Source organism: Pezoporus occidentalis, unplaced genomic scaffold (genome assembly GCF_034315485.1).
Source record: "Pezoporus occidentalis ecotype Australia unplaced genomic scaffold, CSIRO_AGI_Poc_V1 ctg118, whole genome shotgun sequence".
NCBI classification, from domain to species: Eukaryota; Metazoa; Chordata; class Aves; order Psittaciformes; family Psittacidae; genus Pezoporus; species Pezoporus occidentalis.
This window is the reverse complement of record NW_026912972.1, coordinates 1995108-2061574: the sequence shown is the minus strand read 5'-3', so window position 1 is coordinate 2061574 and position 66467 is coordinate 1995108. Positions and strand designations below refer to the sequence as shown.

Below are 66467 nucleotides of genomic sequence, written 5' to 3'. Positions count from 1 at the left end.
TTGGGTGCGGAGTGATTCCCACGTGGTGGGGACTGTTCGGGTTCCACTTTCCCATCTCCGTGCCCAGTGATTTACTGCCTCCTTCCCCCCCCCGGAGCTGGATTCCGCTCCTCCAGGTAGATGTTACCTGAACTGCACAGAAGGCAACACGTGGCAGCTCTGAGTCATGAGGCTGTAATCGCACACAAGGGGGTTGGGAGGGTGGAATGGGCTGCAGGAGGGCTTATGGTGGTGCTGGGCTTGGAGAGCACTGAGAGATGGGAGGAGAGTTCTTGGGGCAAGGATGGTGCTTAAAATCTCCTTCAGGACAGGAAACAACCCTCCCACCTATGGGGATGCTGCAGAGGGGCTCTTCATCAGGGGCCAGATCTATAGGACAAAGGGTGATGGGTTCAAACTGAAACAGGGGAGACCGAAATGAGCTCTTAGGCAGAAGCTCTTCCCTGCGAGGGTGCTGAGGCGCTGGCACAGGGTGCCCAGCAAAGCTGTGGCTGCCCCATCCCTGGCAGTGTTCAAGGCCAGGTTGGACACAGGGGCTTGGAGCAACCTGCTCTACTGGCAGGTGTCCCTGCCCATGGAACTGAATGAGCTTTAAGGTCTCTTCCAACCAAACCCATTCCATGGTTCTATGTGAGCACTGAGATGTGGGCAATGCGGAGCTGCTTTACATCCCCACCGCACCTCCACGGTCTGGCTGAGCTCCCCCAGCTCCCACTGCCCCTGTTCACATGGGGCAGGTTCAAGTGCATCACCTCTTGCCCACCCTCCTGTGGTCCCTGCCCCATTGCTGGCCCCACAGCCCCAGCGGGGCTGTCTCCCTCGGTGCAAAGCTCTTGGCTGACACCAGGGCAGTTTCCCATCATAAAACTTCCTCCTGCTGCGCTTTTAAAGTTGGAGAGCCACAAAGGACACATAATGAGGCTCATCGTTTTCCCAAGCAAACAAACACTGCCCGCTGTGTGTGTGTGGATGTGTGTGCGTGGGGGGGGGTACTCGCTGCCAGTGAGGCAGCTCTTTCAAAAGCCCAACAAATGGAAACCAGCAGTATTCCAATGGAAGCAGCCGCGACTTCCCAAGCTCCAGCCAAAAAGTCCCTCCTTGCCCTGTAGGCCTTGAGCTCCAGCAAAGCTTTGGCATTCGGGTCCTGCTGTCCCCAAAGCCCTGTGCCTGCCTCCCAGCTCCATCCCAGCTCCATCTCACAGCCGGTGGTCCCTTGCTGCTGGCAGGAGTATCACAATGAGGGGGTAGCTGGTCTCTTCCCTCAGCTCAATGGCTGGGACAGTGAATTCTTCCATCCCTTGGGCAGAAGGGATGGATTGGAAACACTGGGCAGAGCCCTAGGATTGGAGCCAAGGGGCCAATAAGGGAAAGGACAATATTTGGCCCATGTCTGTGCAGCAAAACAAAGGCTGCAGCAAGCAGAGGGAGCAGAATAGCACAGACAGGCAGGGCTGTCCTATGTGCACCAGTTCCCAAGCAGTGGCTGTGGCTGATCCTGTGATGTCCGTGGGTGTGAGCGCTCAGCACCAGCCAGTTCTCCATCTCTCTGCCACATCTATTGCCCTGTGGCCCAGACCCCCCCAGGACAGCAGTGGAAAAGCTGGACCAAGAGGGATGTCACAGCAGCATCGTGGCCCTTCCTTCAGCAAGGATCTGGCAAGAGATGATGTGACAGCATCTTGGTCTGCAAAAACCATCCCTCCTTTCCGGAGATGAAGCACACACAGTGCAAAGGTGGGTGTTTGGGAAGGACCCAAGGAGCTCAGGAAGGGAGTGGGAATAATTGGAAATCCAGATGTTTTCCCCAACATGGAAAGCTGGCAAGAGCAGGAGCTTTTCTGAGTGGGGAGCATGTCACCCACCCATGTGCACAGGGATGAGCTCAGCCAGGTTGGGGTGCTGGCAGCTGCATGCGTTAGTGGGGTGCTGCAGAGGGCAGGAGGAGGGGCTACAGGGGAAGGCAGCAGCAGGATCTGGAGCCCACCTGCATCCTTCCCATGGATGCAAGGACAGAACAGAGCAGATTGATGCAGCTCAAGGTGAGAGGGGACCACTGCTCCATCACTTCTCACCTCGCCATGGACACTGCAGAGCCCTGTCTGTCATCTCACACGTGGCAGAGCCCCGCTACCAACACAGAGCCCAGGGAACCCCAGCCCCATGTCCTTCTCTCCCTTGGGCATGTGCATGGTGGAGGCATGATGCGATGAAGATGTCCTGGCCCATTTTCAAGCTGGATATTGGATGTAAGAGCCAAGGAGAGGAAGGCAAGCAAGCACATTTGCTCCAGAGCAAGCAGATCCACAGCCACTACCTCAACTGAGACTTAGCCCCCCCTGCAATATGTAATCCAGAGGGGGGATCAGAGGAAGGGTCCCTCTTTCTATCCCAGGAATGGGAAGCCAGCCGGGAGAGAGCCAGACCCATGGATCATGTGCATTCTTCCCCTGGGCAGTGCCTGCTCACTCCCCAGTGGAAACGGGCACCTGGGGTGTCCTGGCAGCCCCTGTTCCTTCCTGCCTTCTCCATGACTCATCCACTCCAGGGGAAAAGCCAGTCATTCAGCACACATGAGAAGGACCAAGGGAAGCATTCCATGGGAAAGGGGACGAGGCGGATGCTTCTCGCATGCCTCATCCCAGCGGCTCGCCCTTGGGTCTCTGCCTCTTGGCTGGCTGTGGGAAATGGCACTTGTTTCCCTTCCTGCCGCAGTCATGCTCCTACAGCACCATGAGGTGGGGGGGATCAGAGGTAGAGCTCTGGAGCCCCATGAAACCTCAGTGCATCCATAGCCCAGGTATGAGGTGCCAGAGTGGATGTGGATGGGAAAACTGGAGGAGAGACCAATGGGGATGGCGGTGAAGTTCCCTCTGTGGAGGTAACCCCAAGAGCAAACAGCCTCCAAACTGAATGTCCTGGCACAGGGCAGTGCTGCTTGCTTGGGGGACCATCCCAGCATCCCTGAGGCTGTCACCTCCCCTCTCCCAGCCTGTGCTCAGCATCTTCCCAGGAGAGGAATGGTCAGCTTTGACTCAGCTGGGAACAACAAAAAGAGGAATCAAAGTCCTTTGGTCCAGCAAAAAAGACTCAAAATAGGAGCTATTTCCACCCTGGGAAGAGGAAATTCCCAGCTCCCGGTGGAGGAGCTTGTGCTAGCTGGCTCTGCTGAACAGACTGCCTCAGGCTGCTCAGTGCCTGGATGCCCTCAGGTTCTGCCTCCCCAAGACAGGATGCACAGGAGCTGGGAAGGATTGCTTCCATAAAGATAGCCACGATTGAGGACCCTCATACCCATCGTGCATAGGGTAGCACCAGGAGCTGACCATGGGCCTGTTGACATGTGCCCTATCACTTTCTGGGCCACCCCTGAGCTGTCAAGGATTCACTGACATTGCATGGAATCACAGAATCCCAGCCTGGTTTGGGTTGGAAGGGACCTTAAAGCTCATCCTCACAGGGAAGAGCCTCTGCCTAAGAGGTCATCTCCGTCTCCCCTCTGGCAGGTCAAAGCCATTCCCCTTGTCCTGTCCCTACAGGCCCTTGCCCAAAGCCTCTCTCCAGGTTTCCTGTAGAATCCTGAAGAATCTGGCTCTAAGTAGCTGATGTTTTGGGTTTTCCCGCAACAACATCTCTGTTACCCAGACATGTGCTGTGGCATTGGAGGGGATTTGATTTCCCTTCCTCATTTACTGCAGTGCTGTCCTTTTATTGCCCTGTTGAAGTGCACTGAACATGAGCTGCTTTTCCCACATCAGACCAGATCCTCTCGCTCAATCTTGGTGAGGAGCCAGGATGAGAAAATCAGGGCTGCTTGGAGACCTCAGAGCAGTTCCAGTGTCTGCAGGGGGCTACAAGGATGCTGGGAAGGGACTCTTCATCAGGGACTGCAGCGACAGGACAAGGGGTGATGGGTTCAAACTGAAACAGGAGAAGTTCAGGTTGGAGCTAAGGCAGAAGTTCTTCCCTGTGAGGGTGCTGAGGCGCTGGCACAGGGTGCCCAGAGAAGCTGTGGCTGCCCCATCCCTGGCAGTGTTGAAGGCCAGGTTGGACACAGGGGTTTGGAGCACCCTGCTCTAGTGGAAGGTGTCCCTGCCCGTGGCAGGGGTTGGAACTGGATGATCTTAAGGTCCTTTCCAACCAAAACCATGCTATGGTTCTATGAACGGCCCTCTTTAACCCTTTTCTCAACCCAACTCACAGACTGCAGCTCCCTGCCTGTTTCCTGGGGCTAACCACTGGCAGTGGTTCAGGAAGCACTGCAGGCAGGTCCTGGGCACCAGTGTGCGGCCAAGCAGTCTATATATGCATATACATATATATATATGTGTGTGAGCCTGACCTCCTGCCCAACCCTGGTGATGGGAAACCCATTTTCCCCCAGCACTTCAGAGCTGCCTTTGGCTCGTCTTCACTTGCTCAGCAAACGCCCCTGTAACAGGTCAGCACTTTCTTCACAGCAAAGCTATGTGAAGAATGTCTCCTAAGGCAGCTGGAGCCTTTCCAAAGAGGGTGAGCTACCAAAGACACATTTCCCCCACTCAATCCCCCAGGCAGTGAAGGAAGGTGCAAACCTGGCCCTTGAAGGCTTGCTGTGCACTTCCACTTGGGCTCCTGTGCCCTCCTGAGCTGGGGAAGGAGAGGCTCTCTTCACTCCCCTCCCATGCCTGCCTTGAATGCCCTTAGGGAGAGGGCTGGTTCTGCCATATCCCTCCCAGGAAGAACTTGAGGTGCAGCAGGTAGAAGACACAGGCCAGGGTCTGCAGGTCTCCAGGCATCCCTCTCCTCTGGTACAGGACTGCAGGCAAGAGGAAGATCCTGATGTGCAGGATGTGTGGGGCTCCTCGGGCACTTGCTGGTATCCTTGCCTGCTGTGGTTTATTCCTGCCTTTAATCCCATACGCCAGCTGTTGTGTTCATGTGCTCAGCTGAGACACTAGGATTTCCCATTAAATCCCAGCCCTCCCGCCATGGAAAGACATTTGCAGATGTGCCCCCTTGGGCCTGCTTTCCACCTGCTCCAACCCAGCTCACTGGGGTCCTGCAGAGCTGTTGCCAGCAAAGCCCACAGCCCATCTCCAGCCCTGCTGGCACTAGGAGCAATGCCCTCCAGCCACGAATACCAAACCACTCCCTGCATGTGCAAACCCAGCTGCAGCTGAAATTGCTTATCCAGGCATCAGGGACTTCCTGCTCTTCAGGAGCACAGAATCACAGACAGGGTTTGGAAGGGACTCTCTGGTCCATCACCATGACAGTGGGCTGGGGATGTCCTTGGACTTGTGGAACAGGCAGTTTCTCTACCTCAGGTGTTGTGTGGACCTCACACGTGTGTGGTAGGGAGCTTGCCTTCCAAGGGCTGGAAGGCCCTTGGGCTGATGATGGAGAGCTTTGTGTCTGGTCCATTGCCTGGACAGAGCACTCAGGTCCACACTGCAGCCTTGCTCCTGCTGTTGCCTCCAGCCTTTGCTCCTGCTGCCCCTGGCTGGAGCTCAGCCGTGCTCCATCCTCCTGCTGTGGCCGCTCACAGAGCCTGGTACTCACACACAGCATGGTAGGGAGTGAGCTCCTGCAAAGCAGGTCAGGGTGCAATCAAATCCCAGCCTGGTTTGTGTTGGAAGGGACCTTAAAGCTCATCCAGTTCCAACCCACTGCCAACAAGCAGGACACCCTCCACAAGCCCCTGCATGTCCAGTGCAGCTCCAGATGTGTTCTTTCTGCAGAGATATGTTTATTAGCCACGTCAGACTTGTATCAGGGAACCCAAACAGGGGTCAGCTTAATGCAGACTGGTGACTGAACCTACTGACAATGCAAACAGAACCCTCAAACACCACAGCCTGTGCCTGTCCAGAGCACCCCTTGGGAACAACACAAACCCTGACAGGTAACAAACACCTTCCTCTTCATGAGCACAAGGGCTGCTGGGTGCCAGGAGCATTAAACCTATTGAGGCACCATGAGCACAGGGAAAACATGGAGCTGTTGAAGTGAGTCTGGAGGAGGCCCCAGAGATGCTGCGAGGGCTGGAGCAGCTCTGCTCTGGAGCCAGGCTGAGAGAGCTGGGCTGCTTCAGCCTGGACAAGAGAACGCCCCTCAAGGGGAGACCTCAGAGCAGCTCCAGTGCCTAAAGGGGCTGCAGGAAACCTGGAGAGGGGCTTTGGACAAGGACCTGTAGGGACAGGACAAGGGGAATGGCTTTAACCTGCCAGAACAGGGGAGATTGAGATGAGCTCTTAGGCAGAAGCTCTTCCCTGTGAGGGTGCTGAGGTGCTGGCACAGGGTGCCCAGAGAAGCTGTGGCTGCCCCATCCTTGGCAGTGTTCAAGGCCAGGTTGGACACAGTTGCTTGGAGCAACCTGCTCTAGTGGAAGGTGTCCCTGCCCACAGCACGGGGTTAGAACTGGGTGAGCTTTAAGGTCCCTTCCAACACAAACCAGGCTGTGCTGCTATGATCTTACAGGTGCCAGGACAATAAAGGTTGGCCAGTGGAGTCTAGCTGGTGGCATTTTGGGTCTTCTGGTTTGTAAGGCTTCCCTGCCCTAGGTGGTCCTCCATGCCACGTCAGAGGCATTGGGCCTGTCACCAGCATCACTTTGCTCCCAGCATGAAGCCAGCGCATTAATCCTTCCCATGTCCCATCTTGCCTATCAAGCAGGGCCAGCAGAGTGAGGCAAAGCAGGGCATGAAGGAAGGGATGCAGGGAGATGAACCACTCTACTCCAGCACACTTTATTTACCCCTTGGCAAACCATACAGGCTTACCACTAGGTGTGAAAGGCAGAAGGGATGATTCTCCCAACCACTCTGAGCTAAGGAGGAGCTTGGTTGGAACTTCCTCACCCTCCTGCCCAGAAACGTCTCAACAGGTTGGTACCCACCTCTCCCAAAGTCCCTGTTGAATAGCCCAAACCCAGCTGCCTCTGCTCACCAACTCCAGATCCCATACAGACCCTGCAGATGCTGCTGAGCTTCTCCAAGTGCTTGATAACATCCCTTTTCCAGAGGAACAGGGAGAGGAAATGAAGACTGCAGGGGATGGGGAGCAAGCACACTCAGGCAGGCTGAGATACTGCAGGGAACCCAACATGGCAAGGGTGGTCCTCATCACAGAGGTGAGGAGGAGCCCATGTTGCATTGAGAAACAGCAATCCAGTGCTACATTGCATGTAAAGCAGCAGGTCCATCTGCAAGAGGTTGCCATGAGCACACAGGCCAGCAAACAATGTGTCCTTCCTTGGATCCTCAAAGTCTGCCATCCTCTTTGCTGGCATGGCTGCATCTCCCTTAAAGACCTGTTAAAAACCCAACTAAATGAACAAAACACTTCACCTTAGGCTGCCTGAAAGCTCTGCTAGGGAACTCCATTTCAAGCACTGGAAGACACAATTCCTGAGACCAGGAAGCACTCAGAGGCGATGCATGGCCAGAATGCTCCCAATTGCTGGTGGCTCTTCAAAATGTGGCTCCTAGTTCACAGTGATGCTTCAAACCCAGGCTGCCCACAAAGGATGCTGTGCCTGCATCCCCTGGGTACCACTTCTCGCTCTATCCATGAGAGCTGGGGCACCCCTCAGGTCCTGCAGCCCTCACACCTCACCTTAAGCTGGACCTCACAGGCACACAGAGGTTGCCCACCCATGAAGGAGGATGCTGATGGGAAGCCAGGACCCTGCTCGAGTGCTCCTGCACCCACCTTTGTAGGAAGAGATGCTGAGAACCTCAAATACTAGCCTGGTGATGTTTCAGGGTGGCTTTCACTGGGGAAAGGCAAAGCAACAGGATGCTGGGGAAGGGATGTCTTAGGGGTATCCCTGAAGAAGTTGCTTTCATGGCTGAAAAGGCTATTTCCATACTGGCACTCGGGCAGCACATCGTGGTCTGGCAGTGTGGGTCCAACACTGGACCCCAGCAGGAGGCTGCTGTGCTGCACTGGACGTGCCCCACTGCAACAAGGAGCTGCCCCAGCCTGCAGCAGCCACTGCATGGACCATTTGTCCTCTTGGAACACTGCCTGCTCCCTTTCCCAGGACAAGCTGGGCTCTAGGTGAGATATATGGGGCCCTTTGGGGAAGTCCCCATCCTCTGGTGATGCTCTTGCAGGGAGAACAGCCTCCTCCTCATGGAGGTCCCCCTGGGAGAACAAAGACTCATGCAAGCTCTGTGCAGGGCAAGGAGCAGGTTGGGAGGGCAGCAACAACAACTCAGCCCCTGGGAGGCTCTTGGGCCTGCCAGCCAGCACAGACTGGGACTCCAGATGTATTTCTGCTTCTTCCAGATGTTTCAGAGCTATCCAAGCGTCCGGCTGGCAGCCTCCAGAAGTGCTCTGCCCCAAAGCATTGCCTGGGTTTGCCTGAACAGGGACATTGTGCCACTGGGTCACTGGTGTGTTTGAGTGCAATGGTGGTGGGCAGCTTGAGCCCACCAGCTTGCCCCCAGGCTGGATGTCATCATTAGGAACAGTGTTATCCATAGGAGCAGAGGTGGGAACTCCTGCTTGAAGCCCTTGTCCTGGCTTTGCCAGCTCAAATGGGGCATTCAGAACAGTGCCCTCCACCAGCCCAGCTGAGTTAGACAGAACCTGTTGCTCTAGTTGAGCAGAGCTGATGGAGACCAGAGGGACCACAGCATCTTGGCCTTGGGCACCAGGTGCTTGGGTCTGTGCTGGGCCTTGAAACACTGATTGAGCTGCCCAGCAGTGCTGGAGATGAGCTGCAGCACCATCCTCCTCATTGCAGAGTAGGAATGCCATGCTCTTCCCAACATCCTGCCCAAGGAACATCTGCTCCATGTAGGATGCCACTTCAGTGCCAATCTCCTGAGCTGGTGACTTCTCTGCACCCAAACTGAGCAGAGCATCCTCCCACCACTGCAGCTCTGCAGTGTCCATGTTGAGGCTCTGCAGTGCCTGGGAGATGTTTCCATCCACCTCACTCTTCTCAAAGAGGGTCTCAATAATGACCAGGAGGGAGTCACTGTCCTTGGCATCACTGACTCCTTCATCCTGACTCAGGCCATCAAGCTCAGCAATGAGCTGAAGCACATTATCAGCATGGGAGCTGTATATGGATGCATCCTGCATTATCACGGGCCCAAGAAGAGGGTTGGGATCTACCAAGCACTGCTTTGGGTGGGAGTGTGCTTGTATCTGTGGCTCCTCCTTTGCCTGGAAGGAGTCCAGGGTCTCAGGAAGGTCATTCCTGTATAAGATCGCTTCCCCCGTCACAAAAGTAAAAGGCAGCTGCAGGTTTCTCTTCCACAGATTCTCCTCTCCTTCTTCATCCCTTCAGGACAGAGGAAAAAATGATGGAAAACAGCATGAGCACCTCCTCTACAAGGGACCAGACAAAACCACCCTCTCAACAGTGAGACAGGAGCTCACAGCCCTGGCTTTTCTAAAGCACATGGGCTGGCTACAATGCTACTGGTGGAGGACTGCGGCTCTGGGAAGGGCTGAGAGAACAACTGTGTGTCCATAGCTTGTCCCAGGCAGGAATGAGTGTAGAATCATGGAATGGTTTGGGTTGGAAGGGACCTTAAAGCTCATCCAGTTCCAACCCCAACTTCTGCCTAAGGTCTAATCTAACGCTGAGAGCATTGAGGGCAAATGGAGACACAGAGATACTCACGAGAGGGCTCGCTGCTGGGCAATGATGCAGTCGGGTTTGCCCCCCTTGTACACCAGCCAGGCATTGCCCTGCACCCACACCCAGGCACCCTTCTTGGTCAGGAGCCGGAAGACTATCAGCCCACTCTCCCCTGTCTTCATCACTAGGGCAGGGAGACAAGAGAGGAAGCAGGGACATGGTTATTGCATAGGTATAAGGCACCAGAGCTTGAGCATCACCTCATGCCCGTGCTACAGGGGCAATGTGGGATGCAGCCAGCATGGCACATCCAGTGCTGTCTGTGCAGCCCCACCAAGGAGCAAGAGTGCTGGGGAGCCATAAGAACCCCCCCTTCCCCCAAGCCCCCTCATCCCAGTGTGTCTCCCCCCAACACTCACTTCTTATGTGGCTCTCGGCACAGTACATCATGTCAGCGGCGTGCACAAACTGGTACCCAGACCCAATCCTGCAGAGCTCTGTTTCCGTGTACCCCAGGACAACAGTCCCCCTGGAAATATGGGGACCAACAGGGATACCAGGGATGGATTCCCCAATTGCATCCCACCAGCCAGATGTGATTCCCTACCCAACAGCTTCCCACTCTGGGTACAACTCCCCATCCTGGGCTGAGCTGTATCCCTTCTCCCACAGAACCATCCCATGCTGGGTTGGCTGGGCTAAAACCCAGCAGCCAAGAAGTGCTGTCACTCAGTTAATCTGCTCATCATGGTACTGGGGGACTGCAGTGGATGGACTGAAGCATCAGACACCTTGCCATGGGAGTCAGGTCAGAAGCACCCTGCTTCTATGGGCATGGGTTTTCCATCCATTTTGCCATAGGGAAAGTGAGATGTCTTACTGGGAATCACAGGCCACAGGGGTGAAGTCCAGCTTGTGCTTTGTCTGGAAGATCAGCGTCTCGGTCCGGAGCTCCAGGATGGAGAATGGCTGAAGGACAGTTGCGATGGCGAAGAAGACAAATGGAGACCTGTCTGATGGTGACTTCTGCTGCCCAAGGAGGCGTTTCAAGCGCCCATGGAAACGCAAGGCCTTGGATGGGGTTAGAGAATATGGGTGTGAAGTGAACAGGGTGATGGGGACTGGCTGCGCTGCCTCCCCATGAAACTTCAGTGGTTCCTTGGGAACACCACAGAATCATAGAGGGGTATCCCAGCATTACCAGAAATCCCGAGGAGTTATCCAGCAAGCAGCGGAAGCGGCAGGTGAAGCTTCTCTCCATGAAGGAGGGCTCCTCGGGGCTGGATGTGGTGCTGCATCCAGCCAGCAGCTCCATGGGAAAGGCTGGGTAACCAAAGGGAAAATGAAGCCTTCTAAGATGGACATACCTCAAAGCCTTCTAGAACTTCCTGGTGGAGACTTTAATGCTCAGATGAGTCATGGAATGGTTTGCATTGGAAGGGACCTTAAAGCTTATCCAGTTCCAGCCCCTGCCACAGGCAGCGACACCTTCCACTAGAGCAGGTTGCTCCAAGCCCCTGTGTCCAATCTGGCCTTCAACACTTCCAGGGATGGGGCAGCCACAGCTTCTCTGGGCACCCTGTGCCAGCGCCTCAGCAACCTCACAGGGAAGAACTTCTGCCTAAGAGCTTAACTCAGTCTCCCCTGTTTCCATTTGAACCCATCACCCCTTGTCCTATCACTACAGTCTCTGATGAAGAGTCCCTCTCCAGCATCCTTGTAGCCCCCTTCAGACACTGGAAGCTGCTCCGAGGTCTCCACGCAGCTTCTCTTCTCCAATGAATGAGCCCATGATCTCCACCTGATGGGCAGTATCTTCCCAAGCTTGTCATGGGAAGGCAAAGTCCTCTTGCCCCTTCACACAGGAGCAAGGCAACAACCTGCTCCCATTGGAATGAATAGGATTTCAAATCCTGAAAAGCAAAAAAGTTTGGGGAAAACATCCCCATCTGCATAGCACAGCACAAACCTGTTGGTGACAGCCATGGGATGGCTGCAAGTCCCAGCTATGGGATGTTCCCTGTGCTTGGTGGCTCTAAGCACCAGGAGGGGTTTCCAGCATGGAGTGGCCATGCAGAGGGATCACCCTGGCACTCACCATGCGGGCTGCTGCTGGACACTGGAGCCCTGTGCAGTTGGTGGTGGAAGGCAGCTCTGTCATCCGTATGGATCAGCTCGTACACACTCTGGTGGATGAGATCCGACTGGAACGACACGAGGAGAGTTCTTGTTGAAGAAAGGCCTGGAAAAGGTGTCTGGAGGGGGACACAGCAGAAGCCTTTCCTTCATGGATACTAAAAGCACCGCAATAGAGCATAAAGAGGCAAACACAAAGCTTTGTGTGCCTTGAGAACAAGGACCAGGAACCTGCTGGCTATTAAGAAGGGTGGCTCAGGAAGAAGGAAAAGCGAGCAGAGATGGGGAAAAGCCTCTGGCACTGTGGGAACAGCTCAGAGGTTTCTATAATGCAAATGGTAATGTCCAAGGAAGCACAGTGCCTGTATCCCCAGCATCCTCTGGCCATAGCTAAACAGAGCTTTCCAGCCTGTTCCCCACAGGTTCTCCTGGTGTCCCCTAGCCTTTCCAAGGATGTCCCACACTGGCTCTGGTGCCTGATCCTTAACCACAGTCCATGGGGAATGGACTCCCAGCCTGCTCTTTGGGAAGTTTTTCTCCCCATATGTGGGATGCACGTTGCAGCAGTGGCATTTACCTGGCATGTCTTAGCCTCTAGCATCATCTCAGGACCAAATCAGACCCAGGGCCACAAGGGTTATGGGTTGTCAGAGGGGAATGTGTTGGTGGGGTACAAACTGCAGCCTCCAGCAGCACACAAGCTCCCTCTTTGCATTGACATCCCTGGCTCTCTGCTTTGTTTCTCCCACAGGATCAATGCATAAAGTAATTCCGAGGTTGATCAAACAATTTTGACCAAACCTATCCATTTTCTGTCGTTCTCCCCCCCCCCCCAGATTTATGCAAAGGGATTTGGTGGTTTAAAAAGTGGGTTTGTATGGGGTTTAACTCCTAGCCCCCCTAAGAGTGGGGATCTGTATCCCAACGCAAACCACCTTCCTTAAGTGGGCCACCAGGGAACAGGCACATGCTGATGCTGAGCTGTAAAAGCCACACAGCAAGAACACCAGCACGTCCTCACATCTGCCTCCCAACACAACCCCCTTCTTCTAGGGCCATGCCTTGCCCATCCTAGTCCTGCACACTGTGATGGTCAGCATGGTTCTGACCACCCATGGGCAGCTCAGGCCACTCCATTAAGAAAGGGTCAGAGCAGAGCATCCTGCTTAACCAGACACACAGGTACACTGAGAAGACCACTCCCTGCCTGACTGCCCTGACTTTGGGGCATCAGCCCAAGGAACAAGGGATGGGACAAGAGGAAACAGCCTCAAGCTGCACCAGGAGAGGTTTAGGTGGAGCTGAGGAACAATTCCTTCCACAGAGAGTGCTCAGGCATTGGAACAGGCTGCCCAGGGCAGTGCTGGGGTCACCACATCAGTCCCTGCAGGTACACCAGCACCTATGCAGGTTTGGCAGCCCCACAGCCCTGCTGTGGACTCAGTCCTTTGGCCAGAACTGGAGGTAACAGGGTGGATGTGGGCTGAGACCTGCTTGTCCTTGGCATCCCAGGTAAGCCATGGTACTGACCCTGACGCCAAGATGCCCTCAAGCACAAGTGCCCAGCAGCATGATCCAAGACAACTCTCACACCACCCTTCCACAGGGAGATAAGAAGCTAAAGCCTGCCATTGCTCAACTTGCATCTGTTCCTACTAAATCACAAGCATTCTGGTTGGCTTTCACAGCCCCCAAAGGACACGAGTCATGTGAAAACATACATCCAGAATGACCCAAGGGAGCTGGGAAGGAAGAATAAAGCCCTGGCATCACTTTTAGCAGCATCTCCTTCCCAAAGCTGGACTGCATCCCTCTGGTTACAGCTATGGTACCCACCTGATGAAAGCCCAGGTAGTCCTGCACAGTAGGGGAGATGTAGAAGATACAACCATCTCCCGTCACAGCGATGACAAACCCATTGAGTGCCTGAAAGCAGAAGTTGAGCCCAGAGTTACTCTCCCCAGCTACAATCCAACTGCTGGAAGATGAACTTCTCCAAGTGTTTCTTCAGCATTTGGAGATAGGAAGGGACTTTCTTCATCAGCAAGATGATGGAAGCAACTTGGGATCATGCAAGACTTTAATCCTGGTAAGTTGGTGGATTTGAGGGGGTTTCTTCAGTGTTAGCATGAGCAATGATCCAAGGCAGACTGACCATTTCTAGACCCATCACTGCTATAGAAGGTATAGCTACGCTCTTCTGTGGCAAACATGGATTTTGCCCTTACTGCCCAACTCAACTGCACTGAGTTGCCCCTGGGAGGGACCATGGGGAAATGCTGTGTCATAGAATGGTTTGGGTTGGAAGGGACCTTAAAACTCATCCAGTTCCAACCCCTTCCATGGGCAGGGACACCTTCCACTAGAGCAGGTTGCTCCAAGCCCCTGTGTCCAACCTGGCCTTGAGCACAGCCAAGGATGGAGACCAGGATGGAGAGAAGGCTCTTGCCTTCCAAGCTGCTCCTTTGGCTCTGTCCCTCCTTGCAAAGAGGAGGCAGGAGCAATCTGCTGCCACAGATCATGCACTTGCCCATTTACAATGACACTGAAGCTCGTGGGAGCTGGCTTTATTTAGCAACAGGGATTACTTGAATGGGTGTCTGATCCTGCACAGATCCAGCTTGCAGCAGAACCAGTCCCTTCCCTTTGTGTGCTGCAGTCCCCACGGGTCCCTGACTCAGAGGCTGTCCTGCAGATGACAATATGTGACTAATACACTCTTCAAAGCAGAACCAACCTAAACCACCAGGCAGCTCAGCTGGGGGATTTGTATCCCATTAACACCTCACAAGCTCTCCAGATGCCTCCAGTCACCCAAAGGTGCCAATGCTCAACAAATTGCCATCATAAGGCTCAGATTAAGCCTCCAGAGAGCTGCTCCATCATGGGACTGGGGCAACCACAGGCTCCCTCCTGACTATCATAGAACCATAGAATAGTTAGGGGTGGAAAGGACTTTAAGATCATCAAGTTCCAACCCTGTTGGGTTGGAAGGCAACAAAGGCAGACTTTAAGGAGAGCCAAACACCCATTTGCTGGTGGAAGAAGAGAGAAGGGGACAAGGCCCATAAAGCACAGACACATGCTGTGTCAGAAACAGCCATGGAACAACTCAAGGTCTTGCATGGACTTGTCCTGCAGCCCCAAGGTGTGGCAAGCTTAGAGCTGACATGCCCAGATGTTTAATCTGCAACCAGCCTTTCTGTGTGACTTTTCATACCTCATTTCCTTCCTGCTTCCATTGGCAGCCCAAACAAGCAGCATTCAGCTGATTCACCAGCTCCTCTGAAGTTCACCGACGGCTGTTTCATTACACACACACACACACACTGGCCTCTCTACAAAGGAGAGCTCCCATCACCCTATGATTCTGTCCACCAGTGCCTTCCAAGATCCAGCTTTCCATCCCCAAACTGAACCATCTTCCATCCCAGGAGCTCATCCTCAGGAATTCATGCAATGCCTCAGGTAGAGCAAAATGCTCCTGGTGGATGTTTTACCCTACTACTGCTATCACCATTCTCCTCTTGGCATTGACTGGAACACAAGAAACCCACCACCTCAGACACTAACCAGGGATCAATCCCTGCACTGCTGCATGATAGGGCACAATCTACCACCCCAAGCCCTGCTCTGTTACAGATGCAGTTTATGGGACAAATACACTGAAAAGGGGCAGTAAACTGTGTGGGGTGAAAAGAGTGGGTCCAGGGCCCCATCCCAGCCTTGCAGTGTCACTGCTCCCTGCCCCAAGGTGCTCAGTGCCTGTAGAATAGCAGTGAAGGTAAAGCAGGGTCTCCTCTTGCTGATGGGACCCCATGTTCCATTGCATGGGACCATGGCTGGGTGGCAGGAGCCAAGGGAAAAGCCCACACAACCCAAGCTACAGCATCATACCTGGAGCAGCAGTTCCCCCTCAGGAAACAGCTCCCTGTTGACCTGTGGGCTCATCCATCTGCTCCCTCCGGGGGCTCGGGGCTGCTCCAGCATGTAGTCACCGACATCCATAGCTGTGGCTGCGAGTAAGAGGGCAAGTAATGAGCATGGAAGGGGTAAAGTGGGAGCCTCTCCCTCCTTCTCCTCCTCCTCCCAGCCTCAGGGTTACTCACGCATAGGCTGCATCACTGCACATGGATGCAGCCTGCAGGAAGATGGGAGCAGTGGGGACTGGAGAAGAGCCCCTTTACAGAGACATATAGAGACATGCCCAACTTGCTCAATGCTTCCTCCAAGGGGTTATCATCCCATTGCTGGGAAACCTCATTTCTGCCAAGGTCTGAGCAGAGATGCAAAGCATAGGAGGGAGGAAACACTACACAACACAGCAAGAAGTCTTCAGGTTAGAGCTGGGAAGAGCTGAAGTTGCCTTCAAGCCACCCCACTGCCACGACGTCTTCTTTCCTGCCCTTCATGGATGACAAAAGACAGTGGAAAACCTTCCCAAAACATCCGAGATAACACCAAAGCACTCACACTTCTTCCTTCTGCCTTTGGCTGCTCAGAAGCAGATCAGAGGGTTGGTGGCCATGACATTCCCAATGAGACACTGAGCAGCTCTTGGCTCTCATTGTCATGACCTCCCCATGCTGCCTCGCATGTCCTCACTGGATGCCTTCAAGGCAACACCCATGGTTAGCAGACCTCAAGCATCACAGGGCACTCAGAACTGGTTGCTCAGGGAATAGAACAGGAATGAGGACAGCAATTCCCCAGGGATATCCCCAGCGTGGTACTTCATCAGCTGGGGAATTCTCATTGAGCAAACTCAATCCAAACTCAGCTTTCAGCAAAACTTAATGCATGCCTTTGCACCACCTCAACCAAAACCCCACAGGGTAAGGCTCACAGCAGCTCTCACATAGGAATCACCTCACTGCTTCAAGCTTCTGCAGCAACCCAGTGCTGGCCAGAGCTCAACACTGGCCTTGGCTTTCCAATGGTGCTGCATGGCCTTGGCTGGATTCAGAAAGAAAAGGTCTTCTGAACTGAGAGAAGTGGTAGGAAATGAGGAACAAGCACAAACCATCCCAAGTCTGACCACGCAGTTGATTTTTAACATGGTAGAAGCTCTCACCTCCCCACAGAACAGCTTTCAAGGTTTGTTGGTCTATTTCCCAACCCCAATAGCCCAGTGTTCAAAGCCAAAGTAAACCCAAACCTAACCAGGTTTCACCTGAAACTTCTGGAATGAGGCATTCTGCTCTTCAAACCATTACCAGGCATGTTTGTATTAAAACTAGCCTGAGGGCAAAACATTGTTCAGATCTATTGACATGTGGAGCCTGAGTGCCAGCAAGCCCACAGGCTGCCAGCAGCCAGGCACATGGTTAAAGACACTTAGCTGAAGGTCTTGCATAAGGTGGCACAGAGGAGCAGTGGAGAGGATGCTCTGAGCCCATTAAGCAGAATTAACCTCAATCTCCATCACTGATAGTACCGAGCTGGCTTCATAGAATCATGGAATGGTTTGGGTTGTAAGGGGCCTTAAAGCTCATCCAGTTCCAACCCCTGCCATGGGCAGGGACACCTTCCAGTAGAGCAGGCTGCTGTGAGCCCTGTCCAACTTCATCTCAATCTCCCCTCTGGCAGGTTAAAGCCATTCCCCTTGTCCTGTTGGTCACTTTAGCCTTCATCACAAACCTGCATTGCGCCCCACACGAGCTCCTATTCCCTTTGCAAAGACACTTCCCAAATCAGCAAGAGGAGGATCAGCCCATCCAGGGGATGAGAGACCTCTGGGAAAGGCTGGGAAAGAGGAGGATCAGTGCTAGGAAAGTGGTCTCTGTGCTCATCTTATCCATCAGCCAGGGAAAGGCACAGCAAAAGGCAGGTTCAAGGCACTCACCCAGCAAAAAGGCTTCTCGCACCATTGCCAAGCAATCCCCAAGGACAAACTTCCAAAGCCCATCTGGACCATGGGTATGGCTTCAATTTGCACATGATGGAGCAGAATAGTTTTGACATGAAACAGCAGTTCTGCCTTTAAACCCTGGATTCTTTGGAAGGGCTGACTCCTCTCCAAAGCATTGCAATGAGATAAGATGGCAGGGTGATATGAAAGGAAACCAAGCTCTTCCAACTTTAAGCTCCAAAAGGGCAGAGTGTTTTGCAAGGATGCACATCCTGAAGGCACATGGTCTCCAGTTCTCTCCCAGTGTCTACCAGGAGCATTTCTGCAGGGAGAGCTGCTCTGGACTTACAGGATCCAACAGGAAACACCTATTTGCTATCTGACACTTCGTAGTAGAATGATTGTTTCCAACTCTCCCACCAAAGCAGGGGGCTTTTCAACTTCCATCAGGGATATCCCCATTCCCTCCTCTCAAACACAGAGTGGTCCATTTCTGAGCTAGGAAACCCTGCAGACTGTATCTCCCATGGGACACACTACAATAGCCTGGCTTGGGGAGAAAGCCTGGGGCACAGGGAAAGGGTAGGAAAGCCAAAGAGATGGTGCCTTAACAACTGCTTTGCCATCAAGCATCACTGCACAGGGGTTACAAGGTTCTAAGTGCAGGGCATGTCTTGGAATGGTGCATCTAAGCACTGGTGGTGCAGAGCAGCTGTGTTCACATCCAGCCTAGAGGCCAAGGAGATGCTCACACATCCCTCTCCCACCAGGATACATGGGATACCCTTACTTTCATCATGAACTCAACACATGGCGCCTGGCCTTGTTCTTGCCAAGGGGTACAGAGACTTTGTGCCTTGAAAAGGGAAAAACAATGCCTTGAAAGGGCAGAAAAAAGCCCCCACCATGAGTAACCTCACAGGAGGGACGAAACACACCTGAAACTTTCCCCATTCACTGGAGAAGTTATTGGTCTCTGGGGGATTTCACCAGCACATAAATCCACACACACCAGGAGTGATCACACCATGAGAGCCCATCACAGGGTGATGGCTTGGAGCCTCCTTCCCCTCCTGCTGTCTCCCCAACACAGCTGGGTGAAGGCGATGCAAGGAGCATCTCCACGATGCGCTGACACTGCAGAGTGAAGCTTGGTCAAGATTGTGCCAGCATTACCAGGAACAGGGAGGACCAAGGATTCTCCATCCCAGCTTTGTGGTCACAGAATCCCAGCCTGGACTCAAGAGATGCTTGGAAAGAGCAACTCTTCATCAACATGGCAGCAATTCAAGTTGCCTGGAGACAAGGCAATGGGCTTGAGCTGCTGACAGAGGCAGCAGAGGACAGGGACGCTCAGGCAACGTCGTGCTCTCCTGCTGCAGGAATGAAGCCTGCACAAAGCAGAAAGCACAGAACAAGGGCTTCCACCATCTCCCCTTGAAACCTCTGATGTGCTACACCATGAGTAGGCTGCAGATGATATAGGTCTTCATCAGGCAGGGTGTGAGGTTGACCTTGATGAATCAATGTGATGATGTGAAGCCAAACAAGATGAGCGTCACAGGAGAGATGCAGGCAGAGAGTGGAATGAGCTGGGAATCACAGGCACCATGGCCAAATGGGAGTAATTGGCCCTGCAAGAAGGGGCAAGGGGTGAACTTGAACTTGCCACTCCACATGAAGTCATTCAGTGGTGATTGCTTTTCCATAGCAGCTCTCATGCTGGGAAGCACGTGCTGAGTGCATCCCAGTGGGAATCACATGGATCCCAGCTGGAGAGCTTGGCATAAGGGTCTCCTCTTGGCAACCAGCAACCCCAGCTAGAAAATGTCCTGGTAGAGTCCCAACGGGCTTTGTATGGGGCAAAAGTTAAGGCAGCCAAGTTTATTCAGTCTTGGAATAGGATGCAATAGGATGCCTCTAAGCATGTTGATGGCTTCCTGCCCTCCACATGCTGTGCCTTCATCAGGACCCATCCATCACCCATGCCATCAAGCCCAAGGCATTGGAGATGAAACCTGTTCATACCTCCATGCCGTGCCAGACACAAACACACACCAGTCCATGCATCCCCAGCCCTCAAGCACTGCTCTGCAGCAGCATTTAAGCCACTGCTGATAAGCAGGTTCTAAAAGCAGCCCCTGGCTATGTCGCAGGCTTCATCTGCACTGCAGCCTGAAGTTTGCGTACTACCAACTGCAGAGCCACACTCTGCACGCCCATTTTACCACTTCAGCACCAGAGATGTGCTGGGTGATGAAGAAGCTGGTCCTATCAGTTAAAGAGTGCAGCAAGGTGCCTCTTCCTGCCCCATTGCATCCTTTGGGATCCTGATCCCTGGGAGGACCTTCTGGGTCATAGCTTTCCTGACATAGGCAGAGTCACCTGGTAGCAGCACAACAAGCAGGCAGGAACTCCAGTGATGTGTCACAGGTAAAACCTTGACCAGGGCTGAGCTGAGACTGGATTTAGCTGCACTTAGACTCCTAGAGAGTAATAGGGCCTAACCTGAACCTCATGACTCAACAGGAGGGTCTCCCTTACTCCTCTGTACCTTCTTTGGGGAGATCTTAGGCAAAAGGTCTTCCCTGTGAGGGTGGTGAGGTTATTCTGTGATTCTATTTCTGCACATACTATTTCAATTCAACTCTGTATAAATCACTGTAACCCAATCCTGTATGAATCATCAGCAATTCAGGCACGATATCTTTTAGTATGGAATAGAGTGGACCTTGCCATTGAATGCTGTTGAATCACACATTTATAGGTTTCTATTAAAATTACTGTATTAGTATTTCAGAGTGATTCTTTAAGTGATGCTAAGCATTTAGTTTCATGACACAAGAGCAAAACAGCAGCAGTGTCCAGCCATAATCCTGCTGTGGTACCAGGGTCTCCACTGTTAGCAGGGAGGCAAACCTAAGGATCTCAGTTCTCCAGGCATATCAGCTCAATGCTCCATCCCACAGAAATTAACTGGGATCTCTGGGCACGAAGCTTCACCCTCCATCTCCTGGAAACACTCATTAGAGAAGTGGGATAGACATCACCACAGCCGAGCCCAGAAGGACCAGGGTGGCAAGTAGAGCAGTGAGCTACCAACATGACACACACCACCACCACCCCTTGTCCTGTCCCTACATCCCTTGTCCAAAGCCCCTCTCCAGGTTTCCTGTAGCCCCTTTAGGCACTGAAGCTGCTCAAAGGTCTCTCTTTAAGGAGCCTTCTCCAGGTTGAACCAGCCCAGCTCTCCCAATCTCTTGGCCTGTTTCAACCTAATTCATTTAGCTATAAATCACTGTTCCAGCTAAATGAGGGAGATGTTGCTGCTCAACCTAGTTTTACCTATTGGCCCTTTTTTCACCACAGGCTGGTGGAAGCAGGACACAGGAGGCACTTTGGACATAAAGGAGAGGAACGGCTGCTAATGAGAAGGAGATGAAGAAGCTGCCAGACCCCCAACTCCTACCTGCAGGAGACACAACTTCCCATCCCCAAACAAGCATGGCTCAGGGTGGGATGCGAGCTGCTCAGTGGGGATTGACCCCAGGGGCTTTATCACCATTCACAACCCATGGACACTCACCCAGCAAGTAGCTCTTCACCTTCAGGTACCCAACAGCCAGGCGCAGAATGGAGAGCTTGTCGAGCCTGGTGCGCACATCCTCAGGGAAGGGCAGCAACCCAGTCAGCTTGCTCAGCTCCTGGTTGAGCCGGTCCCGGTGCCGCTTGGAGGGGTTGGACTTCACACCCTCAAGGGGTGGTGGTTTGGGGCTGGAAGAGGCAAAGGAGAGGTTAATCCAAGTGGGCCTGTCCAACCAGGCTCTTTCCAGACTCATGTTGGCTTTAGAGTGGCCACTACAGTAAAACATTAGGAAGCCAAGGTGAAGCCATGTGGCAGCAAAAGGCAATGGCTGGAAGAGTAATGGCCATCCCAGCAGGTCACCTTGTAGAGCTCGGGGTGTGATGCTCCTTAGTTGTAGTGTTGGGTGACGCTCAGATGGGCACTTCCATGTGCAATACAACTGAGATACTACAACCTTGCTCCCACCACTGAACCCTAGCAGGGAAAGTGACACCAAAGGCAGAGACCTACAAGCGATCAGAGCGTATCTTGGCACTCTGGGCAAGACTTTTCCACCCATCCTCCGCTCTGTCCTTCCTCATCTTCCTCATCCCATACACCCTTCCCACATAGCAGGTCTCTCCATGGCCATGCTCCACATGCTCACACCAGGTTCCCACCACAGGCATAGGGTCCACAAGAGTAGTTATTAAGCAGCCACAGGGACCTGCCTCCATCAGCTGCAGTCACTTCACACACTAAAATTGAAGCTCCATACACAGGAGGAAGAGGTTAGTTAATAACCTTATAATGAGTCTTGGGTGTCACCTTGTCTCCTTTGGTTGTTAATGCCAGCTTGGTTCTGTAGCTTGAAGCAAAACCCTTCAAGCTCTCCTTTCTGTATTTGGTTCAAGTGCATCCCCTAACATACAGCTCATTGCCTTGATGTAATTCCTCTAACCACAGCCTCCCCCTCTGCAGGCATCTTTGCTTCCTAAAGTAGCTTCAGATAACAGGATCTGCCAGTGTTTAGCAGCAATTTAATCTCTCCCCTCTACTCCCATCCTCAAATTTTGCCTGGCAGGACTGCTCCCATGTGTGACAAGGGAAGAAATGAGCATTAAATGAGGTGCTTGCACTGCTGAGAGCTACCAAATGGGCTTTCAAAGCATGAATGGAGAATTGGAGCATTGCTCCAGGAAAGCTCAACCATGCTGGTTTCTAACATAGGCATCACAAGGGATATACCCTGCTTTCCAGAGGGGCTGGGTAAACCAAACACTGAACTTGTCCCTGTGAGCTGGGCAAAACATACTGGCATCAGTGCCTTTATTAATCTAACCAATGGCCTTGTCGAACTCTATGAGGCTCTCATGGTCCCACCACTCCAGCCTGTCCAGGTCCCTTTGGATCCCATCCTTTCCTTCCAGCATGTCACTGCACCACACAGCTCAGTACCATCAGCAAACTTGCTGATTGGTGCACAACCAGTGCTGGTCCCGATAGCAATCCCTGAGGAACACCGCCTCAGGGTGTCCTTTTACTTGTGCTGGTGCCCTAACGCAGCACAGCCTAGGACATGGATACAGCATAAAACTCAGCATGGCTGTGCCATGGAGAAGCTGCTCGAACAAGCCTTGTGCATTCAGGCTGGAGCAGAGCCATAGGGAAAGCTCTGCTCCCGGCAGGCCAAAGGCTGTGCCACCACTGCACAGTTGTTTTCCATCAGCTGCCCTTTGAACTGGCAACACAGCAGGAAGCTGATCGCTTTGGAAAGTATGGAATGACATTAACCATTAACAGAGATGAGGGTGCCCCAGCTGATACATTGCCTCCTAATTACTATTAATAGGTTTTGAACAAGTAACAAGCTCTGAGCAAACAGCAAAGGGACTAGAGCATCCCTCAAGCCCCCATCCTTCCCTTCTCAACCAGCTGGCTGCAGATCCCACCATCCCAGCCATACGTGGATCTCCCAGCGGGACCCTGTTGCAAGATGTGCCCAGGCACAGAGGAAAAGAATCAGTTCTGATTCCCATGTTGACCCTGTAGTAACAGGGTTGGCCCTGAAATATCAGGGATCAAGGTCTCTTCTGCTCCAGAAGGACACCTTTTCCCACATGCTGTGCCACACAAATCCAGCCCAAACACCCAGTTTGGCTGCACCACAGGGCTAAATCACTGCTTCAAAGCGAGCAGTAGAAAGCTTGAGGCAGTGTAACAACCCTTTGCATTTGCACACTTCAAGACTCCCTAATAAATATCCAAGAGAGGCTCTGGCTCCCCTTCTTTCCATAGGGTTGTAATGGTGATGCTCACTCTTTTATCCCAGGCTTGGGTTCAGCTCATCTGCCTCTGAGAAACACATATCATAGACTGGTTTGGGTTGAAGGGACGTTAAAGCTCATCCAGCTCCAACCCAACTCACAGGCAGGGACACCTTCCACTAGAGCAGGTTGCTCCAAGCCCCTGTGTCCAACCTGCCCTGGAACACTGCCAGGGATGGGGCAGCCACAGCTTCTCTGGGCACCCTGTGCCAGCGCCTCAGCACCCTCACAAGGAAGAGCTTCTGCCTAGGAGCTCATCTCAATCTCCCCATACTGACACCTTCATTTCCTATACACCCAATGACCTGAGGTAACCAGGCTGATGTGACTTCAGAGCAGGTACACAGGAGGCATTAGGAATCCCAAAGCCAGGAAACTCCAGCAACACATCCGAGTGTGTTGTGCAACAGCTACTGAGCAGCACGCAAGGTAACCATTAAGCAATAGGGATCTTTAGGTAAGAAGGAGTCGGTTTGCAATTGACTTACACGGGCACCAAAACAGAAACCAGCCTGCATCTCAAACTCTCCAACAAGCTTTCCCAAAGGAACACTGGGCATCCAGGACAATCACCACTGGGATCTTTACTTCCCCACCAGCACGCATGCCAGAGCCTACAGAGTATTAGCTCCAATTAACCCTCATTAAAATACCGTAGCCCAAGCACGCTGTCTCCCTATCTCTTCCTCTTCTTCAACGCTCCCATCGGCGCAGCTTCACACAGCTCCACCGTAACCAGTTTGCCTCTCACAGACCAGTTTTCACGTCTCCCTGCCCGGTCCCGCACAACGCATCCCACATTCCCCGTCATTCCCATCGCCCATAGAGGGAACCGGGGGTGAGCCCCCCCACCAGAGCACCGACCCGAGCTGCACCCACCGCTTAGGCACCGGCTTCTTCCTCTTCCTCCCCGCGTACATCCCCCCCGCAACCGGCACCGACCGCAGCCCGCGGCACGGAGCTGGCGGCCGCGCCCGGGGCGGGGTTTAACAAGGACCGCGACGGGGCGGCCCCGGCCCCGCACCGCCCCCCTGGGACCGCGGACCGGGGTCAGCGTCCATAGGGAGCCAATGGATCCTTATGGAAACGGCACCCGCCGTCCGCAGGGGGTGACCAGAGGTAGTGGGACTGTAGGGACAGGACAGGGGGAATGGCTTTAACCTGCCAGAACAGGGGAGACTGAGATGAGCTCTTAGGCAGAAGCTCTTCCCTGTGAGGGTGCTGAGGCGCTGGCACAGGGTGCCCAGAGAAGCTGTGGCTGCCCCATCCCTGGCAGTGTTCAAGGCCAGGTTGGACACAGGGGCTTGGAGCAACCTGCTCTAGTGGAAGGTGTCCCTGCCTGTGGAACTGGATGAGCCTTAAGGTCCCTTCCCACTAAAACCAGGCTGAGATTCCGTGAATTCCCACTGTTTCCAGTGATACAAGGCAGGGGAGAGAGAATATAAGGAAAGGCTCGTGGCTTAGATAAGAACAAGGAGAGATCACTCACCAGTTACCATCATGGGCAAAACAGGCTTAAGTTGGGGAAATTTTATTGCTAATCAAATCAGAGTAGGATAATGAGAAATAAACCCAAATTCGAGCACACCTTCCTCCCACCCCTCCCTTCTTCCCAGGCTTCACTTTACTCCCAAAGTCTCCACCTCCTCCTCTCCAGCAGCGCAGAAGAACATGGAATGGGGACTATGGTCAGATCATCTCATTACACCTTGTCTCTGCTGCTCCTTCCTCCTCAGGGGAGGACTCCTCACACTCCTCCTCTGCTCCAACATGTCTCCCGTGGGAGACAGTCTTCCTTGGACTTCTCCAACATGAGTTCTTCCCACAGGCTGCAGCTCTTCATAATCTGCTCCAGTGTGGAAAACTCCCATAGGGTGCAGTCCTTCAGGAACAAGCTGCTCTGGGCATCCCCCTGCTCTGTTGTGTGGTCCTCCATGGGCTGCAGGTGAATATCTGCTCCCCCATGGACTTCCATGGGCTGTGGGGCACAGCCTGCCTCCCCATGGGCTGCAGGGGAGCCTCTGCTCTGGCACTTGGGGTACCTCCTTCCTCCATCTGCACTGACTTTAGTGTCTGCAGCGCTGTTTCTATCCCATAGTCTCACTCCTCTCTCTGCTGCCATTGCATAGGGGTTTTTCCCCTTCTTAGCTATGTTATCCCAGAGGTGCTGCCACGATCACTGGTGAGCTTGGGCTTGGCCAGATATGGAATTGTCTCGGAGCTGGTTGGGATTGGCTCCATCAGACACAGGGGAAGCTTCCAGCAGCTTCTCACAGAAGCCACCCCTGTAGCCCCCTTGCTACCAAACCCTTGCCATACAAACCCAATACAGCTCTGTGCTCAGACAGTCACCGTGCCCGGAGAGCCATTCTGCCCCAGTGCTCGCTTCCCACCATGCCTATGGGTCACTGTGCCTGTTAGCCACTATGCATGGGGCCCACCAAACCCTGACAGCCACCACACCAATGGGCAAGCCCTTTATACAGAGGTGACCACTTCAGAGCAACTTCCATGCACTTCTGCTGCAGGTCAATGTTCACCCACAGGCTCATGATGCTGCTTTCTGTGTATGATGCTCGGTCACTGTGTTGCTCTTCCTCATCAGCCCCAGTGCCTTCCAGGGCAGGCAAGCTGGTGTAGGCTGGGAGATGTAGTCCTGCCCAGCAGCCACAGCCCCCATGTGCTACTGGCGGCACCTGAATTACTGCTCTGTTTCAACACTGACATGTTCTGTCATGCAGCCACCAGTGAAGAATGCAAAACTGAGCAGAAAGATGCAGTGAAATCCCTTGTTGTCCTGCTCCATGGAATAAACATTCCCTTCTTCCTAACCCTGCCATGACTCTAGGGCTGTGCAAGATAAGCCTCGCCATCTCCCAGAGCCTAATCTTCTCACTGGACCCAGCAAAAGTCATCCTGTTGCCTCTCACTTTACATTGCCTTGAGTTAATGCTGTCCAAAGCTTTTGCTCTTCCACCCAAAAGCTACTATTGAAACTGAAACAGGGGAAGTTCAGATTGGATATATGGAGGAATTTCTTCCCTATGAGGGTGCTGAGGCACTGGCACAGGGTGCCCAGAGAAGCTGTGGCTGCCCCATCCCTGGCAGTGTTGAAGGCCAGATTGGACACAGGGGCTTGGAGCAACCTGCTCTAGTGGAAGGTGTCCCTGCCTGTGGGAGGGGATTGGAACTGGGTGAGCCTTAAGGTCCTTTCCCACCCAAACCAGTCTGGGATTCCATGATTCCCACCTGCGTCACTTTTACAGTGGCCTACGGTGAACAGGACCTGCTGCTTTATTGCTCTATCCTGTAAGACCCCTTTAACACCATCCCTAAGATGAATAACTGCCACCAAATGCAGCCTTCTCCCCATTCACACCCTATTCAGGACATTGGTGTCAAACACCAGAGCTTGACCTGCTGGTGCTATACCAACAACACTCATTCCCATGCAGGTCCATGGAGCCATGTTCCTCTGGCACCCTGATCACCCTCAGGCACTCTGGTCACCCCTTCAGCATCCTGACAGCCCTACAACCTCCACTGATGTGTTGTCCCTACCATCTCACTGGGCAGACTTGCCTAAAGTGCCAGCTATGATATTCAGAGCTATTAAGGGTAGAAAGCCAAAGCCAGATGCAACATACATGGGTTGTTTGGGGTTGTTTTCAAGCTGTTTGCAAATCCCAAGGATGAATTGTTGAGATGAAACTTGATCGCTTCTTGCCAAGGGGCAAAGCAGCAGCAGCAGCTAATGGCATCAGAAATGGCCCAGGTCAGCAGAGCTGATGGCAGGTTGATGGAAAGCGTGTTAATATGTTTGGTTATGACCTTCACAGACCCTATAGAAAGACCCCGTCATTTAGTCACGTCCTTCAATAAGGCAGGCAAGGATCCAGCTCAGCCCTGGAATCACACTCCGGTGCCTCTATCACATGGAGAAGGGAAGCTGCAGGAGCAGGGCTGCCCAGTGTCTCGGTGGCAGAGTCCATGGACACCCCGAGGTTTGGGAAGGACACACATAGTTCAGCCTGTCTTTGCGCCCAATGCTCTCCTCATGGATTTCTCCTCCCTAGCTTCTACAAATGCCTTTCCAAAGCAGCTCTGCATCTCTCTTCTACATCTACTGCCTGCTTTCTTTTGGGAAAACCACCTAATTTACCTCTTTCCACCCATTTGGGATGGACTTTGGGTCAGAGATAGAGCAGTTTTGAGCACACAGAAATCTCCTGTAAGGCACAGTCAGGCTTGGGGCACTGCACATGTTTCAAGCCTGAAAACCAGGAACCCTTCAGGGGTGTCTCTGGCACTACCGAATGCAGCAGGGATGGGACTGTGAATGTTCTACCTGAGCTGAAGGCCCTAAATTCAGGTGCCTGGAGCTGTCTTGAACAGGCAAAACCATACAACTATAGCTGTATTCTACCTGTTGGGGATGGAGAAGTGAATCACTTATCAGGCAGAAGCAGGAATATGGTTGTTGATGTGAAACAGTGATTTAACACTGATAGTGAATGTGACAGTGGTTTAACAAGGCTCAATGGTGAGATTTAGGTGAGACTTTGGGAAGAAGTTCCCAAGCCAGAGGGCTGGGAACCAGTAGGTCTTGTCTCCTTGGGCATTGGAATACTCAAGGAAAGGATCAGCTTGAAGGTGGATGAATTAGCACCCGAGTTTGGCATTTGATGCTTTGGGATTCAATTCCAACACTGAATCATGGAATGGTTTGGTTTGAAGGGACCTTAAAGCTCATCCTATTCCAACCCCCTGCTACGTGCAGGAGCACCTTCCACTAGAGCAGGTTGTACCAGTGGAACTGGATAAGCTTAAAGCTCCCTGCCAACCCAAACCATTCCATGGTCCTATGATCCTGGACACGGTGATGTTACGGTTTGCCGGGCATAGCATTCAGAGAGGCTGGGATAGGAGAGGATGCTCCTCTCTCTGCCTGATCCCTCTTCCTTGACGTCATCCCGCTGCGCCCTCCCTTCGTGTCGCGCCGATCGCGGCCGCGTCTCTTCAGCGCTGCCATGTCCTTGTGGCTGGGGAAGCTGCGCCCTGCTGCTGCGGCTGCCGCCGCCCGGGGTCGCGCGGGGAGCGCTGCGCTACCGGCGGTGAGCGGGAGTGGGCCGAGTAGGGGTGGTTCATGCGGTCTGTGCGGCTGCCATGGCCGCTGCGGCCTGCGGACGGGCTCACCTTGGGGTGCCCCCCGCGGGGATGGCGCCTGCCGGCGGTCTGTGGTGGTGGTGGCGGCGCTGGTTCGTCCGCCGTAGGAGCGGGATTGCAGCTCTGGGGGCCGTGTCTGTGGGGCTGGTTCTGTTGTGGAGGTGCCCGTGAGGAGGGGACGACGTTCCCCTCCTTCAGGTTTAAGGTGGAGACATAAGGTAATGCCTAGAGTGGAGTGTTGTGATTAGCTGGTGAATGGGGTCTTTGGTGTAAGCAGAATATGCAGTGAAAGCTCATGTGTGTAAGTGAGGCCTTTACATTGCTCAGAAAAAGGGTTATTTGGTTGTTATGAGGGTGGCGTTTCTGAGCAGGGCACAGTGAGGATCTGTCTTCGGGTTTACATGCCAGATGGATGTGTGTTTTCACTCATAAAGAGCTGTGTTGTGCAGAACTGAAGCTATAACCCTCCTGAGAGACTGCGAAAGGGTTTGATGTTAACATACACCCACCAACAAGCATCAATACAAGCAAAAGCCTACTGCAGTATCTCCCTTGAGAATGGAGGTCGTGTTGTGTATCCATAGCCTTCAGTAAGCCTGGGGACTTTCAGTCATTGGGTGGGTTCCAGAGCAGAGTTCTGGCTTCAGGTTTAAAAAGCACTGAAAATGGTTGTTCTCACCTGTTCTTAAAGAGTTTTTTCAGCCTAAATACAGCCTCAGCTGCTAAGCTTAAGTGACAGCACTAACTTCCTCTATGGAAACCCCTTGTCTTAAGTGTGTGAGTGCTTATCCTCCTGCAGAAGGGCTGTAAAAGCCCCACTTTTCAGGTGAGAAAAGTGAAACATGCTGTGTTGTTTGTGTTTTCTTTCAGGCAAGAATCCATCTCAGCCCTGTGCAGAACCTGGAGTATGGGTGGCTGGCTTATATGTTGGGAGACAGAGCTACAAAGAGGTTCACTGAACACAGCAAGGTCTTTACAGTGGAGGGGAACTTATCTTCTGGGAAGGGCAAGCTTGCACAACAGATAGCAGAAAAACTAGGTACTGCTTTGGCCTACTTCTCTAACAACTGATAGGATGTAATAGGTTTTTTGCGTAAAACAAGTTCACTGAATCAGCAGTTCCTGACTAGCAAATTCTTAGGTGATGCCACAGTTCATGAGGAGGGCTTGTAGTGGAGGGGAGAAGAGAATGTTGGTGAGGCTTGAGATGACAACAGGTTGTTTGTTGGATCTGTGGGATACTTGTCTCACTGAGCTCCTTGAGAGGTAGGATTTTCTGCATGGATCTATGCAGAGCATCAAGTTGATCAGAGGATGGGTGGCAAAAAGCTTTGGTTAGAGCATAGCTCAGCTCTCACGAGTGAGGTGAAAGGTGGCAATATTTCAAATAAGGGTTTGTCTGCCCTCTATGATGTGACTGACCAAAGGATTTTGGGCTGTTCTCAAGAGCTGTTTTGAGTCCCAGCTGTACATTTAAATCAAGTGAATAGATGCTTGCAGTAAATGAGTTCTTCTGATGTGGTGGTTTCTATTTTGTCAGGCATGAAATATTTCCCGGAAGCTGATATTCATTACCTGAACAGGATCACAGGAGATGGAACACTGCTGCCTGAGAAGTTTAATGGTTTCTGTAACCTGGAGAGGTTTTACAATGACCCCAAATGCTCTGATGGACACTCATATCGGCTGCAGGCCTGGCTGTTTGGCAATCGTGTTTTGCAGTATGCTGATGCCTTGGAGCATCTGCTGAGCACAGGTTAGACTTCGCAGTAGATAAATTCCAGTTCTAAACTAACTTCTGAGTACAAGGTGTGAGTAAGCTGCTTTGAAGGGCTTTGCTAGTAGCTTCCAGTGTCTGGAGGGGGCTACAAGGATGCAGAGAGGGACTCTTCATCAGGAATTGTAGCAATAGGACAAGGGATGATGGGTTCAAACTGGAACAGGGGAAATTCAGGTTAGATACAAAGCAGTTCTTCCCTGTGAGGGTGCTGTGGTGGTGGCACAGGGTGCCCAGAGAAGCTGTGGCTGCCCCATCCCTGGCAATGTTCAAGGCCAGGTTGGACACAGGGGCTTGGAGCAACCTGCTCTAGTGGAAGGTGTCCCTGCCCATGGCAGGAGTTGGAACTGGATGAGCCCTGCGTTGGGTCACTTCCAACCTGAACCATTCCGTTATTCTGTGATTTGTGTTTTAGAATGAAAGGTTCTCATATTCTTAAGCTTTTTATATTTCCCCCTTACCCTTAGTACAAATTAACAGCCCATTTAGAAAACCATCTTGCACATTCTCTATTAGAAGGTATCTTATGTCCTTTCTACCAAAGGAAATGCCAGTTACCAATTTAATTAGTTCTTTGGCAATCATAGACTGGATTGGGTTGGAAAGGACCTTAAAATCATGCAGTTCCAAACCCCTGCCATGGGGCGTTCTCTTCTCCAGGCTGAACACTTCCGGTTTTTCAGCCTGTCTTCATATGAGAGGTGCTCCAGCCCCTGGTCATCCTCATGGCCTCCTCTGGAAAATAAATCTCAGTCCCTGATCTTTATTTTCAAAAAGACATTTTAAATGTGCCAGGATAGCTGTGGGTTCTACAGCCCTTCTAAACCTCTCCCTAGGCTTGGTTCCTGATAGTGTCTTTGGTTCATTCTTTTGGTTTCCATTAAGTACTGTATTGTCATTGTATTGTTGTAATTTAGTGTCTTCTTGTGCAAGAGGATTTCCTGTGCCTGCTGCTTGTTCTTTAGGAAATGTTTTCTGAAAAGGGTCAAAAGCTGTGAATGCCAGAAAGTTTCAGGCACATAAATGTACTCCTTAAATACAGTAGTACTTCTGATGGGCAGAGAAGAGTACATGAGTGAGACAGGCATGTTCCGCACACGTACCCAATGTGTTTCTGTGAACAAAAACCTTGTTCTTCTGTTTTGTTTAACAAAGGCATTCAGAAAATAGGCTGTAAGAGCAGTACTGTTTCTAATTTTCCATCTCTTTGAGCTGTGCTGACTGGAAACTCCCTTCCATTGCAGGACAAGGTGTGGTGTTGGAGCGGTCTCCCTACAGTGACTTTGTGTTCCTGGATGCAATGTTCAAACAAGGCTATATCCACAAGCGATGTAAGTTCCTTACACTCATCTCTGAAGTGTGATAAGTCAGTTCTCCAAAAAAGAAATAAGAATGCCTGCTGGGAAGATGGATTCCTTTTAAACATTTGGAGTTGTTCGTAAGGTGCTTAGTATCTTGCTGTTTAAGGCCTCAAGGACTAATCTCAAGCCATGAGACTTTATTCAACACTTTGGTTCTGCTTATCATAGCATCACAGGATTGTTTGGGCTGGAAGGGACCATAAAACTTATCCAGCTCCAACCCCCTGCCACAAGCAGGGACACCTTCCACTAGAGCAGGTTGCTCCAAGCCTCTGTGTCCAACCTGGCCTTGAACACTGCCAGGGATGGGGCAGCCAAAGCTTCTCTGGGCACCCTGTGCCAGCGCCTCAGCACCCTCACAGGGAAGAGCTTCTGCCTGAGAGCTCATCTCAGTCTGCCCCCTGGCAGGTTAAAGCTATTCCCCTTGTCCTGTCCCTACAGGCCCTTGTCCAAAGCCCCTCTCCAGGTTTCTTGAAACCCCTTTAGGCACTGGAGCTGCTCTAAGGTCTGTCTGGAGGGGACTCACTCCAACAGCTCCATATGCTTCCTATGTTCATTAGGGACTGTAGTGACAGGACAAGGGGTAACGGGTTCAAACAGGGGAAGTTAAGATTGGATATAAGGAGGAAATTCTTTTCTGTTAGGGTGGTGAGGCACTGGAATGGGTTGCCCACAGAAGGTGTGAATGCTTCTTCCCTGGCAGCGTTCAAGGCCAGGTTAGACGAAGCCTTGGGTGGCATGGTTTAGTGTGAGGTGGCCCTGCCCATGGCAGGGGGGGTGGAACTAGATGATCTTAAGGTCCTTTCCAACCCTAACTATTCTGTGATTCTATGTTGGGGGCCCCAGAGCTGGATGCAGGACTGTGGGAAGGAGGAGTTGTCTCTATATGGTAGAAGTACCCAATTGCACAGACCCAACCTATTCCTCTTTAGATCCATTTTTCTGTATGGGAAGGTGATGTTCTCTACTTCTGTCCTCCAAAGTGGAGTCTGGTGGTTGTGATTTTGGAGAGGAGGTCTGCTGTTGCTCAATAGCTTTGTGGTCTACGCAAGCAATGAAAACCACTCCAAAAATGATTGTAGGTTCATAACCCAGTAGGTTATAATTTTAATGCTGTTCCTGTTGCGCTTGTCCTCATTTGCAGTAAATCTTCAGCTGGATTGCCTTTAGCTCTGCAGTGTGTTTGGTTTTGTATTTTATATAGGTCTTGATCACTACAAGGAGATCAAAGAGATCAGCATTTGTGAATTCCTGCCGCCTCACTTGGTCATTTATATAGATGTACCTGTTCCAGAGGTACAGAAGAGGATTCAAGAGGAAGGCGAGGTAATTTTACCTCTTGCTGCTACTATTGCCTGTTACTGTCTGTTTGTAGTTGTGCCCTTGTGCTTAAGTGCTGTGGGGTTTTATAGAATCAGAGAACGGTTTGGGTTGGAAGGGACTTTAAAGCTCATCCAGCTCCAACCGCTGCCATGGGCAGGGACACCTTCCACTAGAGCAGCTTACTCCAAACCCCTGTGTCCAACCTGGCCTTCAACACTGCCAGGGATGGGGCAGCCACAGCTTCTCTGGGCACCCTGTGCCAGCACCTCAGCACCCTCACAGGGAAGAACTTCTGCCCAAGAGCTCATCTCAGTCTCCCCTCTGGCAGGTTAAAGCCATTCCCCTTGTCCTGTCCCTACAGGCCCTTGTCCAAAGCCCCTCTCCAGGTTTCCTGTAGCCCCTTTAGGCACTGGAATTTGCTTTAAAGTCTTACTATAGCTTTCTCTTCTCCAGGCTGAACCAGCCCAGCTCTCTCAGCCTGGCTTCAGAGAGCAGAGGCTCCAGCCCTCAATGCATTTTCTGTTACTGAAGTTGCTAAAATTGAAAAGCTGTGGTTTTCCCATCAGGAGCAGTATCTTGTTCATTAAAGCACAGACACATTCAGTCATTGTCTAAACTGCTGGAGGGCAGAAGGGCAGAATCACTCAGGCAGCAAACTAAGCAACGCCAGCCACGCAGATAATGAAGCAGCAAGGGCAGCCTTACATTTATGGCTTTGAATTCACTTCAGCAATCACCAGCTTCCCTCTTAAATGAGCAGGAAACTGCAAACGAAACTGCTAAAGGTCACGCTAACAAGGATCATTTTATTACACTAGCCAAAAAGCACCCTAGATTTTCTGTCTCATGGAATACCTATAGAACGTTAGTTTTAAGTTTAAAATGGGTTATTTTGCTGTGTTAGCACAAAAGCACCAAGCAGTAATTTTCTTCATCTCAGAAAATGAACTGGATTTGCTGATCACAAGTGACCCACACATTAATATCAACACAGGTCTGAAAACCCTGTGTTGGAAACATCTTCGTTTGAAAGCTCTTCCCTGTGAGGGTGCTGAGGTGCTGGCACAGGGTGCCCAGAGAAGCTGTGGCTGCCCCTTCCCTGGCAGTGTTGGAGGCCAGGTTGGACACAGGGGCTTGGAGGACCCTGCTCTAGTGGAAGGTGTCCCTGCCCCCGTGGCAGGTGGTTGGGACTGAATGAGCTTTAAGGTTCCCAAATTCCAACCCCAAGCAGTCTGGGATTTGATGGACCTGCAATTTCTTTGCTCTTGTGAACACAAATTTTGATGGCAGTTTTGGGACCTTTAGGCAGAAATTGCTGGTGTAACTTTTTATGTCAGTGGTATTGCTGAAGACTGTAGTGCTTGTTTAAGGCTGGTATTTTGGGGAATTCTGCCTTCTCAGTGGATGGAGTGTTGGGTATTCAGTATGCTGTTGTTGCAGAGGAGTGGAAAAAGAAAAGCCAACTAACAGACACAGATCATTCCAACATGATGGCCATCTTGGATGAGCATTTCAAGCAGGAAATGTACTTAAATTTTAGGATTGAACTGAAGGAATGGTAGATTAGAGAAATTCTTGGTGTTTTGCAAATGTGGCATTAAACTACATTGTGTGGAAGAGAAACTGTTTGACAGTATGTATGATATCCATGTAATTAAAAGAAAAGCTTTTGCAGGGGGTGGTTTCCCACTTGTCTGGCCCCTTTAGGCACTGGAAGCTGCTCCAAGGGCACATTTGCCCTCCTTTTGGAAAGGCAAACTGAGAGTCTGCAGTTTTCTGGATATGACTTCCTTGAACATACAAGTAGGTAGGGTTGCTCAGGCCTTAAAAAGCCGAGATTTTTGATGCTGGTGATGTATAGTTCTCTTACCTTATGTGAACGCAAGGAAAATGAGATGTTTCCTGCTACAGCCTGAAATTGCTAGAAACCTTTTCATTTTGACGTTCTTCCCTTGAACCTGCTTTTCCCTTTCTAGATTCACAAGCATATGAGAAGGGTCATAATTCTGTGGCTGGTCATTCAAACCATGGCTGTAGCAGTGCAGGGCAAAGCAGCAAAGTAGTGATTAACACAAACTGCCTTGTTTTTTAGGGCACTTTCAATATTTAATGCCACATAAGAGATTCTGAATACTCCAAATGTCTTCATTCTTCTAACATCCATTAATGTGTATGTGGTTCACTTGGATGTTTGACTGCTAATACAGGGCAAGCTGGCGTCACAGCACTTTCTGCTTAGGCTGGTGTCTGTACTGGTGTGAGAGGAAAGAAAACTCATTTTACAACCTTGTTTTCTTCTGCTTCGTTTTTAGCCATATGAGAAAAAAGTGTCTCCTTCCTATCTCCAGCACATTGAGGATGCTTACAAGAAAACCTTCTTACCAGAGATCAGGTGAGCAAACCCAAATGTTTTGTCTCTTATGTCTTTGAGTAAAATGTGTGCAGATCCTCAGATCTCTGCCAATAGAAGTAAGTAAACTCATGTCGTGTGAGAAATCCTCCTTGTGCCATGTACAACGTTATTTCTTAATGTGGTATCACATTCATGGCATCATAACTGTGTTCTTGTGTGTAGTTACCTCTGGCACTGAGAAGCCTGATGCCACTGTTACATGGTTGGAAGCTTAAAAATGAAGTCATTTTAGGCATGAGCCTTCTAAAACAGTGCTTTGATTCTTAATGGTTCAGAGTAGGGAAAATGTTGTGCAATAGTAAATTGGATTTCATTGATCTGTATGGTACAAATCTAAGGAGCCCTCATCTGCAGTAAGGTTTCATCCTGCTGGCTTGGGGCATTACAACTTTGCTGTCACAGAGTCAGATACAAAGAAGCATCAACTTGTATATAGTTAAAAGAGCAGTTCAGGAGCAAAGCTGGTGTGTTTGCCCTGCAAAACCAAGTTCTGTCTCTCTGACAGTACTCAGCTTGTGTTTGGCATCAACACCTTTCATTCTGTTAGCTTGCAGGAGTGGTTGGAATGCTCTCCTGGCATGATGTCCAAAATGCCATAGCTGTAGCTGCGTGTTTGCATGACCTTAGGAGAGTGTGATGCAATCCAAGGTCTTTTGGGAGCGTTTGGATGCTTTCTCTCCTAAAATTTCCTTTCAGTTGGTATAGGTTTGGCTGTTTCTTGTTAGTGGTATGGAGGAATAGGAAGATTATCAGGGAAGGGCCTGTTCCCTCTTCTAGCTTTGGTTCTCTGCCTCCTGAGGCATACCCCTGATAGCCTTCCACATTGAAAAGGGTTTGATGAACTTTTTAGTGCTGGTAATTAAAGACTGGGCTGCTACCTGTTCTGAGAGTGAAGATGCTTTACGCTGGGCTCCCCTGGCGTTCTCTTGCTTCCCTGTTAGAATGTGTGCTCTGTGAACTTGAGATGAGACTATTACAGTTTGCCAGCTCTCCCAGTTATTATGAAAGAGCACTATCCAAAATCAAATTACCCTAAAATTCCTAAACAAATAGCTTTCTGGAAGGAAAACTCTTAACAGGTCACAGAGCCAGGCCTACTATACATGAAATCTGTAATCACTCAAGGTTCATGTGTGCATGAAGCTGACTGAGTTACACTTAGGTGTAAGTAGATCTTCGGGTATGTTGTGGCCTGCTTGTTTCCCCCTTGCTTTCTTGCTTCATCTCCCAGTTTAACTGCACTGTCAGCAGTTGACTGAATAACTTTGTACAGAGCTTGCCATTCACACAAGGTGGTGTGATGTATGGTCACCTGCACCCCAGTGTGCTAGCGGCCAGCACATGGCTCTCAAGAAGGGAATGATGGGCTAAGGATGGAGAGGAACGGTGGGAAGTCTTGAGTCTGTCATCCCCCCTAGGGGAGAATTGGTTTGAATGTATTGGTGAGTAGAAAAATGCTGCTTGTTCTTTGAATCAAACCAAGTGGTGTTGCACGAGGCTAAAGCTAGAGGTGGCCCTGCTGTGATTTCAACTCTTTCCCCTTTGTCTCTACATGGTCAGTGCACTTGGAAAGCAAACACCCTCTGGTTAGCACCTTCCTTGGCAGATGGGCTTGCAGGAGCTTGTCAGATCAATCTTTGTGCTTGGATCTGAAGGATGTTTCTGCCCTCTTGATGTAGGGGAGTTGTGATGGTGCAAAGCGTCAGCTATGTGCATCTCTGGACCTCACTGCTGGCTTGTTTATTGGATAAATATATTCAGGCTTCAACTGTCTTTAACTGTTTGTTTGCTGAAGTGATCTAAAGGCTGGTAGTCTTTGGGCAGACTAAGAAGTATTTGATTCTGTAACTCTTGAGGATGACCAAAATTTGATTAAAATAGGCTTTCCTGGACTTTAAGATTCCTGATGTTCTCTTTCATATCCAATACTGCCTCCGCTGAGCAGCTCTTTGGTCTTAGTGAAAGCTCTAAGAAGCGGCAGAGTCAAAACAAGAGCTCAAATCAAGTAATTATAAATGAACTTTCTTACCAGAGCAGTTTTGACTGACCAGTGTCCATGCAGACCAGGAACTAGTTTGGCCTGCTGCAATTATGAGTCGTTTGGTACTGTGACTACTTAGAGCAACCAAGGTTGCTGGCTTTAATCTGATTCAACTTGGGAGTGCTTGGGCTAAGCAGAAGCCTCCATGCTCTTCAACTTTTCAGTGTGGTGTATGATCCACTTCAAATTTGGCAGCTGTTTTATTTTCTCTTCAGTTTTTGTTAGCTAAAGGGACTGTTTTCCATGGCAACTGGTGCAGGTTTGGGTCAACTCTTGGAGCAGGTTTTGAAGCAGCTCTGCTCTGAAGCCAGGCTGAAAGAGCTGGGCTGGTTCAGCCTGGAGAAGACAAAGACCCCTGAAGGGGAGACCTTAGAGCAATTCCAGTGCCTAAATGGGCTACAAGAAACCTGGAGAGGGGCTTTGGACAAGGGCCTGCAGGGACAGGGCAAGGGGAATGGCTTTAACCTGCCAGAACAGGGGAGACTGAGATGAGGTCTTAGGCAGAAGCTCTTCCCTGTGAGGGTGCTGAGGTGCTGGCACAGGGTGCCCAGGGAACCTGTGGCTGCCCCATCCCTGGCAGTGTTCAAGGCCAGGTTGGACACAGGGGCTTGGAGCAACCTGCTCTAGTGGAAGGTGTCACTGCCTGTGGAAGGGGTTGGAGCTGGATGAGCTTTCATGTTACTGAGCGTGCCTGTGAGTGTGTAGTAGTGAAACGTGTTCATATAGGAACTCCTGTTGTGGCCCTGCTCTGCAAGTGACTCTTGCATGCTGTATGAATAAGAAAATAATCATGTAACTAGGAAGCTCTTAACCTTTTTTAAGTGCTCCTGTACTTACAGATCCTGCTGCCTGCAGTGATATTGGTTGAGTTAGCTCAGTCATGGTAAATAATGATGAATGAAGCTATTCTTCTCTTAAAAATTACCCCCAAGTATTAATGTGCTTCTAAAAAGGTCTATGGAAGCTTGGAGTTAGACTTGTTGAAAGTTTCACTTGGCTTCAGATAGATTGGGAATTGTAACTGAGGCCAACCAAGTATCCCCAGTAGTGAAATGGAAACAAAGGAATAGGTGGGATTTTGGTTAATTTTCAAATTTGAACTGAAACTCTGTAGGTACCATAAGCCATTTGTCTTTTAAAAGCAATTTTCCACCAGGAAAGAAGCAACTTACGGGTCTGATAGGAATTCAGCCACAAGGCCTCCATAAGCACTCTGAAATAATGATTCTGGTTCTGTGTTTGGGCCTTTTCACTTCATTTCTGCTTCATTTTGGAGCAGGGGGAGAGGATGGGTAGAGCAATGAGATCAGGGCAATTCACTCTTTCTCTTCTTTGCAGTGAGACCAGTGAAATTCTGCAGTACACAGCAAGTGAGGCAGAGGATGTGGAGAAGGTAAGAGTTTGATATGTATACTGATCAGTTGTTAAACTTCTAAGACTGAAATGTAAAGAGGACACAATGGAAAGAGGTGAGTCATCCCCAGCATTCAGCTGAGGCTTTGTCTTCCAGTCTAAGGTCTGTCTGGCTTGGCTTCTGTCATTGTGCAGCTTCCTATGACCCAGGTTGGTGCAGAGGTTCCTGTGTGGTAAGGTAGCTGTTATCTAATGTTTTGGTTATAGCAAAGAGCTGGATATCCAAAGCTGTTACTAGCTCTGTAACCTTGGGTCGGTCATCTGTATGACGTAGCACATGGTATCTAAACTACTATTCTGTCTCCAAATGGTTTTGCCACACACTTTAGCCCTGGACCAAGCCAGATAAATTGCCTTCTCACTGCTAGAAATAAGCCATCTCTTATGTGGCAGGATTTACACGAGATCAATGCTTCCTCCTACATAAGTGTGTTAGTTTTTGAAGTAGGTGTAATACATTTCCCTTATTTCAGCAAACATTCTTGCTTATGGAGAGTTACTAATGGTAACAGAAGCTTTTTGCTTCTCCACTTTTCTCTGTAGCTGCTGTCCCCTGCTGTTAAAAGCAACAAGCTTTGTGTAATTTGAGATAGGTTTGTCATGGGCCCTTTTCAGTTCTAGGGATGAATGGTCCATAGTGAGTCCCTACTTGAACTCTGTCGTAGCAATAAGGATATCAGTTTGCACTAAAAATACCTTGCTGATTTTAGTATTTTTATCCTCTGTTTCTTGTTTGAAAACTCTGATAATTCTTTTAGAGTCCACTTCATGCTCTCCTGTCCTCTCTTAGAGGGGAAAAGAAATATGAGACTGATGATATTGCTTTAGGATATCAGTCCAGCCACCAACGCAAGAGAGGTGTGTGTTAGAGTGAGTTCAGAGAAGGGCCACAAATATGCCCCGAGGGCTGGAGCAGCTCTGCTCTGGAGCCAGGCTGTGAGATCTGGGCTGGTTCAGCCTGGAGAAGAGAAGGCTCCTTAAGGGGAGACCTTAGAGCAGCTCCAGTGCCTAAAGGGGCTACAGGAAACCTGGAGAGGGGCTTTGGACAAGGGCCTGTAGGGACAGGACAAGGGCCTGTAGGGACAGGACAAGGGAAATGGCTTTAACCTGCCAGAGGGGAGACTGAGATGAGCTCTTAGGCAGAAGCTCTTCCCTGTGAGGGTGCTGAGGTGCTGGCACAGGCTGCCCAGAGAGGCTGTGGCTGCCCCATCCCTGGCAGTGTTGAAGGCCAGGTTGGACACAGGGGGTTGGAGCAGCCTGCTCTAGTGGAAGGTGTCCCTGCCTGTGGCAGGTGGTTGGAACTGGGTGAGCTTTAAGGTTCCTTCCAAACCAGGCTGGGATTTTTCCATCAGTGGGTAGTTTTGTCGTCTTTTTACTTCATGTGAAGAGTACGTTTCCTGTGCTCTCAGCTCCAGCATCTGACTTGCAACTTGCCTCTTTGTAAGACATCAAAAATGGTTCAAGAACATCTGTACTTGCCTGAAATTTTGCCTTCTTAGTGATGTCATGTCAACCATAGGTTTTTAAATATCAGAAAAATTAGCATTTAAGAGCTACGAATGCCTCAAGGAAAATGCTAATGCAGTCATAGCTCTAAGCTGTTATTTCTTACCATAAAACCAATACTGGTAATAAAGTGGACCTTTATAGTCAAGCCTGCTTTGTAATAGCACTTTGTTATTGCCTTTGAAGTGGTAATAAATGGCATTTAGTGTTTGCTGTGATTGCAGGGAATAATTATAGTGGACTTAATGTGCAGTAAGGAATAGCATTTTTCATTTCTTTTTCTGTCACTGTATTCCTGGCATCTGCTTACTTGTCATTAATGGGTTCACAATGTGTTATCAGGATTTTGGTCCTGACCTCCTTGTTTTATCCTTTCCTTCTGGAAAAGGCCTCTGAAAAGTGATGTTTGGAGCTGTAACAACCCACTCCTTCCCGAGTAGCTTCTACGTAGTATCTGCACCTCATTGTGCATCTGAAGCACATCGTCCCAATACTAGTTCAGGTTTCCTTCATATCTGCTCAGTTGTGTTTGATAACCTCAGGCTCGTGTGAAGCAGTTCCCCAGTGAACCAGCAAAGATCTGTTTTCCAATGGAGCCAGGCTGTAAATAAAGCTCAAACATGGGATTGAGAAGCTTGGGGATGCTGAAGGAATGGTTTGCTGAGCTGGTGTTCCACGTTTGAATGGTTCCGAGTGCTGAGCTGGGAGTTTTGCCTTTCTGCACAGCTTGCATGCATGGGTAGGTCCTGATGACTGATGAAACTGAGCTTTTGGATGGCTACTTTCAAGGTGTTTAAGTTTTCCAGCCTGAAATATGCCTCAGTTTCTGTGCTGTGAACCACACACAGCAACTCAAGAAGCAGTTGCCATGATTGCTCTACAACCTTGTTGAAACAGAACAAAACAATAAACAGGTTTCTTATGTAGCATGATGGGCTTTACTCAGCGTAAGCAGCAGCTTGGGGAGGGGAGTATGCCCCTCTCCTGAGCTCTAGGGAGACCCCACCTGCAGTCCTAATCCAGCTCTGGCACAACAGCACAGGAGGGACATGGAGCTGTTGGAGCGAGTCCAAAGGAGGCCGTGGAGATGCTGCAAGGGCTGGAGCAGCTCTGCTCTGGAGTCAGGCTGAGAGAGCTGGGCTGCTTCAGCCTGGACAAGAGAGCGCTCCTTAAGGGGAGACCTTAGAGCAGCTCCAGTGCCTAAAGGGGCTACAGGAAACATGGGAGAAGGGCTTTGGACAAGGCCCTGTAGGGACAGGACAAAGGGAATGGCTTTAACCTGCCAGAACAGGGGAGACTGCGATGAGCTCTTAGGCAGAAGTTCTTCCCTGTGAGGGTGCTGAAGCGCTGGCACAGGGTGCCCAGAGAAGCTGTGGCTGCCCCAACCCTGGCAGTGTTGAAGGCCAGGTTGGACACAGGGGGTTGGAGCAGCCTGCTCTAGTGGAAGGTGTCCCTGCTCGTGGAAGGTGTCCCTGCTCGTGGCAGGGGTTTGGAACTGGATGAGCTTTAAAGTCCCTTCCAACCATTGCCGTTCTCTGATTCTGTGGTTTTTGTTTGCAACACAAGATGGTTAAATTTAGACTTACTCCCATTCTCATTCTGCCTTAGCATTGGGGCTGTCCCTTCTGTCTTTCAATCCCAGCAGCAGTTTGAAGAAGGTAAGAGGGAAGTATTTGGAAATAAGTGACCTCTCAGGTGATGTATTTGCTGCCAACCTCTGCTGACCGATGCTGAAAGCACCAGCAGCTCTGATGCTGGCTTCTATGTGCTTGCCCAGGGAAGAAACATGACTGGGAGATAATGTGTTTGCTCCAAAACCTGGCATTGTGAATACAGCTTTAACAGCTAAGTGTTTTTGCTGGGTGACTGAATAGTAGATTTTGATCATTCCATTGATTTTTGGGGGGCATGTGCGTTGATAATCATGTTCATGATCACACCACCTCTCAGATGTGACTTTTGTTTACTGATTCCAGGTCGTTGAAGACATCGAGTACCTGAAGTTTGACAAGGGGCCATGGCTGGAGCAGGATGATGTTTCTTTCCATCATTTGAGACTTTAGTAAGTATGATGTCTTCCAGGAACTGCACATGACTTAGCATCAGGCCTCAGGGAGAATGGTGAAAGCCTTGAGTTTTTAAAGGAGTGCTTCTATTTGCACCCTGCCTTTTTTGTCAGAAGGTAGCAGTTACAACAGCAGGCTTTTGCACTATAGGTGCTTGGCACTAAAATATGCTGTGGCATTTTGCTGCTGATGATAATCAGACGAGACTGTTGATGAACAGATTCCGTCCCATTCACAAAGCACAAGAACTCTCCAGGCATTTCCTCAATGCTGTGACCTGTGGCCCTCAGGGAAGGTATTGTTGTGAGCACTTCTGTTCCTGGGTGATTGTAGAAGATAAACCAGAACACCTCTACAGTTGCTTTATCAGGAACACATGAATGAAAGTGTAGGTCTGAGCTCTTTACATACACATCAGTGGTATGGTTCAACATATTTTGGAGTTGGAGGACTACATCTCTTTCCTGCTCATCCCTGTGAGGGTGCTGACGTGCTGGCAAATTTTCCCTAGAGAAGCTGTGGCTACCCCATTCCTGGTAGTATTCAAGGACAGGTTGGATGGGGCTTGGAGCAACCTGCTCTAGTGGAGGGTGTCCCTGCACACAGCAGGGGTTTGGAATTAGATGAGCTTTTGGGTCCTTTCCATCCCAAACCATTCCATGATTCAGTGTTGGAATTGTATCCCAAAGCATCACATGCCAAACTCGGGTGCTAATTCTTGCACCATCAGGCTGATCCTTTCCTTGAGTATTCCAGTGCCCAAGTAGACAAGAGCTTGTGGTTCACAGCCCTCTGCAGATATGTAGCTTTCCCATGCCTGCATGAAGTTTTCCTTTTGGAAAGACGGGATATTTTAGCATGTGTGTGCTTGCAACCCGCAAAGCCAATTGTATCTTCCTTGTATCATCCAAGGCAGCATGGCCAGCAGGTCAAGGCAGGGGATTCTGCCCCTCTGCTGTAGTGAGCCCCCCATCTGGAAAATGCATCCAGCTCTGGAGTCTTCAGTGCAGGAGAGACATGGTCGTGTTGGAGAGGGCCACAATAATCGGAGGATTGGATCACCTCTGCTATGAGGAAAGGATGAAGATTTGTGGTTGTGCAGCCTAGGGAGGAGAAAACTCCAGGGAAACCTTATTGCAGCCTTTCAGCTGTTAAGAGGGGCCTATAAGACAGATGGGGAGAGACTTTTTATCAGGGCCTGTTGCAGCAGGATGGGGGCTGATGGTTTTAAACCAAGAGAGGGAGATTCAGGTTGATGTGAGGAAGGAATTCTTTACAATGAGTGTGGTAAGACACTGGCACAGGTTACCCAGAGAGGTGGTGGATTCCCCATCCCTGTAGACATTCCAGGCCAGGCCGGATGTGGTTCTGGGCAACCTGATCTAGTTGAAGATGTTCTTGCTCATTGCAGGGGGGTTGGACCAGATCAGCTCCGAAAGTCCCTTCCAACACAAAGCATTCTGTGATTATGCTCCTGGTGGGTGCCTTTTCCATATGCTGGCACATGCTGCCCTCTCGTGGGTGTTCCTGGAAGGCTGCACCCGGTATTGTATTAATCTGCAATTGCTTCCTTCACTGACCTCATCGTTTTGCGCAGCCCACTGCTGCCTTGGGCTGTCTCGCATCTGATGCTTGGCAGAGGAGGAATATGCTCTGTATGAGAGGGTGCTGCAGTTGTAATCCCACTCTGGTGCTCCTTGGCTCTTGTCACTTTTGCCTCTTCAACCTTCAGCTGGCTACAGCATTTTTGGTCAAAGGGATCGATCAATGGGCAGGGGTCAGAATAACTTTTTCATTGTATGTTTATAGGTTCTAATGTGTATGGAAACAAGGCCTGGCTGGACAGGGCTTGGAGCAACCTGCTCTAGTGGAAGGTGTCCCTTCCCGTGGCAGGGGTTGCAACTGGGTGAGCTTTAAGGTCCCTTCCAGCCCAAACCAAACCCTAGCAGGGCTTCTGACTAACTTGGTAATGCAAATAAGTTAAACTGGTGAGGCACACCTGTATAAAACTCAGTTGCACAGTGATACCTTTCATCTTTCTGCCTTGCCCTCCGTTTCCCTAATAGAATAGTGTGTTTGTGGGGTATAACATGTCTTCGTAAAAGGTTGAGCATGTATATATTTGTGTATGGAAGCCAAAGGGATCTTTCAGAGGATGTTCTTCACAATCCTCCTTTCTCTCCAAGTTCTGAGTCCAACAGAAACCATTCAAGGAGTTCCTCTGTTGCCACTGCACTGTCTCAGGCATGTTTTTGTCTGTGCCCTTGGCAGTGAAATTGGGTGTCTGTCAAAGCATTGCAAAGTCAGTGGTTTGGAATGAAGAGCTGTAGTTGGTGTTATGTTGCCTGTGTTACTTTACCAGCTAATGGGGGGACCTTACTGCATTGGACTTGTTTCATCAGCCAGGTCCACATTAAATCTGCCCAAAGCTCCTTTGGAATTTGCTAGAACAGAACATATTTTGTGTGGGCAAATCTTTGGCTTTTTTCAGCCACCACTAATTTAATTAACAAAAGAAAAAGGTGGGTATTAGCATTTGTTTTAGCTTGATGAAGTAGGAATCTAGTTCCATTTGGAAGCAATCTAGCCATCAAATAGCTTGCCATTCTCATCTGTTCAGTTGTGTTCAGTAATAACTATTAAGTGTGCCCCAAACCCTGTGTATTAAATCCTCCAGTATTGTATTTGGTGCGACATAAGACATAGATGTTGAGGTTGTTACTAAAGGGCCTTGTGTCTGCAGTAACTTGTAATGCCTAAGTTCTCTTAATGTTTCTTTAGCTTCTTGGAGCTATTCCTAACCCCTGAGCCTCACTCCTGTTTCCTTCTTCTACATTTTGCTCTGGTTAAAGGAAATCTTGCAACAGGGAAGCGTGGGAGCGAATGAGGGTGACCCTTCAATGCTGTGTCACTGTGCTGTCAAGCATGCTTAGTGAAGGCAAGAAGTGTCCAGGTGTTAATGTCTGTCTTGGCTCATTTCAGATAGCAGGACTGTGCTTGCCAGAGGGGGATTGGACTTACTTCTGAAGCTCTTCATCCTGGAAACTCCAAAATCTCATAAAGCAATTGTAAAACTTCTGGCAGTATTGAAAACACCTTCATGGTATCCCAGCCTGGTTTGGGTTGGAATGGACCTTAAAGCTCATCCAGTTCTAACCCCCTGCCATGGGCAGGGACACCTTCCACTAGAGCAGGTTGCTCCAAGCCCCGTCTGACCTGGCCTTGAACACTTCCATCTCTCCCACCCTGCTCTACCGTGCCCATGGCGTGAGTCAGGAGCATTTCTCCTTCCCCTGCTCTCACAAACATGGGCAAAATGGAGAGTATATCACATACTGACAGGCTCACTTTCATGTGTTGGACCTTTCCCATGGGAGGCAGGGAAGCTGACGGCAGTGGCGGTTGAGGAGCTGTGGCTGAGGTGATAAGGGTGTGAATAGCAGAGCAATGAATGCCACCCACTTGCTCAGATCCCAGCCTGGAACACAACAACCACTTAGTGAGAACCGGCTTTCAAGGTGTGCAAGGGAACTGTCTGTTTTCCAGTGGGATTTGCTTGCCATTTCTCAAGTTACTTTCATGTATAAAGGCAGGATTTAACTAGATATATTTTTGTGTCTAGGCCTCTCAGACCAGTGAATGCCTCTAGGTAGGAAGAGTGGTTTTCTTATCCTGCGTATTGTCACTTCAGGCTTTGTGTCTATGCCAGCATCATCAGTTGAGAAATCATGGCTCAGGCTATGTAAGTTGTGCTTTGTTTGGCTGACTGGTTTGTTTTTGTTTTCAGTCTCTACTTTTTACCCTTCCTTGTTCAGAAGTCTTTGCAATGTCCTTAGTGGTAGGCAATCTTGGGATGTCGTTTTGTACATAGGTGGAAGAATAAGCTGAGCTATTGGTGTGTTAGCAGGTTTCTTCAGGGCCAGCATCCTCTGAGCTGCCTGGAAGGGAAACAGAACCTCCTTCCCAAAAAGATGCAGGAGTGCATCAGTCCCACTTCCTCCTACATTCTCATGTGTGTACTGCTGAATGTAATGGATGCAGTAGGTGTGTGATGGGTGCTTTTGGAGATGAGCTACCAATTGCTAAAGCGTACTTACCAGTGTGATTCCTGTGTAGCAATGGGAAGAACCTGTCCTAATAGGATTATGGATGGTTGCAATGATTGTGAGCTGAAATCTAATGCTCCTACAGCGTTAGGATCACGCAGTCACACACTCTTTAAGTTTGAAGCGTGACATAATATTATGGGTATGTAAAGCATACTCTGGGAAGCTGTGCTGTTGCATGGGGAGAGCTGCTTCAAGAAAACACAGTTAGGTGCCAGAAAAGGATAAATAGTGCTCATTTAGTGCTGGGTGAGAGAGAAAATGAAGGAAACAAAAGGTGCCTTTAAACACTTCCTGCTGAGCAGTGAATTAGTTCTGGCAAGCCAATGTGCCTCTGTGGTTAAAGACATTGTTGTGGCAGGTATCTTTGGGGTGGTGCTTTCAGTTAGTGTTCAAAGTTACTTCTTAAGGTACAGAGCAGAGCTGAACCTGGAGGAGCCCCCTTGGGTTGCACTGGGTTTGTATGTTTTTGTGGTGCAGTGATTTCTTTGGAAGCAGTGGTTGTGAGAGCAAAGATGTTGTAGGAGCAGCAGGTTTTTCTCTTCCTCATTATCAAAGGTATATTATGCCTGGGAATTGGCCTGGCCTCTCTTGTCATCTTTTGGCTGAGATTCATGGAAGAATGGATTAATTGTAGACTGGTTGACTAGTGTCAAGTTCTGCTTCATATGTGCCTGGGCACATCTGCTTTCTCCTACAGACTTGGAAGGTCCAGAACATCTCCTGCTACTTGGCAGGGAAGAAGGGCTGGAGATGTTTATTCAGCTGAGAGATGAGTGGATCTGCCACAGCCTGTGCTGTTAAGCCTGAGCTCAGTGAGAGGTCTTCAAACATTGCCTGCACTTAGGGAATGAAGAGCTCATGCCTGAAGGGCTGCTTTCTACTGGGGTCTGTTTCTTTTAGTTCCAGGTTCATCAGCAGTATTAGAGCTGTTACCTTCTCAGCAGAGCTCCAGGACAGGAGACTTTGTAGGGGCAAAGCTGCTCTTCCTGAAGGATGCTGGCATTTAGAAACCAAACCAATTTTACCGTCAAATCACCGTTCTGGGCAAGCTCTTCCATCCCAGCTAGGTTATTCCAAGCTGGTATGGAGCGGGAAGGCTGTCATTGGCCAACACGAGGACCAGTGCTAATGAAAAGAGCTCTTGCTGTGTTGGGGAAGAGGCAAAGGAGGGCTCATTTCCTTTGCTTGCAGCATATGTGAAATACACATTTAATGTAAGTGAAGATAGATAATGTGGTAGTTGATGGGAATCCTCTTTGGTGTTCATCCTGCTCTTGTAGAAGGGCATTTACCCTTTTCCCATATCAATTTCTACTAGATTATTACATTTCATTATTAATTTGTCTGTAGTAGGATAATCTACAGTGGATTATCCATCAGGCTACCTTAGCAGACATAGTTTACCTCTTGAAACTCTTCCCTGCTGTGAGATGAGGTCCCAACAGCTGGGATTTAGGGGGAAACAATGAATTGCTTCAAGATGATGATGTGTGTGTTGCTGAGGGTGTTTGCATTGTGTGTGTTTGTAAATGCTGTTCACATTTACAGTTTCAAGTGCTCAGTTTGGTCACCACTGACTGCAAATGGATGTATTTTGCCCCCAAAACGTGCAGGTGGCACTGTTGCTCTGTGCGTAATACCAGAATTCAGAATGTGGCTTTCTAGCAGTTTCTCAGACATCTTAAATGGGGGGTATTTGAAAAGGCTGGTGCTGTGCAGGATAGAGTTTTTGTGATCCCTGTTACCTGTTTTGGTGCAGCAAGCTTCTCCCAGTTAGAGCCAGGGAAGATGCTAGAGGCAGTGCTTCCAAACCCTGGCATTGCCTCGGCATCCAGCCATTTAGGCTGGGAATTTGGGGAAGAGCATAACCTTAAATGAACCCTGAAAAGGAGTGAAGTGTGCTAGCTAATCAAACAGGAGGGAATGAAATGAAGCTGATTTAGCAAGATAGTGTGTGGGATTCAGCTTTTCCTTTGCTTTTCTAGGAAAGCAGAAAGCTTAGAGGTGCCTTAAGGAGAAGGCTCCCAGGAATGACAGTGTCTCCAGGGAGGGAAGGGAGAAGCAAGGAGAAGTTGGAACAGGAGCAAACTGGAGGCAAGTTTGAAGGGAAGAAACACAGTAGCTGTGTGAGGAAAAAAGGACTAAGTATGCATCATAACCAGGAAAGAGCCAGAACCTTGTACAAGTACTTAACAAAAAAGGGAGTTCTTTAATATTTGATCCAACTCAGAATTGATGTCATTTTGGGGCAGGATGTGGACTAACTGCTCCTTTTCCTTTCTTTTACTTCTTGCTTCCCCTGCAGTGTTCAGGACAAAGATGGAGTGCTGGATCCTTCAGCTGTCCCCATCTTCCTTCCAGAGACCACAATTGGAGGCACTGAGTTTGATAAGACCTACTATGAGTATCGCTCGGTAAGTGATCCTGGGAGTGCAATGTGTTCCTAGCTGGCCTGTGCACAGCCTGGCTCTCAATCCCATGTACAGGGATACCCAAAGTTGTGGATTTTGTCCAGATCCTCACCTTTTTGAAAGCCTAGCTTCCTCACAAGGGAAATAATGAAGCAGGCTGTGTGGAGACCTCAGAGCAGCCTTCCAGTGTCTGAAGGGGGCTACAAGGATGCTGGAGAGGGACACTTCTTCAGGGACTATAGCGATAGGACAGGGAGTGATGGGTTCAACCTGAAACTAGGGGAGTTCAGGTTAGATGTAAGGCAGAAGTAGTTCCCTGTGAGGGTTCTGAGGTGCTGGCACAGGGTACCCAGAGAAGTAAATGCTCCATCCCTGGCAGTGTTCAAGGCCAGGTTGGACAGAGCCTTGGGTGACATGGTCTAGTGTGAGCCGTCCCTGCCTATGGTGGTTGAAACTGGATGATCTTCAGGTCCTTTCCAACCCAAACCATTCAATGATTCTATGCGCTGGTTTTCATTTTTGATCTTTAGATGTGGACTAAAGGATAAGTGGTTTTCATTTGGTTGTGTTCATCCTGCTCTGATTAATCCTTGACCTCTGACATGTAAAATAATCTATTGAGTCAAAGAAAAGAACTGAAACCCATGGGCACTTCTATAAAGGGCACTTCTAAAATCCTGAGGGATGGGGTGTTTTTCCGGGAGTAGGCTGTGAAGAAATGAATGTTACATTGCTTCCCAAAACCAGTGCTCCTTTTAATAGTGGGCAAAAGCCTAATGTGGCCCAGTGCTCCCTTACACCTCATGCAGGCTTCCACACAATGTTTTTACTACCTGCTTGCCTTTCTGGTTCTGGAGACAGTCAGACAACCTGGCTTCCAATTGACTTAGCACTTTGCCCTATTGCTTACTGTTATTTGCATGGGGTCCTCTCATACTGTGTGTCCAGGCATTTTAAATTCTCATTAGAGAACTTGTGGCACTGCTGACAGTTGCAGGTGATGGTCCAGTTTCAAGCTGGGTTGAAATCTCTGCTGCTGCTTTGGATTTTCCTCCCCCCCCGCCCTTGAAGCGATTACTGAAGACAAATAAAGATCTATATAAATAGTTGTAAACCATGATTTGCTTAATAGCAAGCCATAGTTTTATTTTTTTCTGTTCCTGTTAATATGCAGTCTCTTCCTGAAATGAAAGTCATAGAATAATAGAATGGTTTGTGTTGGAAAGGACCCTAAGATCATCCAGTTCCATGGGCAGGGACAAAAACTGCAATAGACAGGTTGGTTTGGAAACTCTGACCTATCAGTGTGTTCCTCTTGGAATATCAGTTCAGAAGTCCCTGTGGGTATGTAACATAATTTGTTTCTCTTCATTTAGCTATGTGATAAAGAGGCTTCTGAATTCACCCTGTTCTGCCTCAATCCAGATTTAGTCTTTCCAACTTGTAAACTGAGTTCGAGCTAAAGGTTGAAGCAGCAGGAAGCATCTCAGTACTCCTTGAAGTTCTCTAATGGGTCTGAAAACTCCCTGGTACATATGGGAAATTGCTGTCAGAATTCCCTGCTTCTAGCTACCACATTTTGAAGTCCAGAACCTCAAGCTCAGACTGAGGATTTTTGGAGCCCTTCGCTCCAAGAGACGTCTGTGCTTGTGCAGCACATATTTCAGAGGGATCTGCTGCATGACTTGTTGCCAGCATGCAACATCCATCTGTACTGGCAGTGCCTTTCTTCCTGAAGATGAGAGGGTTTTGGGGGCTGAAATAGCACTTTGCAGTGGAGCTGGGAATTATTGAGGCTGCCTGACACACAGCTAGGTGTGACCTCGGTGCTGTGTGCTGAGAACCAGTGGTAATACTTCTGAAAGCTAGAGGCTGTACAACAGCACGGTCCTCTTTGTCCCCTGGCTCATCAAATAGCTGCCTTCCAGGCAAAAACTGTGCCCTGCCTTGTAGATGTAGCAAAGGGGATGCTTAGGAGGAGGAATGTGGATACCTGGAATGGAAAGCTGCACTCTTGGGTTGCTCTGCTCGATGCCAGTGAGTTGGCAGCAGAAGCTGAGTGCTGTCAGTACAGAAAGACTATTGCCAAAATTTAGTCTCCCTTCTGCAGGCATGCTTTTAGGCCCTGGATGAGGAAAGTACTGTGGAAAGTGATAATGTCCTTTGGAATAAGGAGGAGTTGTACACTTTATGAACCATTCTGTTCAATTCAGGCAATACTAGCTACTCACTGGATGCTTAGACACTTGAAATCCTTCAAGGATGGGGAATCTGTAGGGATGCTGTACAGTGCAAACAATGCTGAGTTTTCCTACTCCGATAAGCTACTGGAAGAGGAAGCACAAAGGCAGCCACCCACACTGTTTCCTGTTCTAGGAACTGAATTCTTTGTGTTGAAGGGCCTTAGAGCAGCTCCAGTGCCTAAAGGAGCTACAAGAAACCTGGAGAGGGGCTTTGGACAAGGGCCTCTAAGCACAGGACAAGGAGAATGTCTTTAACCTACTGGAGGGGAGACTGAGATGAGCTCTAAGGCAGAATTTCTTCCCTGTGAAGGTGCTGAGGCGCTGGCACAGGGTGGCCAGAGGAGCTGTGGCTGCCCCATCCCTGGCAGTGTTCAAGGCCAGGTTGGACACAGGGGCTTGGAGCAACCTGCTCTAGTGGAGGGTGGACAGGGATGAGCTTTAAGGTCCCTTAAGCCTAAAGCAGTCTGGGATTGTATGAAACTTTGAAGATCCATGTTTTTCCCTCCAGCTTTGTTTAGCAAATGAAGGTGGGGCTTTCTTTGTAAGACAAGCCTTATGTTCAGAGGTGATACAGCATGAGACCAACCAGTGCAGGGTGAACTTCTAGACATACAAATCTTGGCTATGAGGTTGCTGGATCGAACAAGAGGGAACCCTAAGTCCTTGTGCTTGCCCATGCCTATGGTTACAGCAGTGCAGTTGAAGACAGTGGGATTATAACTCACATGACTTGTAAGTAAAACCTTAATGATGGTATAATTACAGAACTTTAACTTTTCCTTGTGGGAAATCTGTGCTTTGAAATTGCCTGTAATGATGTTTACCCCAGAAACACTGCTTTGCAGAGGGCATTTTTGTCCTGCAACTACTCATAAACCCTTGATCATACCAATAGGCAGTGGAGTGCTGTGTTTTTCAGAGGTGCATGTACACACTTCATGCTGTCTAATAATGGTGCTTTTCAGGGATTCACAAATTCCAGGCAGAAGCTGGGTTTGCTTCATAATACTCATTAGTCAGGAGCAACCAAGAAGGAGGAGGAGGAAACTCTCTTCAGAGTCCAAGATTTGCCTAATGCGTGCTTTTACACAAACGAATGAGGTAGCCACAGAGCGCTCTGAATCCTAGAAACATGCTATTTTGTAATGTAAATCCTCCAAGTGTTCTTTTTGCATGTGAGGAGGTGGCTTTCTGCAGCCTTCTCTTAGCATCAAGTTATCTGGCAGGGTTCAGCTGCTCTGCTCAAGCAGTTGTAAACTTCTGAAGATGCTTTTCTGGCAAGGGAAGAGTAACCTTTTAGTCAGGATTTGTAGATCAGATATAAGCATGTTCATTCTTCACTGAAGCAACAGTATTTTAGGAACTGTCAGACTAGTAAAGACTTTCCCCCCCCCTTAACAACTGCTGTATCTCTGCTTTCTTCCAACTGCGCACAATCCCTATGGATAATGCTCCAAATTCCATGTGTGCCTTGTGAAACTGGAGCACTTAAGCAGATGTGTTTGCAGAGCAGATGAAAACAAATGGTTCTGTTTAATGGAATCAGTGTACTTAAATAATGTACTTATGTACTTCACACTCCTGAATGCTGTTGGCAAGTCCTGCTGCATCTCCTAGGGGTGCTGAAAAAAGGCTTCTTTGACGTGTGCAGGCTTTTTGCTGTGTACCTAAAAGTGCAGCTGTGCTGTCTAAGGTTCATATTCAAGTCATCACCTCTGTCTTTAGCTCTGAAAACAAAGCTGGAGACGTTTAAAATAGCCTTTGCCACTTTTTTTCACTGCAGAACATAAGGAAATGATCAGCTTATCACAAAGTGTTCCAGAGCCTGAAGTCCTGGAGATCACTTGGCCCATTGGAATGGGGAATTCCTTCACTTTTAAGAGCTGAAAGCTTCCTTTTTCATGTCACCAGAGAAGCTGTGGCTGCCCTATCCCTAGCATTGTTCAAGGCCAGCTTGGACGGGGCTTGAAGCAACCTGCTCCAAGGTATCCCTGCCCGTGGCAGGGGGCTGGAACTGGATGAGCTTTAAGGTCCTTCAGGATTTGGTTCTTTTTCTTACCTCAGCCTTTCTCTGTGGGGGGATCAGGTTGTGCAGTAGGAAAAGTATCCCATCCTCTTTAGAGTCTGCTGGAATTATGTAAGTATATGTGCTGGGATGTATATTAAAATGCCCAAATGCTTGGGCACAGATTCTTCTTCAGACAGGCCTAGGCACCTAAAAAGCTCACTCTGTGCTAAGGCAGATCCTGTACCGAGATGTATCTTTTGTTAGCCTGACTTCCAGAGGAAGTCAGGGATTCGTACTGTATCCTTGAAGCAGGCAGTTGTGATGAATCCTTTGAAGGATTTATTCCATCCTCTTGAACTACCTTCAAAGTCTCTTCCTATTCCAACATGACTTCCAGCTCCAGCGAGTGCCTGTGCTTGTGTGCGTAGGGCTTTCTTAGAATAGCTTTGTTGGCATCTTTCAACCTGAAGTGCTCTTGCACTGTTGAGCCATGTGCTTCCCTTCCTTTCTTTACCCTCTCACTGCTTTTCCTTGCTATGCACTGACTAGTTGCTGATTGTGGCACTTTAACTTTGATCCGTTGAGTCTCTTCCTTCATGATTCTCATTGTCCTCCTTCAAAACTTCTTGCTCAGTGTCACTTGCTGTGGTGAGCTCAACTGTGTAGCCTGTATCCCCTATGTGAGGAAAGCAGAGCCTTATTGAGCAGCAGTAATGATCCTGCTTTGTCCATCCTTGTCAGTGCAGCTGTGGATTGAGCAGGGACAAAATGAGTGGCTTAGATTTTGCCACCTAATACTTAAAGCAAAAGGTAGAGAGGCTCTTATTTTGTTTCCCTGCCCTTTTCTCTTGGTGGAAGACTGCTTTTGGAGTATAGGGATGCTGACCATGAGACAAGGAAAGAACTAGTTACTGCTATGAGGTGCAGCCCTGCTCCCATAATTGTACCTCTGGCAAGTCCCTTCAGCTTGCTAACCTAGCAGAGGTAGGGTTTTTACTCCTTACATCAGATCAGCTGCCTTGTTATCCTGCTTCTCATCCTCCTCCTTTTGGCCTCAGGACCTGGGAGTGTGTGGCTGCCAGACCCCTGCAGCCTTGCATAGCAGCCAGTGTAGAAGAGGCAACAGGTTAGAGGGGAGGAGAGTCCCATGCTTTTTCCCAGGCTTTTTATTACCCTCTTTTTCATAAGGATGCAACCTTAGGAGGGGAAATCCTCACGTGTGCAATGTCTGCCAGGCCTCCAGGTATTTAGGGAGATGCAGAGAGCTAGCTGTAACACAGAGTGAGCTTTTGAGTGACAGGAAGGTTGAGCCCACAACATTAATCACCTCTCAGCCTCACAACCTGAACCCGAGAGTGTTATAAGAGCATATCAAAATCTTAACTAGCCCAACAGGGAGAACATTAAGGGAAGACTTCCTCCAGAGTGCAGAGCACTCCTGGCTTGCACACAAATCTCCATTTAAAAGACCCTGAACTACAAAAGAAATCCTTGAGCTTTGAGGAAGCCAAAGTCGTGCTCAACAACCGGGAGTGTTTGTGTCCAAATGATGCAGTGTGAGGTTCAGTGTGCTGATGTTGTGTGCTGGGGTCCTCAACATCTTGGCTTTGGACTGTTGTATTGGGTTACAGTAAAAGCTACAGGCTTCCCTAAAAAAAACAACCCCTTTCACCAGTTATACTTGTATGCACAGATGATATTACCCATGCATGCATATAAAGCACAGCTGCTGTGATAGGCTTTATCTAAGCCATGAATTCTCTTCCTACTTTGCAGGAGTTGGGAGATGGGGATATCTTTGTTCTCCATGCTTGTGATTGTTACCAGAGTGGCTGTCTTTGATACAATCTGCTGTTTTCTCTCTCTTGCTATCTTGGCTTGATGAAGATCCTTTTGTTTAGGGTCAAGGTCTTCCCTTCTAATTCTTATATTAATGGAGGGATTTGACAGCTCTAATAGCCAGCCCTCTGCTCTTGAATCCAGGGAGGGATGAAAACAGACATGTGATAAATAAGGAAAGGCTTAATTTAAGTTGTTCTTTTTTATCTGTTTTATCACTGCAAAATATTTTTAGCCCTTTCTAAAGTAACAGGATGCTGCCTGGCTTAATATTCGTAAGAGCAGAAGATCCAGAAGGATAACTAAAACCTAGGAATGACAAAACTGGAATAGGTTGCCCAGAGAAGCTGTGGCTGCCCCAAGGTTCAAGGCCAGGGCTCAAGGCCAGGTTGGACAGGACTTGGAGCAACCTGCTCTAGTGCAACCCCCATGGCAGGGGGTTGGAACTGGATGAGCTTTAAGGTTCCTTCAACCCAAACCAGTCTGGGATTCCATGAACCTAAGGAAAGGTAAGAGGTGATGCATTTTACCTGTCCTGTTAGAAAAGCAAACTTGTGGTTAACACTTCATCTGGCTTGGATACACTTACTTGGCTTTTTCCTGTAGAAAGTTTGCTCTCTATAGTGGATAACTGGTATTTCTAACATATTTGCCAAGGAAAAACAAGGTACGGGTTATTTTGCTGCTATGGAGAGTAGTCTTAAGGGCAACTAGGCAGTGTGGAGGAACACTGCAATAGAATATTTAGCTGGGCTCTGTTGCTTGCTTTGTCCTACAAAAGCAAGCCTAGAGATACATGTTAGATTGGTTGTGGTATTTGTAGTTGTTCAAATTGTCACACATTCACTTGTCCAAAAGAGATTCCTGCTTAAGCTCCTGTGTCCTCCTTATGGACGCTTCTCTTTTCAATAGGTTTCTATTGTCTTGCCTGTCTTTGTCAATACCTGAATGAAGGGTAAGTCAATATTCACTGAACAATTTCAGCAAATTGGATTGGTTTTAACCTCAGTTCAGTAAAGGTTTTGGGTCCTCTTGTTACTTGGCCTTTAATGAATGTTAACAGCCTGAAGAGTTTTTGTATGAGTAAAGAATGGCAGGAGTGAAGCTGTAAACAAGCGTCTATCCAATTCTGTGCCAATCCTTTGGAAACTGAACCAGTTCCACCTTGAATGTGTGTTTGGTGAGTGTTACACTCTCCTGCCCTTCTTTTGAGCTGTTGCTCTGTTACATAGGAACCAAACTCTTCCAGAATACAGCCAATACATTCTACATGCTCCTAGATTATAGGTGTGTGCCAACAGCAAACACTGACAACAAATTTCTGGAAGTCAGGGTTTCTACTGGGAAAAGCAATAACCTTAGTTGACAGCAGTGCTGGAGGATGCTGTTATTGTACTTGTTAGAAACAGCCACTAACCAAAAGGATTTGGTTATTGATGAAAGAGCCCATGCTTGCAGAGCAACGACTCTGGTTTCGAGTGCTCTTTGATCAGTGCTGCTCCAAACATGCTATTTATAGATCTAATTTAGCTGTTAAGCTCAGCCATGAGTAGAAAGCAGCATAAGAGTAGAAGGAAAAAACTAGTAATTCCTTCTGCTCCTGAGCTCTTGGCAAACCACAGACTCTGTCCTGATGGATGGAGACCTTTTCAGGTTGTTCAGACTCTCCAGAGCTCTCCCTGTACCTGTCTGCTTGGCAATTGCTGTGAGGAGCTCTGAAGTGCAGGCGCAGCATGTAGCAAACAGCCTGCTGCTGCTGTGTGCTGCTCTGCAGCCTGAAAGACTTGATAGGGCTTTTCATCATGTTTATAGCTTTGAGAGACACTTCCATGGCAGGGATCTTCATTTAACTGAGGAGAGGATCTTGTTTTCATCTTTTTCCTAATGCTCTTTTCAAGTTGAGCAGTTTCATTCCTTTGAGCTGGCTCTACCTTTGGGTACAGCTCATTTCATTAGTTTTATGCTCTGTGTGGTAGATTTTATCACATCCTTTTGGAGCTAATCCTTGCTGCCAAATGGAAGTTCTGCACAGTGTAATGCAGCAAAGCAGGACTTGAGTCTCTGTCTTATCCATTTCCATGGAGTGGAAAAATATGTGACCTTACAAGAGCTCACACTTGCCTCCTGCCATGGTGATGTGTGTGAGCTGTTGGGTTTGTCCACTGGGATATCTGTCCTATCTGCTGCGTCTAAGAGCAGAGACTGAATTCTTGCATTGCAAAGCATGTGTCTAGGTGGCTGCTGTGATAATAACATGGCTTTTTTTACTCTTCCTGGGAAGGATGGTTAAGCTTTGGTGTGATGGTCAACTGCTTTCTGTGCACTTGCTGCTGGACCTGTTTGTGGCTCCATAGGTCTCTTTGGGCTGATGTTAGTGAAGGACCTTAGAGGGTTTGAAGGGATTTAGTTGACCCTGTGTTCTTCTTACCTGTGGAGACATTGTGTTAATAATTGATCATGCATCATAGAACACACTACTATTATTAATGTAGCCATTAAGTCACACCTTTTCTTTGGTCTTATTCAGGTGTGATTTGCAGGTAACACATAGGGAGTGTTCCTGTGAATGTGCCAGCCACTTGCAAATGATGAAGTGATGTGGCTTTGATGATTGTCATTATAGTTCTGAGTTGTAAAGCACAAGGCTTGTGGAAAAGTCAAGTCTCTTCCAAATTCCTACTTGGTTTCCCATAAAACCTTCTAGTTTTGTCAGTAGTATCCTTCAGCGAGGAGTCATTCAAGCCATTGACTACCTGTATCTTGTACTCAGGGCTGGCCACTTGTTCCTGCTTCTGCTCTTGTCCTTGCTAAGCAGCTATGGGCAGAATAGGCTGAGAACTTAAGCTGTGTGCCATTTGGAACACCAATTTAACCATTTCTTGTCACAAAAAGCAGCACTTTCTCCATACCCACATCTTCCTTGGTGCTCCCACCAGTCTTTGCAAGCTCAGTTAGCCAGATACCAGACCACTGCAGAGTCACCTACAACTAACCTAGCCAGGAGAAGTAAATAGCTTCTCCCTGGGCAAGGGGGTTGATGAAGCTTGTGGAATAATCCAGCCAAGCTGCAGGGCTGGCTTGAGCTGTGCAGCAGAGAGATGAGAGGATGGGTACTGTAGAGGCTACTCTTGTAGGCAATGTGCTCTTCATTCCATTCAGCAGAGTGTTTTAATTTGGCTGGTTTAATTCAGGCTCCTTGTGACATTGGGCAAACGTTTGTTCCGGTGGGAGGAGGCGGAAGACCTCAAGAACAGGAATGAACCCTACTCCAGTAGTTTTCCAAATCATAGATTCATGGAATGGCTTGGGTTGGAAGGGACTTTAAAGCTCATCCAGTTCCAACCCCCTGCCATGGGCAGGGACACCTTCCACTAGAGCAGGTTGCTCCAAGCCCCTGTGTCCAACCTGGCCTTGAACACTGCCAGGGATGGGGCAGCCACAGCTTCTCTGGGCAACCTAATGCTCAAGAAGTGCTGAAAGATCACCAGCTTCCTCCTCTCTGGAATGGGTTGTTCCTAGTAGTGCAGCTTATTTGCTATGGTACATAAGTGAGCCTTGAAGAGCCTCTTCTTGGGAACTCATCTGTTCCTTGTACTTGGTGCAGACAGTGCACAGACCATAAATTCACATCCATCTGCTTGCTGGGTAATATGGGATTTACTTGTTGTGCCTTCCTCTTCCCAATTCTTTTTTGGGGGGCTATTTTGAAAGCTTGGGTGTAACATACCCCCAAACCAGACTGCTTCTTCCAATCCCCACTGTGAACACTGGAATATGAATGAATACTTATTCTAAAATTGGCTTTGATGTAGTGCATGTCTTTAAGCAAAGGCACATGGGGAATTTGTTTTGGACAATGAATAAAATTCTCTGGGGATTTGTATTGTATCTTGTAAAGAGGGCACATTTACCCAAGAAACAAAACTGTCAACTCCTGTGTTTTCCCAGAGAGCTCCTGTTGCTTTAATAATGCACTTATCTGGGACTCTCTTCAAGTATCAAAAGGCCAATTACGTGGTGCCTGGAGAGGCCCAGGGAGAGCTGGGTTTGTGCTTGAATTAATAGATACAGGCTGGTCACAGCAGGTCTGATGTCCTCCCTAGCTCACCACTGTACGTTTGCAGGGCAGAGATAGCAATCATTTGCTTTCATCTCACATCTCCTCTTTGCTCAGCTGGAGGGGCTCTTAGCAGGGCTGCATGGTTTCTGCTGCTGTTTAGACAAGACATTAAAGACAACTTTAAATGAAACCCCTTGGAAACAGCAATCAGGAATGGCTTGTGACAAGGCAGGGGAGGGGATGCCTCATGAAGGAGGTGGAAGTCATCTTTTAGGCTGATGTTTTAATGCAAGAAGTGTCTTAGAGACCTTCAGTTGAATAATAAAGCCCACCCCATCAAACATCACTCCCCCCTTTTCCTCAACACAACAGGCTTCATCCTGGATTCAATAGCTGGGGTTGTGGAGTTGAGTATAGATTTCATCAAGTTGAGTCTTGCTTCTCTCTGCAGGGGCTGCTCTCTCAAACAGGATCCTCTTACAGCCTTTTGAAAGGGGAAATCATCAGGCCAAGTCAGGGGTCCTGTGTGAAACCAGCACTTACGTGGAGATGAGCAGATGATCTGTGCTTCATTATTTGTAAAGGCTGCCAGTGGAGAGCTTATTTATAGAGGAAGAGTTTCATTATAACAGCATTGCTTGCTTCAGGCTTTCTCCCAGAGCTCATTTCCTTTTGCTTGGTGGGTTTCTTCTTGATTCCATTTTTGTATCTTGACGATGAACGCTGTTTTATCATTCCTGGAGACAGGAAGGAGAAGAGGCTCTGGACATAGATTCTGCTTTTGGAGCTAGAACCTATGCAGCTCTGACATTCAGGTCATGGTCAGTACTGTCTGAAGGGGATTGCTTTAACACTTGAGCCTCCATAGGATCCCTCAGTTCAGAACAATTGCCAGAGCAGCTCCTTCATGCACTGCATGTTGCTGGCTGGTTTGATTCCCATGGCTCAGTTATGTAGTGGGTACAGAGCCTGGTTTCTGTGTATTCAGGCTGAAACTGCACTGCAAATGTGTGTTGCTTTTGCAAAGCAACTTGTTAGGAGATGGTTTTGATGACAGCATTGTTGGCATGCTTGTGGGGAGTCTTCTGTCACAGGAGTGTGTTTCTGCTGACCCAACACAGCCTGCCTTGCCTGGAGGAGCTCTTCCATTGCCTGCAGAGAGAGCCCATACACTGTGTAAAGGGAGCTTGCTATTTCAACCATCCTGGCAGGCTTTCTCTTGTAGTTCTGGGTGTGCTGGGTCTGTAACCTCTTAAAATGGCTGCTACTTCAGCAGCCTCTTTGCCCGCATCCTTAAAGCTGGAGGTAGAACAGCTTGGCCACTGGTTTTTGTGTCGGGAACACTCCCCGAATGCTTTTGCACTGTGTCTGCATGTGGCAGCAGGCTGAGAGGGCCAGGCTGGGCTTCCTGTGCCAATGCACCATCCACATTGTTGTGTGTATCCTCTTCCTCCTGACCGTGGTGTAAGGGTATGGCTATGGGACATCTGTTTGGTTGGCCTGATGGACTATAGCTCTTCAGTGTCTCAGGTCCTTTCACAGGCTTGGAGGTAACAGACTGTTATTTCTAGGTCTAGACACAACTCCTTGAACTCCCAAATAATAGAGTGGTTTGGGTTAGAAGGGACCTTAAAAAAAACCTGCTTGCAGCTCCTCTGCCATCAGCTTTTGGCTCAAGTGCTAGGACTGCTTAGAATCACAGAATCCTTGAGGGTGGAAAAAACCTATAAGATCATTGAATCCAAGCACTGCCAAGGCCACCACTAACCCATGGCACTGAGGCCTCGTCTCCACAGTGTGTGAGCACTTGCAGGGACGGTGACTCCAGCCCTGCCCTGGGCAGCCTGTTCCAATGCCTGAGCACCCTGTGGGGAAGGAATTGTTCCTCAGCTCCATCTAAACCTCCCCTGGTGCAGCTCGAGGCCGCTTCCTCTTGTCCCATCCCTTGTTCCTTGGCAGCAGAGCCCAGCCCCCTCACGGCTCCATCCTCCTGTCAGGCAGTTGTAGGGAGTGATAAAGTCCCCCCTGAGCCTTCTCTTCTCCAGACTGAACCCCCCAGGTCCCTCAGCCGTTCCCCATCACACTTGTGCTCCAGACTCTGCACCAGCTCCACTGCTCTTCTCTGGCCCCGCTCCAGCACCTCAGTGTCCCTCTTGTAGTGAGGGGCCCAGGAATGAACACAGGATTACAGGTGCAGCCTCACCAGTGCCCCATGCAGGGCCCTGGCCCTGCTGCCACACTGGTGCTGATACAGGCTAGGATGCTCTTGTCCTTCTTGGCTGCCAGGCGAAGGTACTGCTGCTGTGATTTACCTCCATTTATTCTCATCTCAGTGATAACTTGCTTTGCCTCCATGATGAGAGTGCAGACTCTCCAGCTTCCCTGGTATATCTAATGTCCCCCTTCCAGTGCTCTAGTACAGCTGATGTCCCCTCTCCGAGCACTCCAGTCCATGCAGTAGGCTCAGAACTGCTCCTTGCATGCTAACTCTTGTAACCTATACAACCAGCCCAAGCTGCTGAGATGCTGCCAGAAGGAAAGGCTTCCTGCTGTGCTCCCCAGCCACAGTGAGGTGCAAATCAGCCCTCCAGAGGGATAACTTGGTGTGACATTACTGTGCTTCTTCAAGCCCTGGTTTGGGAACTGTGGCTAAAGGCATGTCCATGCTGCTGAATTTTGGGTAGGGGTTGAGTAGTGGTTTCTGGCTTTGTTTTTGGAGACAGGCAGATGATGCTTTTGCTTTAATGAAGTTAAGTTCAGCTCTTGAAGTCTAAAGATGTGATTTCATTTGAACGGTTTAATTTAATGTTGTCATTAGCTCAGTATTTCATGCCTGAAATACTTCATGTATTTAATAATGTATTCCTATTTTGGCATGAGATTCTAGTGAGTGATTGCTATATGCTGTGGTTAGACGTGTCATCTCTTCCTAAAACTGGGGACAGGGGTGTGTAGGGGAGAAGAGCTGGATGAATCCAGGTGCTGTTGTGCTGTTGAGATTATGAGCCTAGTTTAAATAACCGTTATGGCATAGTGGTTTTTGTGGGTCCCCCCTGCAACTGCATAGCTCGGTTCTTTCAAAGAATGAAGTTTCAATCATTGTGTGGTGAAAACAAATGTAGAGGTTTCCATAAAGAGCAAAAGAGACATGTTTCTGACTGCCCTTTCTGCTTTTTTCTAGCTTCCTGGTCGCAACTTCAGGCAAGGCTACAACGCTGATGTTGGTGACAAGTGGATTTGGCTCAAGTGAAGTCAGCTCCCTTCAGAGCCCTAACAGCAATGGACCACAGCACTTGAGTGAAGCAGCCGAGTTCAGTGTGTGCCTGCTCTCCATCAGTTGTGTAGCACGAAGAAAACACTGGTTAAATCATCTTCCAGCTTAGGAGAATAAGCCCTTAGAAGGGGAATCACTTTATTCTGCTTTGTTCTTCCCTGATGAATTTGGGGTGCTTTGGATGTTGGCTGGTTTATGTGTGATAGCAAAGTGATCTGGGATTACAGGGGCTGACTTGAGATCAGCGCTGGACTTGCTCTTCATCAAGGCTGTGATTTATTATCCAGGATTCTTGTTGTTTTGCTGAATCAAAAGAAATTAAACCTGTCTCTTCCTGGCTCTCACAAGTGAATTTCTTGCTGTGTCATGCGTGGGGTTTTCTTAGTTTCATTAGAAGAGTGCACATGCTAAGAAACCCCAAGCTTGGATAGTGTTCTGAAAGCCTCTTACTGGACATCAGCATCAAAGGAGGAAAGCAGAATGTTCATTGAGAGAAAGGAATAAATGTTGATCTCAATTGAAACAGTATAAAACCCCCGCCAAACTAATCGCTACCAGTTGTACTCCGAGCTTCTTCCATTGCATGGGCATGACATGAAAATGTTTGTTGGGTATGAGAGACAAATGTAATTATTATTTTTGCAAGTCTCTGAAACTCCAAGCTGGAATTCTTTGTGAAGAGATGATTCATTTGGTATGAGTTAGTCCCAGAACTGAGGCATTTTGGCACAGGTTCAAGCAGTGCTGTCCAGAGTTAAGCTGCAGTGATTCTGTGTTTCCAACAAGGGGCTGACTCCTTCTCTTACTGAGTATAAGTGCTGCCAGGCATTCCACAGCCAAGCCCCTTTCCGTATCAAAACTAAGATGAAAAGATTCTTTCCTTGGGGGCCTGGTTGGATACCTGAGCAGTGGGATAGAAATGTGGCTCATCCCACTGATCCCTTAGCATTTTCTTTCCAGGTTTTATGGCTTTCTAGAAGCAAAAGGGCTGACTGCTTTGATGCCACAGGGCCAATCCTGTGCTAATGTAGCTGGTGTCCTCACAGTGATGAGCAAGTGCTGGGGTGCAAGTGAAAATGCAGCAGATCTGATGCAGTTTTATAGTCCTGTGCATTTCTTGAGCTGCTGCAAGATGATTTGTGCCTTTTCACCTTCCAGAGACTGGTTCTTGGGGCACTGGACCTGGTGCAGCTCAGCAATGGGCTTCCTTATCCCATGTCTCCCGCAGGAAGGTGTATCTTGGTGCTCTCATGCCTGAGGAGCTGCCAGCCTGAGTGGCTGTTGCCTTCTCCTGTGCAATTTGATCCTGAGCAATTAGTGTTAGCTGTTCTTTCCCTATCCAGAGCAGCATCTCTCAGCAGTGAGTAATGAGCATGGAGATGAAAAGAACATCTGCTGTGGCTTTAGGTTGCCTTTGGAGCAGCCCAGCTCTGTTTTTACAGGTGTCTTCCACCTCAGCCATGCTGTGTTCTCCAGGTACTGTAACTCACTTGGGTGGTGGATCTCCTAGAAGGTAAAAGCACTGTTTGGGCTGGGTGTAGTGCTGAGGAAGCTCTTGGCTTCAACTTTGCCATAGTGGGGCGTGCAGAGCATTCCTAAAAGCCTGCTCCAGCAGCACACTGAGACCTGACCTGAGCTTTGGATGGAAAGGACTTGAATTCCAAGCAGGAAAAGCAGCGGGATAAGACAAAATGTGTGTTGAGATTACTTCTTTTTTTGTTCTAATCCAGGGTTTAACTCTGCTTTAGAAGTAAAACTGTTTATAAACTGAATCTGTAAAGGAAATGACTTTCTCTCCCCTGGCTGTAGGAAGGAGCTGTGTTCTTCTCTTCCCTCCTTCCCACTCCAACACCTCAAAAACCCATCTCTTAGCAAACCAGCTGTAAAGATTCTGCGTTTTGAGGACTGTGCTGTGCCAGTTGGATGAATCTGTCTTCATGGGAGGCTGGAGAAGCTAAAATGGCCCAAGTCCTCTCTGCTGTTCTGCGTAGGTGCACGTGTGATAGCATCTGTGGTCTGTCCTCTTATCCTGAGTTCTCACTGCCTGTGTTAATGTGTGGGGAAGTCTGCCTCTTGCCTGTCATATCCCGTGCTTGATTCTGCCTGCTTTACTAAGGCAGATCCCAGGAGAATGGTGGTGGTTCTGTTACAGCCATCAAACCATGGTCAGAACCATCAGTGTTCATGGTGGCTGCAGTCCTGCAGGTATCTCCACCTTGGATTCACTTTTTGGTTGCATAGAAGGGGGAGATGGGTGGGAATGGGTCCTACCACTAAAATGAAGGCTTGACATGCTACAGTCTCACATGAGGTGGTGAAGATTGCTTCTCAGCCTCAGAAACCTGTGAGTTCATGCCAACACCCATCCCACTCTAAGAACTCTGCTTACAGCTTTTCAGGTTTGGTCTCTTCGTCATCCACCCATGGCCTTTCCTAGGGTTGACTGGTGCATGTTTGTGCTTTCCCAGTATGTCCATTACAAGCTTCCTTGTCAGCTGGGGCACAGCTGGAACTGTTATGGGTATGACATGGTCAGCCTCTGTGCTTATCTGCATGTGTCTCAGCCTGCTTGTGCTTTGCACTTCACGTTGAGGTATTCAGGTTGTCCAGAGAAGCTGTGGCTGCTCAATCCTTGGCAGTGTTCAAGGCCAGGTTGGACACAGGGGCTTGGAGCAGCCTGCTCTAGTGAAAGGTGTCCCTGCCTGTGGCAGGGGATTGGAACTGGATGAGCTTTAAGGTCCCTTCCAACCCAAACCATTCCATGATCAATGAAAAGGATTGTCTCTCCTCTATGTATTCATAATTGATGTGCATGTGATGCTGGTCAAGCTGCTCAGAGGTGCATGGCCTTGGGAGCTCCCATCCATGTTGGTCAAAACAGCCCCTCTCTGACTGTGTTGCTTCCCATGACCCTGCTTAGCTTGGATGTGAAATGAGTGCTTTATAAATCACTGTCTGCATGATGGAACAAGCATTCCAAGCTGTGTTCTCTGCTGCTTTCCTTGGGCTGAAGGGAGCTACAGCCTGGCTTTCCCTGGCAGAAAGGGCCCATGCAGTGAGGAGAATGTGCCGTACATCCTTGCTGCAGTAATGAGCAAAGCCTTGGCTCCCCAGCAGCCTGCTTCACCCCGCTTTGGTGGTGTGGGTTGGAATTCCTCTTTTACGCTAGAGAAGGGAGCTTTCATGAGCAAGAGGAATGTTTTCCCCTTGCAGCTACTCGGTGAGAAGCTCTTAGAAGCCTCTATTCCCTCTGTAAAGAGGTCTGCATTCATTCCATAGCTGCTGTTCAGTGTCATGGCGGGTGGCAAGATGTAGGGAACAGGCAGCTTTTTGCTCCAGTTCCCACCTTTCCAAGTCTTTATTTGCCAAATCCATGTTCACAGCGAGATCAAACCAAGCCTGTTGCTGCTGGTGCCATGTGATTCTCCTGCAGGTGCTGGAGGCCAGCCTAGCTGCTTCTCTATCTGATGGGCCCACTCCTGCTTCTTTGATCCCTGCTGATGTTCTCCACGCTCCCAAACAAAAGCTGCAGGTACAAATGATACCTGAACTTGATGTGTCTGAGAGAGGCAGACACCACACCTCATTCCTCCACCTGCCTGTGGATCACCTCTGATCCACATGGAGCATGGCCTGGAGACACAATCCCAGACACCGCTGCTGCTGCATGGGGGATGAGGGCTGTGTTAGCTGGCACACAGGATGCTGCACCTCCAGGACAATGTTCCTGTGTCTCCACACATTGCTGTAAGCAAGGGAATGCGAGTGTGTACCCAAGGAAGGGTTGCTGGTGGATCAGGCTGCATGTGTTATCTTTGTTGGGTGCAGGTAGAACTCTGGCTCCTGTTGTCCTCAGTGACCAACTGGAACAGTCCTGGAACTTGGGCTGGGGTAGGCAGGGGCTGGACCTTCAGTGAGGATGGGAAAGCAGAGCCAGTGTGGTCCATGAGAGGTCTCACAAATCCCTGCTGACTTCTCCATAGGGTGAAGTGATC

The 66467-nt window shown here is 49.3% G+C and overlaps 2 protein-coding genes across 2 annotated transcripts; one reads left to right on the top strand and one right to left on the bottom strand.

The window, feature by feature from the left end:
* Positions 1–6752: 6752 nt before the first annotated feature.
* LOC134155012 (uncharacterized) lies at positions 6753–24447 on the bottom strand. Its single transcript, XM_062601738.1, is given in 11 exon segments — positions 6753–7800; positions 7803–9280; positions 9626–9767; positions 10003–10112; positions 10464–10654; positions 10785–10906; positions 11682–11787; positions 13556–13645; positions 15617–15735; positions 21157–21344; positions 24342–24447. Coding segments are annotated over 11 exon segments (2634 nt in total). The 5' UTR covers positions 24383–24447; the 3' UTR covers positions 6753–7753.
* A 4014-nt stretch (positions 24448–28461) lies between these two features.
* Positions 28462–62824, top strand: NDUFA10 (NADH:ubiquinone oxidoreductase subunit A10). The gene is made up of 10 exons (XM_062601992.1): positions 28462–28576; positions 29499–29667; positions 30169–30384; positions 31650–31736; positions 32971–33092; positions 35402–35481; positions 38882–38936; positions 42439–42524; positions 48943–49051; positions 62380–62824. Exons 1-10 carry the CDS (start codon positions 28493–28495, stop codon positions 62446–62448), a joined length of 1077 nt encoding a protein of 358 aa, XP_062457976.1. The 5' UTR covers positions 28462–28492; the 3' UTR covers positions 62449–62824.
* Positions 62825–66467: the final 3643 nt, after the last annotated feature.

Bases quoted from the DNA above. Each gene is read 5' to 3' on its own strand.
- NDUFA10 (XM_062601992.1), top strand. From the start codon at position 28,493: ATGTCCTTGTGGCTGGGGAAGCTGCGCCCTGCTGCTGCGGCTGCCGCC. The intron at 38,937-42,438 runs GTAAGAGTTTGA...TACTGATTCCAG, and splicing joins AGGCAGAGGATGTGGAGAAG to GTCGTTGAAGACATCGAGTA. The intron at 42,525-48,942 runs GTAAGTATGATG...CTTCCCCTGCAG, and splicing joins TTCCATCATTTGAGACTTTA to TGTTCAGGACAAAGATGGAG.